Source organism: Diuraphis noxia, unplaced genomic scaffold, assembly GCF_037042655.1.
Source record: "Diuraphis noxia isolate RWA-SAM2 unplaced genomic scaffold, SU_Dnox_SAM2 contig0001, whole genome shotgun sequence".
Classification (NCBI taxonomy): domain Eukaryota; kingdom Metazoa; phylum Arthropoda; class Insecta; order Hemiptera; family Aphididae; genus Diuraphis; species Diuraphis noxia.
In genome coordinates, this window is record NW_028301711.1 from 43592092 (window position 1) to 43664180 (window position 72089).

The 72089-nt window shown below is 28.1% G+C and overlaps 3 protein-coding genes across 4 annotated transcripts in view; 2 read left to right on the top strand and 1 right to left on the bottom strand.

The window, feature by feature from the left end:
• Window positions 1-17640: 17640 nt before the first annotated feature.
• LOC149060729 (axonemal dynein light intermediate polypeptide 1-like) lies at window positions 17641-26322 on the top strand. Its single transcript, XM_089230446.1, has 5 exons — window positions 17641-17739; window positions 21050-21281; window positions 24636-24781; window positions 25530-25727; window positions 26287-26322. The coding sequence occupies exons 1-5, from the start codon at window positions 17641-17643 to the stop codon at window positions 26320-26322; spliced, it is 711 nt and encodes a 236-aa protein (XP_089086572.1).
• A 30175-nt stretch (window positions 26323-56497) lies between these two features.
• Window positions 56498-62826, bottom strand: LOC107172388 (eukaryotic initiation factor 4A-III). 2 transcript variants are annotated; one of them, XM_089215864.1, is made up of 10 exons: window positions 62481-62825; window positions 62182-62384; window positions 60287-60419; window positions 60095-60228; window positions 58113-58201; window positions 57910-58048; window positions 57725-57840; window positions 57503-57610; window positions 56815-56942; window positions 56498-56612 (listed from the first exon to the last, which is right to left on the bottom strand). In XM_089215864.1, exons 1-10 carry the CDS (start codon window positions 62617-62619, stop codon window positions 56596-56598), a joined length of 1206 nt encoding a protein of 401 aa, XP_089071990.1. In that variant the 5' UTR covers window positions 62620-62825; the 3' UTR covers window positions 56498-56595. The 2 variants fall into 2 exon arrangements, with proteins under 2 accessions (XP_089071990.1, XP_089071991.1); XM_089215865.1 differs by lacking the exons at window positions 56498-56612; window positions 56815-56942 and having other exon boundaries at window positions 57499-57610; window positions 62481-62826.
• A 7662-nt stretch (window positions 62827-70488) lies between these two features.
• The window catches only part of LOC107169434 (uncharacterized), a 3643-nt gene continuing 2042 nt past the window's right edge, over window positions 70489-72089 (top strand). The window contains exon 1 of the mRNA XM_015519165.2: window positions 70489-71272. Coding sequence (XP_015374651.1) covers window positions 70796-71272 — 477 coding nt within the window. The 5' untranslated portion in view covers window positions 70489-70795. The remainder of the gene's footprint in view (window positions 71273-72089) is intronic.

The following is a 72089-nucleotide window of genomic DNA, read 5'->3' on the forward strand; positions in this document are numbered from 1 at the left end:
AAGCAGCAAGTATTTTGGCATTTTAGATTCTGAGCGGTAGCGATGAATCTATTTATTATTTAACAAGGATGTGTGGTTATTATTTTTTTTATGCATCTATGTACACAATAAGTTTTCGAAATAATGCTACGAACTTCAGTAGCTTTTTCGGTGGGAAAGTAAATCTAGTTGGTGTGTTTGGTATATCAGAATTTAAAATTCCCAGAAGTTGTCAAAAGTCCCGAGAAAAACAAAAAAAATATGAAAAAACGAGAATTTTAAGCAAATAGGTTTTTTGAGAAAATCGATTTTAGATATTGGTATGATTCTAAAATAAACTATTGTAGATACATAAAATGTTCACTGAATGTTTATGTTGACATTTCCTATAGTTGTCAAAATTTTCAAAATATTTCATATCTTCTTAAGTTATTTGTAGACATTTGAAAGTTTCAATTATTTTAGTTTTTATAGATGTCAATAAAACTTTATTTGTTTAGTAAAAAGCCCACCAATAGTAGTTCATAAATATTAAAAATACTTAGTCACACATTTTTTGTGACTTTATATTAAATGTGCTGCAAGTGCGCAGTATCGGCAAAGCAATTTTCGTATGGAAATACAAATATAAAAAATTGCATTGATCATAATAAATCAATAAATTGTATAATATACAATTATTGCATTTAACAACTATTTTCGTTTTTTTTCAAGGCTAAAATTTTCATTGCTATCGCAGTTAAATCTACATTTTTCTATAATCATCCCAAGTTAATTACTGTTCACTGTTCTTAAGTATGTTTTGAGTTTGAACGACTGAATCCGAATAGAATATTTTACCATAATTATGGGTAATAATAATAATATTTTACCATTATTATTTTCCGGCATTCGTTCTAATATACTTACCTAAAAGTCCATAATCATGTTTTTGGACAAAAACTCCGAACATTTTGTTGTTATTTTCTCAATATTTATTTTTGATTGCCTAATTTATTACCACCAGAAAATTTTTTGGACTAAAACTAGTTTTAACTGTTTAATCAAGTCGGAGCAATATTATACATCACAACAAATCAGTAAAGTCGTTAAATCTTTATACCCTACCAGAGCCTACTTAGGAAGTTAGGAATTTTAAGGCCTAGGTCTAATTTTTTGGTGTAGCTCCTTAACTTAAATTATAAATGATTGTCATTATGTTCAGATCATTTTTAAAAATTATAAATAAATTATATCATAATGATCTATAAGTGATTATTAAATGTTTATTTATATAAATACACCATAGTATATATGACTGTATTACACATATTACATGAGAGACCTGATTATGTCGGTGCCCGGAGCTGCAGCCATATAACCTCCTGCTCCTTAAGTAGGGTTTTGACACTCACCGTGTAGTCATTTAAATATGTTATACTATATTTTGTATTTTACTCTGTAACTGAGAACGATACACTTGTCAATGTGGTTTACGTATATATATGTGCATATTATACATTTATAAAATACAGGTTATTTTTTAACACTGCAGTGGAAATCGTTTAGCATTGCATGCTATTATAATGGACGTTGAAAAATATTATGTTATTTTACGTTGGCATAATAATATAATAAAAATAATTATATTGTTCGGACTTGCTCGCAATGACCACAACGGCCGCAACCGCTGCAGTATCTGCATATATCCTGACACATTGTCTGGGTTTAATAATTTTCAGCCATAATTCGAAATTATAAAGCTGGGATTCTGCTGTATACAATATTATATAGCATGAATTTGAATGCATTTGAATGGCATGCGTTTATGCATTAAATCGCGAGTACCTGCACCGACCGGGGCACCGTATAACAACCGCTCTGCTGACTTTGGTTCTGGCTCGCCCGCAGTTACGGTACAATCATAATATCGCTTTATACGATGACACCATAATGTAATAAATATATATATAAGTTGTTTTAATAAAGCTATATGTGTTGTGTATAAATTAATGAGGATGGTATTTAAAAAAAAAATTGCACGGGTAGACAAAAAGATCCAAGTTTAAATGTAAGCCCTGCACAGTGTTAAAACCATGAAATATTGTTTTTATTTAAGAGAACGCTTCACACATATTTGCATGTTGTCTCTGTCTTACGATTGTGTAACATAATAAATTTACGTTTAGCAGATCATGTTTAATTCCGTTAGTTTAAAAATTAGAGTAAATATTGACCTATATGAAACTTGATATTGATATTGATATTTATTGAATTGACGGTAAGGACATCATATGTGTTTGTATGTGGGTTTTTATGATAACTTTGTTTTTAAGTTAGTTATGAGCATTTTTCATTTACGCATAACTTGCTATAAAATAGAATTATCGTAAAAACCCCTAATACACACACCTAACACAGATAATGTTCTTATAACATCAAGTTGCATATAATAGGTCGATTCACTCTATAATTTTTAAACTAACAGAGTTAAACGTGATCTGCTAAGTGTAAATTTCCTATGTTATGCACTTGTAAGACGGATACAACAAAATATGGTTGTGTATAGCGTATCCTCTTAATAAGCGAAATGTTAAATCTGATATTAGCATATCCGGTGTCTTGCAATGCAATCGTTTAATCGTTTAATGTAGCTCGCATATTCGCTGGGAAAGAAAATATTGTGTGTTACGCCGTTACGCGTATATTACAATATTAAAATTAGACCAGCAAAAATAGCACTTTCGTAATAAATCATTAATATAATCATCTTCTGAAGTCAGTTTTTATGGTAATCGAGATGGTACACTCCAACAAATGATAACATTGATAACAATAATATTGTAGTCCATAATAGCAATAAGGTAACAATGCTAAAAACTTCAGATCACATCATTGTTAAGTATTGCACTCTAAAATCATTTCAAAATATACAATGTTCTAAGATAGCACTATAGCAATATTATATTTTCTATATTTTTTATATTTCATTTTACGTATTTTGGTAATATTATTAATTGTGAAAGGATCTACACGGGATACTGTATCGCCATCTATCAACAAAAATATTGTAGTACGAACTCTCGCAAATCGCAAACCATAATCAAACGACAAAAACCAAACTATTTTGTCTTACGTTTAAGTTTTTTTTAAATATTATTATTCATTTCAAATTGTTTTGCGCTCATAAATAGTTTGTTAGATAGTTTTTTTTGTTCTCTATCAAAAATAATCTTTTTAATGGATGATGGATACCAAAATAATAAACAATAAAATATAGTTATCGCACTGAATAATGTAGATTCTTTATTTGTTATAACAACTAAAACATCGTTTTGCTTTCAACATACATAGGTACCTAATATTCTTTTCGTGATTTCTTTCGACGTGATAAATCCACATATTTTGATTAATTTTAAACGACTTACACAAAAGTAACGTGGAGATCGGATGTGTTGTTCTATATATTCAAAAAAAAAAAAATAAATACATTTTCGAACTCTATGACTTCTAGATGAGAAAAAATGTACATTAGATAGCATTCGATATTATTAATTTAAAAACAGGTAGGTACCTACTTTTTGTTTTTAAATGTATAATCTTGTATTTTTGAATTTTTCTCTTTCATTGAGATTTTAACAAACATAATATCTCGACAATTAATAGGTTATAAAATGTTGTATTTAATATATTATTATAGTGCAGTTCATATATAAATTTTTATGCTGATTTTAATCATACCATTATTATGGATACGTTTTGGTTGTTCTCACCTTTGACAGTAATAAACTAATAAATAATTACACTTACGTTTGATAGAATAAAAAAAAATTGTCTCCATATTATAAAACTGTATTAAAATTGTTTTTCCAACGCCCTCTATATAATCAATTTGTATTACGATAATTATAAATTAATTATTCATATTGATTTTTAAAAAGCTAACTTAAAAGTCAACAATAAAAAATAAGGAATACAATTTTTCTTTTTATATTTTCTTTTAGCATCTGCCATGACACCCGGACAAACTTCTTTCAAATGATTCACCGACATAACCTTAACCTATATTAGCTATATTAGTATGTATATAATAATATAATATGTATGTGTATATTGAATATATTTACCCAAATTTGTTCAAAATATACGTTTAAAGATCAAGCGCGTACATATTATATGAGTATAATACTATAATGGAATTATACTGAAGGCTTAAAACTTATTTTCCATCCCTGAGAACAATAAAAAAAAGTCAGAAGCTTTTTTTTAAATATACGTATAATATAGGTAGTTAAAAGGTATTTTGAAAAAGAATCGGGTAAAAGAAATATGAAAATTTGCTTATTATTAAAATAATTTTCTGCTAACTTTAATAATGATTTTTTTTTTTATTAATTTATAATTATTAATGGTCTTGATCGGTATCTTCGTTTAGAATTGTTTTTGTTGTATTTAATAATTTATCATTGAATTCAAATTTAAAATTGAACATATTATCTATTACAGTATTTATTTCATCATCTACTCGATGATGAGATGTACCTTCTCTACTCTTATACTGTACAGCAAAGCAAAGTGGTTACTCACTTTCTCACATTTTAATGTATATATTTATATGCCTATAGTCTATACCTATATAACATTAGATACTCCCATCTTTTTTTATAAATTATTTATTATATTGTATTACTGTTTTGATATTTTAAAGTAATATTATGTTTCATTATATTGTTTGATTTTGCAACTGCATTTTAATGCCTATCTATATGACTATTATGTTAATATCTATTTCAACATATCAGGCTACATAATTGATATTATAGTGCATTTTTTGATTTATTTTAGTAGTATTTTTTTTACTTTGAATTCAGGAATTATCGTTGCACCATTTAGTTATCATCAACTTATAGCCTTATTGTCTTGCAGGGTCGCTATCCGACTGGATGGCACGTAACCATTAGAAGACGTGACTTAAATGCCAAAAGTCATGCGTCATCACTGCAGTTTCGTCACTATCTGTGAGACGGTGGCAGAGGATCACAAATGTTACGTAATGACAGTGACACGTTATAGATGTCTTCGAAGACCAAATATGAGGCTTCCGCCCCAAAAATACCACAATTATAACGAGTTTGAAACACAACTCCAGTTTGTTAGTTAATAAAATAATTAGAATTTAATTTAGATTAGAGTTGAAAATTGTAGACATTTTCATACTTTTACTATAAAAAGATAGTGTTTATGCACAAAAAACACATTTTAAATGGCCACTTCGCTCAGAATAAAAAAAAAATGGCACATCTATATTAATTATTATTCATGAATTATTAAATTGTTACCCACGCAAATTAAAAAATAGTTATTATGCAAAAGTTGGTTGGTATCAAGTATTTAAATAACAAACTGTCGGGTTTCTGATTCTGCATAGGATCAATTAAACATAAATGTATTGTATCATTCAATAATATGTGACAGCAGTTTGGCACAAGAGTGGTTAATTTAAAACTCATATCAATGTGATTATATTATATGATATTTAATACTAGCCGTCATGTTATAATCATTGTGATTAAATATTTTAAAACAACACAACAGTCAAATTATTTTATACTGTCATATGAAAAATAAATAGATGTACATATATATATATACATATATATATATTTATCTTCTGCTTTGAGTTGTTGCTGTGTACCTACGTCAACATTTGTATTACACAAGATATTATATTATATACAATATACATTATAATTGTTTGTTTAACCTTATTTTTAAGTTAACAAATTACTTCTTTGTTAAAATATAATAATTAATAACATGACTTTACCCATGAAATTCACCTTGAAACGTTTCAATGTACTGCGATGATTCCCATGTCGAAAGTAAATTATCTATGTCATGTATACGGAATAAATGTCGTCGAATTATTGTTAGGTATAAAATAAAAAGTCCTTAGTAGAATAACAATTTAAATTAACTCACGTGGTGTTAGCCAATGTAAATCAACGATTTATCATGAATAAAATAAAATAAAATAAATTTCAAGAGTACTCGTATAGTTATTAGGTGATTAAAATATCTGACCGTTTAATCCTGTTATTTATTTGTTGATAAATTATTTTGATAGAGCTGTATCTACTAACATTAAAATCATATTATATCATATGAATACAGAATAGGTATTAAAGTAAAAAAATAAATAGAATTCATTATTTACGCCTCAACTGCTAAGATTATTGGCGTTTCTGTAATACATTACAATTTAAAGGTTTTTACAAAATATTTTAAGCATGGTACATGGAAGGCTTAAGTTATTTTGATTATATGTAATATAATAATCTATATTGTGTATATACTATATGTCATATTTTCCGAATCAAGTTCATCTCTTTAAGGAGTTAAAGAATCGATGGTATCCCAGGGTTGGATTAAATCTATTCCTGGAGTCCTTCGCCAGAAGACATTTTATTATTAATAGTGTTATTTTTCACCTATTCAGACATGAAATGCACGTTTTTATATTATTATAATGTTTAAAAAATCATTTTTACCTATAATTGTAAAATTTACAGAAATATTGTTTTTAGTGTTTAAATTATTATTCCTGAGCAAAAATAGCAGAGTTAAAAAATATATACATTCAAGTACTTCTATTTATTTTGTATTATATTATACTTAATATTAATTATTTACTATTTTATGCTTACTTTTACGGGTAAATTACTATATAGATCCCTTAATGTTTTGACAATTTGTTTCCATTCTTAACCAAACTCATAATTAAAAACTAAAGTGATTCAAGATTAAAATAGCCCAAACCACTATTTAATTTAATCAGACCAAAATATTTTAAAATTAAACTGAGACGGTATCGACATTTTAAAATTGGAGCTGGAGCCAAATCAGACCAATTTAAACTGAATTTGGACCAAACTGAATTAGAGTTGATTATTTATCAGAAAGACCAAATCAGCCTGAACAAGACTAGAATACACTAAAAATACACTTACTTTGTAAAAATTACTCTATACTATAGTTAATTTTTATAACTTTAATAATTTATTGAATATAATAATAATTATTTTTTTATTTTATTTTTATTGAAGATAAACACCTAATTAATTATATTTCATCCTCGTGTGTGAGTACCTACCTTAATTACCAGAAACAGTATAATAGTATTATATCTTACATTTTATATTTATATTATAAATCTTTATCTACATATCGATAATGATTAATGGATATGTGACTTGCAGTAGTTATTATCGATAAAACAAATAATTTCGATACAAATTGTTCATTTGGGCTTAGATTGTAATTTAGTACCTATATTTGTAAAGTATAGAATAAAATCTACTTAACGGTAATTATAATATGAGTTTCCCGCAAAGTTGCAGTGCCAACTTCACGGTTATGCCAAAAAGACATAGTGGTGTAGTTAAATTGCCTATTTAAGATGCCGTGTAATGGAAACTTGAGAATATAATATAATATATTTTTTTGAATTATAGGATTATAATGTACTTCCCTAAAAAACATCAATTAACAATCGGTAACTAACGCAGGAACGAAAATAGATAAAATATGTACATTAATTAGTATAATATATAGGAACCACCATACAGGGTGATTCGTTTATCAAACAACACTCATTATTTATAAAAGTATTGACTTTTTTCAAAATATTGTTTTACATAGTTTCAAGTTGTTAAAAAACCAACGCTTTTATTAAAAATATATATTTTTAAATATTTTTTATCCTTATCATTTTTTAAGTTTTTTACTTTTTTGAATGGCAACATAGTTTTTTAATTTCATATTCCAAAGCAGAATATTTTTCTAAAAATTTTGATACATAAAAATCGAATTTAGGACTAGTAGCTTATGAGTTATAAGTATTTAAAGTTTAGACAAGCGGAGTAGTGGACAAACATTTTGCGGGGTAACCCCGTACCACTCCACTCTGCCAATCTAAACTTTAAATACCTATAACTCATAAACTACTAGCGCTAAATTCAAAATTTTAACGTAATAATTAATTAAAAAAATAGCTTTATTAAATTATGAAATTTGAAGTATAGGTTACCGTTTGAAAATCAAAAGTTGATGGTGGTGTATATAATAAATATAAGGGTGAAAAATATAAAAATAATAAACAATTCAAGAAGAGTGTAAATCTACAATTTTGAAAAAAAAAAAAATTGAAAAAAGTCAATACTTTTTTAAATAATGAGTGTTGTTTGATAAAAGAATCACCCTGTATAAGTGGTGGTACCAAACACCAATTATTCGTAGTTTCTCCTCACCCAAAGGACCCTGGGATGAAAAACTTTGAATACCTCTGAATTAAAGCAAATCAACTTATCCAATAAAAACTTCTACAGTTTTCCGTTAGGGTTTGCAATTATTTTATCATCAAACTACAAGTAATTTATGTAAAATACTCGATAAAATATAATACATTGCAGAATAATATGTTTTAATTTGATGAAAATAAGGAACAAATAGATCAAAGTAAAGATAAAAATGAGTAAATACAAATAATTACAAAACAATATTATATACCAAACGTTAACTATATTAGGTTAGGTCAGCTTGTATATAAATAAGTGGGTAGACTATAAAACAAAAAACAGTTGATATTTCAACCCAAACAATTACTAACTAATAAATTATTAAACGTATATGAAAATATAATAAACTTTTAACAAAGTAACGAAAATTACTCAAACTTTATTAATACATACTACAATTAATACCGACAGCGACCTATCGGCTATCATCTTTTATATTTTTTAATAATTTATTAGAGAGTAAAATGTAATTTTGTATGCGGTGCCACTACATTTAGCATTGTTTATCTATATATAAAAAGAAAAACAATAGTATACACAATTTAGGTAAACTCTAATATGGCCGAAGTCTACTTCCATAAGCGTGCGCTGGTGTGTAGGAAACTAGAAGGAGTGGATAACGAGGATCATGAAAGCTAGCAGTAATTTACATTTAAAGTGGCAACACTATGATGAACAGTGCATGCCCCACTTTATCCCCTAACAAAGATTTAAATATATACAATGTGTATTTTCTTCAGATTTACACGAAGACCTTCGCAGACCAACCTAAGTTAGCCGCCTTGAACATCGCATTAAGTAGGTCACCTCAGACCAGCCTAAGTCATCCACCCTCGAAGTCCGTCCTTGGCTATTATTTATTACTTAATTAGTCCCCAACAGCCTCTGCTTTTGCTGCCTTATAAAGATATCTTTGATCTGAGACTTGAGTAACGGCTGATTATAAAGATTACTATACTATGATGATCTGAACAGTATTTTTTCAATGATTTTGACTAATGGGTGAAATAGATCTAGAAAATATAATATTGTAAACAATGTAAACGTACATAGGTACATATACAAATAGCTTCATCAAAACCACATAATACCAATAATTTAACATTAAAAAAAGCGAGTAAGTGGATATCGCTCTGCTACATAGTAGATTTCAAGTAAGTTACTGCTGTATTAGATAGTATTAAATTTGAATTCTCTGATATGATATCATTGTATACGAAAAACGGTTCTGAGTGTTGATGATTTGTCAGTCTAGAATATTTTGACCAAATAATTTGTATAGGTATTTTTAATTTAATACATTTTATCAACATTTAAATTTTAATCCGTTATACGAAAAAAAATATATTGTATGTTTATACTTTATATCACTTTATCAGAACAATATGTACAAAAAAAGCTGTACTATTATCTTTAAATTGTTTAATATCACCTAGTATGCATTATGTATATTTAAGCGATATGTTAACAGAATATACTATATTGGAAAAAAATTTATCCTATAATCTTCAAAATTAAAATAATGCTCATTTTTTTTTTTTAATCAGAAATAAAAATATGTGTGTAGGACGTATAGACAGATATATTTGTAATCCAGTAAGTAATATAATCTAGTATTCCGGTATCTGATAAATGGACATTTTATTTCCTCGTAGTATTCTATGTTATCCGTTGTGAACGACTATGTTTGAATTGTTTTTTATTAAAATAAAAACAAATACATTTACTACTCTGGTAAACTGCGTATGCCCATACTGACCATACTGTAGATTAAAAAAAAATTTGTATAATATGATTCATGGGTTGTAATTTTCTCGGAATCGAATTAAAGATCAACACCGTCCGCAGTTATATTTCTGTCAATAACATGGAATTATAATATAGGTTTATAGTAATATAGATATTATAACCTATATATTTTATAAGCAATATTTGTATAATATAGAGTATATTATGCTATATGCTATAAGTACATATTACTATTATATTATATATAAACCAACGGTTTCGTCTTGTATATTTCAATATTCATAAGGCATATATAATACCAGATATATGACCTTCCCCCGATGTGCCAACTAAATTAAATTTCCTACTAGAAATGACGCTGAAGAAAAAAATCGAAGCATTTTTATTGTTTAAAAGGCATCAGAAACAAAAAATTGAAAACACACATCGGGAATGAAAATTCGATCAAAAATAAATATTTTATAAAATATAAATATTATAAATAAAAAAATGTAAATAATTTTGAAAAATTCGGAATCAAAAATAATGTCCACCGTTGTTACTTGTTTTTTGCGCCCTATATACCAACAAGCGTCACCGTTACCGTAAACGTTTCGCCGGTCGTGATCCAATACAAATAAACTTGATTAATTATTATTACATTATTACATTAATACCGTATACTGTACATAATATATTATGAATAATATTATTTTAAGTCTTCCCGTGAAAAAATATAGATGATTTAAATATGTTTTACTATATCAATTATAAAATTAAATACTATCATTTTTCCTTTTTACTAAAAGTATTTATAATTATATTGATAGCAATAACAACTAAGAAGTAACATTTTAAACTAAAAAATGAAAAAACATTTCCTCTAACGTACTAGTTTTAATTAATTTAGCCCAGTGGTCTCAAACATACGCAATAAAAATATTTTTGGTAATAGTAATTATAATAACAGTAATTTAATAATATATTAAGTTAAATTTAGATAAATGGATTTTGTATGTATATTTGCCTTCATTTTGTCTTTAGTTTTTAGTGTATAAGTATAAAAATGACATTTAAAATTTGGCCCGCGAATTTTTTTGAAAGAATATATGGCCCGTAGGTAATTTGAGTTTGAGATCACTGATTTTACCATTTGGCATTATACATTATTACTTATTAGTATACGTTTATGATATCATGTACGAGCTGATTTTCCAAAAAATATTTCACAATAATGCAGTTGTATATAATTCACAATGATATTCACCATTTTTGTAATAAATATATAAAATAATAAAAGTTGTTGAGCATAGATTTTTTTACTGTGTACAAAATAATTTTTACCAAGAAATTTCAAAACTATTTTATATTAATAATTTATTTATATTTTAATTTAATGAACATTTAAAAAATTGTACGTTTTGACGAAATCACGTTTTAAATATTTTGTTGTAATTCAATTTATTTATTTTTAATTTTTAATCTAGTGTATACAATCATTACATAAAAAAAGTGCGACAAGCACAAAAGATATTTTAATTATAATTTAAGTAGCAGCTTGAATATCTTGAGGGAAGAACTAACCAACGAAGGCACTTAGGCATGAATTTACAAATTATTTATTATTATTATTTTTTGCCTCTTGAGTCTTCTAGAAGGATTTCCAGAGATGGAGATGAATAGTAATTTTTTAACATAAGAATTATTGTGATTTTGATGGTGATTTCGGAATTTAGAATAAAATAGCTTTGTTGTCTCGGTGACTTTAGAAATATGGAGATCTGTATGAAGGGTATGTGGTTTGAGACATAAGGAGGAACGTTGGTTATGAGTCTGAGAATTTTTGATTGAAATACTTGTATTTTTTGTATATTCGATTTCTTAGCAGTGGTATTATTGACCTATATACTGTACAACCATATGGGCTTAATTGAAAATGTGATTCAAATTTGACCTAATACATCACTATAATGGTCACTGCATATTTTCAAACCCAGGTTTAGATCAATAAAATTTACATAATATCTAACTATTTTTATGTACTCCTTGTTGACTTAACATAAGTAAATTTATAAATGTAATTATTTAGATCACATATCTAAACAATGACATAATATTAATATGTGCGTGGAAATATTTGCATAGTTGTGTGAGCTACCTATGCAATTAGAACATGAAATATTAGTTTAGCTACTATTGCATAATATTGCATTGTGTGATAATGAATGCATTATTATTTTTACGCATACAATTTTTTTTTAATTTTAATCTATCTACATACCTACGTACTTACATATACATCCATGCATGTGTTGATAAGGCACCTTGTCATTATGTCATTACATTTTTTCCACTGAAATTTTGGTGTATATTACTCACCGCACGATATAATATATAATATAAAATAATTAATATTGTTCTAATAATAAATAAATATAATATATATATGTTGCAGCAGTTAAATCGTATACACGCGATATCGTGAAACCACATGAAGCGCATATATATATACAGTTATGTATATGTAACGTGCACACCTGCATCTCGTCTCACCACAAGTCGACCCCATGACGGCATTTGGCGCTGAGCGAAAGAAAAGTAATTTAACGCGCGGCAGCGGCAGAACTCCTAAGAAACGATGAGGCCGCCGTGTCAGCACCGTCGTTTGCGCGCATATTATATTGACTTTTGAGATGCATTCCCTCACAGACACACAGTCACAAAAACAGACACAGACACACAAACACACACACACACACACACACACGGTTAGGTTAGCCTACGAATTAGATGGATCCCAAAGGTACAAAAGGGCTTTTCGAATATGGTCTGTCTCCACCATGCCTCCTCCACACCGTTCTCTCGACGGCATCTCCGGCAAAAGGGAGGAGTACCGTCTGCGTTTATGTAAATATCCTTTTAGCGGCGGCACTCTATCGTGCACTTTATAACTTTATAGGGACGCGTCCTGCTGCAGTTCGAGTTCTGTCGACCGACACAAATAGGCATATATATAAATAAGGTTAACATTTATTAAAACGGGTGTAAAATAGCGTGACATCACAACAAAATTACATTACACCTATGTGCAAACAATAACTATTATATAGCTCCATTAAAACCTAGCTCTCCGGTAAACCTTATACGTTTCAAAATGTCATTTTATACGTAGATAATAATGTTATCATCGTATCGGACTCCACAAATAAAAATGTGTATACCTAGTATATATGATATATTATATTAATACAGTCGAGTCTCGATAACTCGAATGTCAAAGGAGATAAAAATTAATTCAACTTATGTATTTTTCGAGTTACATAACTCGAATTTTTTCGTATTTAAAAAAAAATTCGAGTTAGGCATTATTATTCTTTATTTAATTTTCTTTTATTAGAAATATTATTATATGTATATTTATAAACTATATATACAATTACAATTAAAAAATTAAATTTGTAAACTCATTTCCTATGCATGTATTTATTAATAAAAATTGTATTAAAAGATTACATTTAAAAACACAAAATATATGTAATTCTAAACAATTACTCTAACAATTTAGAAAAATAACTTAAAATAAGAGTTTGACGTTTGGGTTGTTTTAAAATAAAGTCTTCAATGTCTTCCAAGTACTTGAAAAGTATTTCATCTGCACCTTCAGTTTTTTCAATGAACACTCTCACTTTATCAAGTGACGCCTTCGCTTCTATTGTACAGACAACTATAATGGATCCTCTTTATCTTCGTATGAGTCAGATTTAGGAGTCGGCTGCACTGCGTCTACAAAGTCTTGATCACTTAATACTCCAGTTGAATGTATCTTGGTATCTATTTCAGTAAATGTATGAAATGTAATTTCTGGTTCTAATTTGTAGTGATCTACTATAACTTTCCAATCCGAACCTTCATCGTCACTTTCTACATGAGTATATTTGATTTCTTTTTCCTTAGTTGAAATTCCAGATTTAGTAAAACAATTAACAATCGTATTTTCCTCGACATTTTGCCATGCTTTATACATTCGCATAGTTACAAGTTTATCGAAAAAGATGTACCTTCATCGATATCATTAACCATTTTGCGAATAACTTCTTTACGATATAAGATATTAAAGTTTTGTATTATACTTTGGTCCATTGGCTGAAGTTGTGAAGTCGTATTTGGTGGAAGAAACTCTACTCTAATAGAATTGAATTTCTTTTTTGTATTATGAGCAGTACAATTGTCAATTAAGAGGAGTACTTTTTTCTCTTTAAACTCATTTCTTTTATCAAAATTAGACAGCCATTTTTCAAACAATGCACTCGTCATCCACGCTTTTTTATTTGATTCATAATCTAATGAATATGTTTTAATACCTTTGAAACACCTAGGTTTTGCCGATTTTCCAATTAATAGTGGTTTAATTATATCTGTGCCAGTCATATTTGATCCTAAAAGAATTGTAACTCTTTCTTTACTGTTTTTCCCCCTGCACGATTCTCTCCTTTTAAAACAAATGTTTTAACTCGTTAAAAATTTTTAAAATAAACCTGTTTCGTCAACATTATAAACGTCATCAGGGGAATATTGATTTATAATTGGTATAGGCATTTTACTAACCAGTCAGAACATATTGATTGGTCAACTGAAGCGTTTTCACCACATATTTTACGAAAACCGACGTTATTCCTAATTTTCCAGTTGCTTAACCAACCTTGACTAGCTTTAAATTGTTTGTGGCCGAGTTTAGTCGCAAACAATTCGGCCTTCTCCTTTAAAATTGGTCCATTTATTGGAATGTTTAAATCACTGCATTAAATAAACCAATTGAGTAAACTAACCTCTATATCGGGATACTCAGAAATCTTAATTCTTTTCATAACTTTTTGTCACATTACTTATTAGTTATTATGTTCTCTTTTTCAGCAATTGTTAATGTAACCAGTTTACGTTTTAGAGACATAACTACAAATTGTACACGTTACACAACGATATACGGCAACTGTCGATCATTATACAGCATAGTAGTACATATAGATAGTTTCATTTGTACATTTATGATTGTAAACTAGTTATTCTAATGAAAAAATGACTTCGAGTTATCTATGCTCAACTATTTTTATATTTGACTTATCGCGACAAATATTGCATTAAGTGTATAGGAATTTCCTAGGGACAAAAAAAAATTTGAGTTATCCAGGTTTTCGAGTTATTGAGGTTCGAGTTATCAAGACTCGACTGTATCTGTAATTCCGTAAATAGCCAATTGTGAGTGGGAATAGTAATCTCACTACTATCAAATATAAATTACACAATTATAGTTTGGAATAAAAATAGAAACATTAACTTAAACTATTGTGCAGAAGAAAAATTCGTTTCACATAAGTAAAAGAGGTCATAGTAGGTACCAGAGCCATCCTTTGGCTTATAAAATTTATACTTTTGTAGGTAGGTAAGCATATGTAATTATAAAATATACAATGAACATCATATTTTAATTTACCAATAATGATTTTCAAAATGTCACTATCTAAATTCATATTAATTAAAATTTTGTAAAAATAATACAAATTAATTTTTGTGTATAATATAATATCATGTAGTAGTGTAGTACCTGCATATTTACTCATTAATTAATTAAATTAGATAAAATAATTTTTATGGCGAGTTCTTTAAGTCACTACTCATTGATATTGGACAAGTTTCTAGTTTTTTTTTTTATTGTTTGTTAATTTTTTTCAAATTTAATCACTGTAAATGATGTATTTTATTGCCAGCGGTCCCAACTACCCAAAAACAATATTACTATCTCCAGGAGCCCCATGAATATTCAACCTGTGAGTTGTATCGACGTGAATATGTTAATAATACGTAGCTATAAGTGGTGCAGCATGTGTCTGGAATATTCGCACTATACATATTATAGTATTTATATATAAATTATAAACATTGGTAATATTAATTTAACACACGATTTAATAATCTAACTCGCTTGCACGAGAAAACTATTGATAATCCAAAATCGATACGAGTAACGAGATGACTGTATATTATGGAAGTTACAAATTAATTGGTTAATACTTTACAAGAGAGCACATTCAACATAAATAATCAAGTTTCTGCTTATCAATTTTTACAATAATATAGGTACCTATTATACATATCTAATGATACTATATTATTATATTATAATAGTGTAAAATAATTAAATATAACTCTATGGTATAAACGACATTTTTGAATACCGTTGATGGCATAACAAAAATATATAAAAATATATATGCAACCGATTGGTGGTCTCATACTGCCACAGCTATATATTATTATTTATTATATATTTTGGTATGTCACATGCACGCCGAAAACGTGGCGAATTATTGGATAGCTGCAGGGCGTTTTGATCGCGAACCCGCTATCACCACACGCACTGTCTGGTATGGCAGGAGATATCGATTTGCGCACAATTTTTCCATCTAGTTGGTTTTCGAAGCTTTAATAATGACGCACACGATTTTGTTTTAGAATATAATTTATCTGTCTAGAAAGTACCGAAAACAAAATTTATCTAGATCGCACTGCAGCTTGCCAAACTTATTTCGGTGAACAACGACGACTGAGAAAATTATTTTTCGGTAGAAAACTTTTCTATTCGATGATGGGTTGATGAATGTGAAAAGTGTGTGGAAAACGGTGGGTATATATGTGTGTAACGATGATAGTGTCCAACTCAGGAAAAATTTAACGTTTATGGTAAATGTGTGTAGAACGTTTGATCAATGGTGCAACTATTGGAGTAATTTGTTCTTTCTTTTTTGTAGCGATGGAGCAAAACATAAAAAATATTTTTTAACTTTTGTGTCTTTTTGTGTCTAAAAAACGTAGTGGAAGAGTAGGTGAAGTGTCACTTTCCCCTCAAATACGTTACCGATGATAAATCTATACATATGTGAACACATAGTTCATATAGTTCAGTCCTTATATATACCGAGTTAGTTCTATCCATTATCCAAGCTGATATATTATATTACAAGGCATCTTTGTTCCTATTATAAAATGTCAGGGGAAAATTACTCTCTTGCAAATCACCACAGGTCACACCTATACCCGTGATAGTCGGTTAAACAATGCAGTTATCTCAATTATATAATAAGAATTTTTACATCATGTTATATATTTATGACATTAATATGTGCAAAAATATCAATCACTATATTATTATTATAATGTCACATCGTTATCACACTTCTATATAATGATAAAAGCGAAACGACCACATAAGGTGACGATTATCATTTTTAACTATATAATCAAATAATTTGATGATATCGATTGACCCTTAAGATAACCATAACCATTTAATATACTCTTCTATATATAATATGTGAACATAGTATATGTAAATATTTTTACCTATTGGCTAAAAAAATATAACTAACCGCATTGCTGTGGAAATAATTTATAATATTAATATACTGATATTATTAAGTATTTTAATTTATGGTGAAAAATAAAAATTGAATAATATCGTTTAAGCTAATTTATTTAAATGTTCGATTACAGTGATTGAATAATATATTTTTTTCATTATAAATTGTAGTTTTTATCGTGACAAATGGATACGATAAATGAAGATTCGCAGGAAGAAATTATATTAGATGTGAAGTTTATCAAAGGTAGTGAACCAATTCGGATAGACGACGAAGAGAACAGGGTACGATAATTATTGTTATTCGCACATAATATTATGTATCATAGTATCACGTAATGATTTATTCTAATAAATCAATAAGTGTAATTATAATAAAAAGTTTTGAAAGTATATTGTTATAAGTCTTATAAGTTATAACAATAGTTGACCACTCATCACAGAATTTGTGACCTGAATAAACTAAAACAATAATACTAATGTTTTTTATGTTTAATGTTCACTGTTTAGTATAATATTTAAAAATTATTTGAATAATAAATAAAAAAAATGAAAAGGTGAGTCTTGTGCTAATTAGATAATCGTGTATTTTTATATATTTTGTATGTATAATATCCACAGGATGAGCTAATTTTTTGGGAAAAAGATAATTAATCACATATTACGTAAGATCACTGCTGTGATTGGTTAAAAATCACAAAATACGTTACAGTAGAATATTTATTAACAAATAGGTACTTACGATGATCAATTACAATTCAAAAATGTCTAAATATAAAAATTCTAGTTAAGAACCATTAGTCAATACTTTAAATTAGACTCCATACTTGTTATTATCTTGAAGAAAAAATAAGCTTATAAAATAGTTCATCGGGATAGTTTAACGTATAGGTAAGCTCTGCGCAGCAATAGTTATTTGGGATACTCGAGACTGTATATTATAGCAATATAAGTACGGTTGATTATTAAGTATTATTTGGAATAACATTAATAACCTCTTTAGCTCAACTAATTTATATATTGATATTCTTGATAGTTTAATTTTAATTACATTACACTTTTAGGAATTTGTTTAATCGTTCCTAAAAAGTAACATAATTTGTGGTAATGTATGAAAAAACTTGGATACTACGTTCCAATTAATAAAATATCATGTATCTAGGGCAGTATTTTACTAAAGGTATATGTTATAGATAATTTATTCAAAAAACAAACAATTTATTCCGCTTTTAGTTTGTTTACTTTATTTAATATTCACGTCTGACCATTCTAAGTATTCTGTTGTATATGAATAAACAAAATGATAATAACAATAATATAATAATACATTTAGGGATCGGAAGTTGATGACCTTAAAAAAAATAAAAAATGCCCTAAAAAAATATGTAAATATGACATAAAAATGGCAAAAATGTCCTAAAAAAATGACCTAAAAAATTACAAATATAAGTTATATATTAACAAGAATACATATTTTACTCTATTTTACTATAAAATTCAAAATATGACATAAAAATGACAAAAATTTCCTTAAAATAGGAAGATAAAAAAATAAAAAATATTTGTTTTATAAATTTATCAAAGCTTATAAATTATTTAAAAATTAAAATCATTGCATTGTACAATTAGAGCGTATTTTATGTTATCGAAAGTAAATGAACGACGATTATCTGTTAATAAATATTTATGACTGGAAAAAACTTCTCTCTACGTCCACTTAAGTGATTAGGGTAAATCTGAAATGTACCAAATCATCAGCACTGAAATCATCCGGAAAACACTCACTTGAAGCTTCTTCACCATTTAATATTTTTGAAATTGTTGACAACGACAAATGTATAATCGTCGAGATGAAATTGAATAGGTACTAATCTTAGCCTGTGGTAATTTCCAAGTTTTAAGTTATCAGCATAATGTTCGACAAGAAACGATAAGATATAAACTAGTGTGAAATCAATAAAAAATGACTAAAAAATGAACTAAAAATATCAAAAAATGACTTAAAAAGTAATAAACACCAAAAAATGCAAAATAAAAATTAGTTATTGAGATTCACATGTTTATGAAACAGATTTGTAGCCAGGAGAGCATCGTCTAAAAAGTTCCAAAAAAAAATGCAAAATGCATCAACTTCCGAGCCCTAAATTAATAATACAGAACAAATAAAATGAACGCCTACTCAACGTGAGTAAATATATTATTTAAAATATAATACTTATAAAAAAAATAAGATAATAAGTAACTTTATCAAGATAGGGAAATGTTTTTTCTTTTATAGATACTAGTTATTAAAAAATTAATACCTAAAAAATATGTATGAGCTTATAATATTAAATAGCGTTGATTGTGTAATGAGTTTGGGTTTGGTTGGAGATCCGGATCACGGTGCAGGATCTTTTTTGTCAGATGATGGGATTGAGCGTTAAATATTATGTTACTAGAGATCCCACCGAATGGCTGCAAAGACACCATGCATAGGATTACCACAACTATAGGAGTCATGTCATTATAGAAGATTCCTTATAGATTTCCTTACCTTCGTCCTTCAACAAAAATAAGTTCTGCTGGAATGTATTATATAGCCATAAGATATTTTTAATTTTTATTACGTAATGAGAACCGCTTGCTTTAATTGATACGAAAGGCCAAATGATTCCCAAAAATACAAATTGTGTAATTACCTATATGGTTTAAAAAATCAGGGCTCAACTCACCAACTTATCTATTCTGTATTCAATTTAAATTTGCTGAAATTCGGCACCTAATTGTTTACCAGTGCCATAATAGACATTGTCTGATAATCGTGTGAAGAATTTAAATCAGAGATACAATCTTCCAGGTCTACGGAGTGATGCAGAGTTAGATTGTAATATTATTATAGGCGTGCGGCGCGAGGGATATGTATAAAGGGTAGGTCATTGCATACTCAATGACTATGAAATGTTTTATTATGTTCCCTCAATGGCTCTGTTTCTGTTTAAAGAACACAATACTTATTTAAAAATATAGACAAGAAATTATATACAAATTCAGAATGACATTATCTTATAAAATAATCACAGACAAGTTTTATATTTTAATGACGATATTATTAGCATAATCTGGTAATGAAGTCTCTGCATTCCTGTGAACATTATAATATTTAAACCAGAGGTGGTGAACCTTTTTTAGACGTAGTGTCAAATTTTTACAATCAAAGGGTTAACAATTTTTTCACGTGCGCAAAGTTTGAAAATACTAAATTGAACATTATAAATATAGTGATAATTAATGATAATATAGAAACATAATACATTTTACATAGAAATATTATAATTTTTTAAATGTATATAATTATTATTTCTTTGAATTTTTTATGAGCAACATTTTATGATTAGCATAATTTTTCACAATTTTAATTTTTCACATGCCATTGAGATTTGACAAACGTGCCACTTTTGACATGCACGCCGTGCATGGGTTCGCCGCCACTGTTATATACTTTAATCTACATAATATGATATCCGTAGGACTATAATCATAACGAAACTTACAAGTATAACGACGAATAGCGATTAACGATCATAATATAAAATATTATTCATCGAACACGCAGGGCAAGTACGACGGCTATCCGCCTGGATACAACAAAGTGTTCGATTATATCTTCCCGCCGGTGGAATGGATAGAAGATGGTGTGAAGTGGCGGCGGGTCGCATCCACCGAGCGGGCAGACCGGAATCAAGTCTTGGCTCTGGCCCAAGACTTCAAGTCCAAGTTATCGTTCTGGCATGCCAGAATGCACGGAGTATGCCTGATCAGGAGAGAATTGTACGCCCAGTGTTTCAGTATGTCACGATATAGCGTCTTCTTATTATTAAAACATATAACTGTCAATCTGTCATATAAATATATAATAGGAAGTGTTTTGTGATCAATACATTGTGTTCACCGATTTAGGGAACACTGAATTTCTCGGCCGGATTTGTTTGAAATAAATCGAATTTTTGTTTTACAAACTGGTGGTATATAAATACACATTTTTCCATACATTTCAAAAAAATTTGAGAATTTGATCTGCGTATGCGAAGTAAAAACTTTTTTTTTTATAACAACACCTATTACCATGTTCGGATACGCCTATTTTTTTAAAGTAATTTCCATGTATCAACTATGGTTCTAAGTTCAATATTAACTGAATAAGAGCCATGTCAATTTTATTAAATAAAACATTTTTTAAATTATTTTTAAACATTGATATTTTATAATTAATTCTTATTGGTTACTTTTTGAATATTTGTAGGTACGAATTTTTTTTTAGAAATGTTATAAACAAGACTAACATAATATGGATACAAAATTATTTATTAAAAATTGACTAGGTATACAACTAGTACAAGTGAACAATGGTTATTTTATAAATACACAATATATTAAATAAATTGTTCAAAGTTTGCTCCGTGTTGTCGAAGCACAATTGAAAACACTGTAGACATCCTCTATTGGTTGCTGACATTATTTGGTTTTCGGTAAGGTTATTACACATTTACACGCAACCACGATTTAATTTTTTAAATCTGCTAGATTTACTGGTGGATCTGCGTAGACTATTGTTTTAAAATAAAAAAATAAATAAAATGGATGAGTAATATCTGGAGATCTTGCTGGCCATAAGTGCCAAACCATTTTCCCTCATATACCCGATTTAAATGATCTCTAATAATATGAGCATTATGAGCAGGAGCTCCGTCGTGCTGAAAATAGAGAGCAAGTTGAACTTAGAGCCATAGTTAATGCATAAAAGTTGCTTTAAAAAAATAGGCTTATCCGAATGTGGTGTTAAAAATAGGTGTTGCCATTTAAGAAAAAGTTTTTACTGCGCATGCGCAGATCAAATTCTCAAAAGTTTTTGAAATGTATGGAAAAATTTGAATTCATATACCACCAGTTTGTAAAAAAAAATCGATTTATTCCAAACAAATCCGGCCGAGAAATTCAGTGTTCCCTAAATCGGTAAACACATTGTATATATATTTTTGGGTTGAGTAGAAGTTTTTTTTAACCGATTTTACGTAAAGCTATATGTATTGCCATGGAAACGAAAATCAACAATAACAAAAAATTTAATCCTAACAAAATGTTAAATGTATATTGCTAATAGATATTTTTTCGCTACACTATATCCAAAACATTTTGATCATTTTTCAATTCTTATTACAGAACATAAATATCTAGTAACATGCTACTTATAATAATATATAAGAACGAACATTTTATATAGATATACGTAACTTATCTAAACTCAACAACTATCTAAATGAAAATAATGAGGTCATTTTTTTTTACATCTTATTCTAACAACAATTTTTTTATATATTAGGTATATTCTATTTCTTATTACATAGAAAATATGAATAATTATATTGGTTTAAAACATTAATAATTATAAAAAAATATGTTAAAAAATAAATTGTGTGTATAAATAATCAAATAAATTCATCTAAATTGCTATAATATCTATCTTAGGAGACAGTTAGTGGATTAGATATCAATTTTATAATTTATCTAATTAGAAAATCTAAAACAGTGTTTATTAGTACCGTTTTGAGGTACCTATAGATAGATATTAGATATAAACAATGTAAATATCGACGAATCTCGATTCACGGGGAACAAAAAAATTGTTTGAGTTTTGAGAATATTGAGATAACATCATAATATATACATATGTATTTCGATTTTCGTTGAAAACTATTCTGATACCTACTTTAAAAATGTAAAAAACACATTATTATTATTATTATATATAATAGTAATTTTTACATATTATTTATTCTTATACATATAGGTAAGTTCCATGTATTAAGCACTCAGACATATAAATTGCATGTTGAAATTTATATTTTATATATAAAAACGTGCCATTTTTTTTTCTTAATACATCTTAAACGGTGTTTCCTAACTATACAACAATGTGAAAAACTCTCATGTATCTATACACTGATTCAAAAAGACAAAAACTACAGGAAAAAATTATACATTTATTGACGTCATTCAAATAATAACAAAGGATCATCCCCGTTTTTTCCATGACCTAGTTGTTGAACATTTAATATTATCTTTGCCCAACCACAATGTATTGACGATAATGTATTCGATTGAACATTAAATTTTCCATAGCGATATACATGACTTTATTAGTATCTAATATTGACACAACGTCTCCGATTATTTGATTTTGAATTCTACTGAAATAAGTCCTTCAATGGATTCGACTTCGAGATACCGTAAAAACTTCAAATTTTATTCGAATTATCGATAGTAATGTTATTATAATAACTTACTATACTAAAAAACTATATATGTATAATAATATTATACTGTACGGCATAATGTGAAAGTTTCAGCGGATTTAAAATTGTATAACCCTACCCAATTAAAAACCTACAAACAAACATACAAAAATAATCCCTACCGTACCACCCCACACCTAATGGCCTATGTTGCCGCGGGTTCTCCTTACAAAAAAAAAAAAAAAATGTATTATTCGAGATGTCATTCGACATTATCTACCGTATATAATAAACAGGATGCCTACTCCAACTACTTTTTCTATTTATAATGCACTTATTAAAATTCTGTACGAATCATACCTACTAATTATTCAAAATAATTTCTTATTACTGACCAGTTTCCTATTTTTTTAATTTAAAGAACTATGAATTAATATATATACAATTTAGATATGTACAGCCGTTGACAAAATCTGTGAATCTTATAATAGACCTTAAAAATGTATGGTTTAATTTTTATACTGTTCACTAAAATTAAAGAAATATTATATCATTATATAGTCAAGTTTATTAAATATTTTCTGGTTATCGAATTATTTTGTATGTGATTTTTTTAATGATTCTTGACTTTATCCGATTTATAATGTGCAACTAAAGAAATCAAAAATATTTTAATCTTAAGAAAATTTACATGAATTTTATCGCGTTAAATTTATGTTTAAACGATTAATTGATAATGATAAATTTAATACTGAATTACTGAAAGATTTTTACTCTCCACAATTGCATACTCTTCTGCTATACAGCCATATAATATTTGTTCGTTACTGTGTAGCGTTAAAAATTAACATAAAATGTGTCCATTTATAAAATTATAAACATAGCTCATTTCAAGTTTTGTTATATTAGATGAACTGATACGACAAGTGTGCATAAATAGCATTGATCGAGGTGAATTGTTAATCAAAATTCGAAACGAGTACAATTCAAGCATAATGGCTCATAAACATTTATTTGAAAGTGGTTTAATATTTAGAACTAAACATACTACAGTGGTAAGTATGTTGAGTGCATGATCTAGTACGTAATTCTCACTATACTTCAGTTCTCGCCTCTCTTATCTCATGATTGCTACCTATATGTTTTGTTCAATCTTACACACCTTTATATATTATATTATATTATATACATACGTATTTCTTCATTGCTTTTAAATATGAAGACATCTGTTAATGATTAATGAAGGAATTTATCGAGTAGATTTGAAAAATTTATAAATTTACCAATATACTTAAATTTTAATACCTATATGTATAATACTGTAAATTATATTTTAGTATTATTAATTATAAAATATTAATTTTTCGTAATTTTGAAGTACTATATATTCATTACTTTAACTGGTCCATACTTTAATGTAATAATTAAAATTAATCGTACACGATGTTCACAAACAAAATAATTTTTACTAAATTTAAATAAATATTATTTAATTATTTTAATAGCTTATAATATGGTATTGTCTACTGTGTATATATATATATATATATATATATATATATATATATATCTAAATGGCTATAAATAATTTAAATGTTGATCTATAAAATATTAGATAGAAGTTCTATCAAAGAACACATGTATATCACGCATTGTATTAATTATAAATGAACAAGCAATTCCTTTTTTTATTATTAAATAAAAGTTAATTTTTTATGAATTATCATCTCATCTTTAAAAGCTCAACTTTTAAATGCTTTGAATATTTATTATTCTATACTGAGTTTATTATTGTTATTCCAGGATGATAATAAAGATGACATGACAGAAAAGGATATACATGATATAGAAGATCTCCATGTTAAATTAAAAAAAAAATTGTCCGATGCAAACATTAAATACAACAGATTAAAAGTCGATTTGAAAAAAGAATTAAATAATTTGAAAGATGCTCACCAACATGAGTTAAATTTTTTCAATAGAAACCATAAATCATTAAAAGTGTGTATTAATAAATTCCAAACTGAGTACAACATTAATTGCTTAAAATTATTATTTTAAATTAAATAATACTAATGCTTTTATATAGACTCTGCTTTCAACAGTGATAAATCGATATAAAATAAACTGCTTTACTTACTTAACAGTTCTAAATTTGTTTGTAGCAATCAGTAATTATTTCTTCTTAATTTTTATTATACATATATACATTTATAAATATATAATAACTAAAGGTAATTTTTTTATTGTTTATTTAAGCATTACATTGTTTCGCATTTAAAAAAATATATAAATGGCATAAAAAACTTGTAATAATTAAATTTAAAACTTCGTCAACTTCTCCGTTCAAAAATATTACTTAGTGTACATTCACATGTAACTATATTTCAAAGTATAGTACCTATGCTTAATATGGATTTTTAATTTTGTTTTGTTTGAGACTATTATCATTATTTTTAGGGTTATTAAATAATATTCATTTTGATTATATTTAACTTAATTTGAACATGGCATTTATTTTTATTTTATATTAAATATTTCATGTATGTTTTGTTTACAGGAGCAACTCGAATTGATACTTTCATTGAATCAATAATTCAGTTAAAAAATAATCATCACGATTGATTCACTTGCGATTGTATTATTGTAAGTTGTTATACAATAATGATACGTATGTATTACACGTACTTACGTATTATAGATTTTAAAACTATACTATAGTATACTAAAATAATATTTTTAAGTTACGTGAATCAGTAATACAAAAGATTTATTCTAAGTACAAAGCTGTTGTATTTTTAAGGTACTACATATTTCTTTTAATTTGTTTTTAAGTTGTATACCCCAAATCGTGTGGATTAATCAGTTATTACTTAATTATACGATCGATTATACATGTTAACACTGACCAGTTACCACAGACGTATTCTTACGTAAATTTTAAACAATCGTATTTAACAGTGTAGCCATAGGTATATACTTATCAGTTATCATAAATTATCATTAATGGGTCTCGTTGCTGTTTTTACATACCTACTCTGTAAATGTGAGAATAATAATTGAGACTAGACTTACGGATCATGGTTGTCCGAGCCACTTAATTACGTATACATTGCTAGTTAAATAAAAACTAGTCGCAGTTAGTTGAACTTAAAAATTAAATTATATAAGGTCATAACTAATAAATCATAGGTAACTTCCAGGTTAATATAACATTTTAAACACGAATGTCACCAGTTAATAAGTGGTATGGACGTGTAATGTATATTTTTAATAGATTTGTGGCTTAACAATTCAAACAACTTTGAATTTCAATATTTTGATACGTAATTTAAACCCCATATAATCAATTTTAGTCTAAAAGTTTGAGGTGACATAATCATATCTATTATTTGTATTATTATAATTATAATATGAGTGCAAAACTATGTTATGTTTACTGCTTATACAGTTGTTTATACATCGATAGATATTTCATATTATCATATTAGTCTTCAAAATAACATCACTGTTCGTTGTAAACTTGTAAACAATTTTTACATATACGCAACGATTCAATAAAAAATTGTTAATATGATTTATAAATATATTTACATAAGTATTATGATATATAATACTAATACATACATACACCTGATGTATATGAAGTGCGATATAAATTTATAATATAGGTATATTATGTCGTATTATTGTACAAAAATAAAAAATAAAAAATTCGCCGATTCGTCGAATACAAGTGGTTATAAATATCATTACGATTATGTCAACGGCCATAAATTCAATAATAAATGTACGTCTTATTTCTATTATGCAACATTCAGCTATGTACGTAAAACAAATGCATAATTTATAAGCACATAATAGACCTTTTTTTATTATTCGTTTTGCTGAGGAATAGCACGTGAACGATGTGTACTCACTTTATTTGTTAATAAGATGGTACAGTGGTATAGGTATATTATACTACATAGGTGCAACGATATTAACATACTTATATTTATAGGGTATCCGGTTTCCACGCGTACACCGTTCACACATCTCAAAATATTATAACAATCATATTAAATTATCACACCCCCCCCCCCACGGGGCATGTTAGAAATCTAATGGTGCCCATTCGAAATTCTGCCAAAACATCCACGAGTACCAAAACCAACAGTTCCCTCCACCACAGTTCCACAGGATAATGGCCCTTGTTGTCGAAGCCTCTACCTCCAATAATTAATAAAAAATATGATAAAAAATGATAAAATATTATTTAAATACTAACAATATCTTGAAACGCTCATAAACTCATCAATTTAAGTTCCTAATATTTACCACTGCCGACATTTTTTTGTCAAATTGACAAATTTTAGTTTTTATAAAATAATATTTGTAGCTATTTTCACTATAAATTACTAACGACAAAGATTATATCAGATGGAACGGTAATCATTATTCAAAAAACAAAAAACTATATTAATTTATTTGTCATATTATTCTAATAATTAGTTAATAATCATATTACGCATTGACATAAATAAATACTAGTACAAAAAATGCTCAAAATTACTTAGGAATTCCCCAACCCATGGTTTTCCACCATTAAGCTTGGAATATAATTATATCATGTTTCAAAATAGTTTTGATTTTACTAATTCATTATTTTTGAATATATACATATTATAATATAAATTTTAGATATAATCATATATCATTTTCAGAGAACATCAATAATGGCATTCACATTAAAAAATATTTAGCAAAAAAAGTGGATAGAATTTATACTTGAGTGTTGAGTATAACAATAATTATAATTAATAATTGTATTATGTGTATGCTTTGTTAGAGGCCGTTTGTGCTGCACACTGACGCTAAACTCCAAAATGTTTGTTTAGCAATAATAAATTATCATGTTATAAATTGGAAATTAAACAAACATAATTTTTTGTGAGTTGTTAATTTTTTTATATATTTTCGTTTATAAGTTTTATTTTATTAAACGGTGATAAGTAATTAATTTCATCAGTATCTATTCAGAATGTAATTCAGTTATATTATATTAATTTGTAATTTGTATTTTAAACATGTCATTAAAATAATTATTAAAACTGTGACAGTAGGAGATCGTGAAAAAAGAACGGAATGATCATAGAACAAAAAATGCATTTAATAAAACGTAAATAAAATTTAGAATAAATGATGTCAACAGAATTAACTACAACAATATATTACTGCTATTTAAAATTACAACAGTCACTCCAATGAGTTCTATCTTATTTGTTTGTATAATAATAATGTAATTCAAGAATTTGACAGTGTTGTAAATGTGATGTTATCAACTAAAATGTTTATATTACATTTTTTTTTTTAAATTAGACGGATTTAAAAATTATAATTAAAAGAACATAAAAGGTTGGTTAAAAAAAGTATTAAATAAAAACAATATAACGGTTGTGATAAAAAAAAAAAAACCGATTTAACCGAATTAGTTGTTATACTATGAAAGAGTGAAAGTGGAACACAGTTCTACCTAGTCTACCTAGGCGCCACTAAGATACCAGGATCCCATCAATATAAGACGACGGCAGCGACGTACTACACGCACAGCGCGTGTGTGTTGTCTCCGTCTTACAAACGTACAACATGGCAAATTTTACGTTCACAATTTTACCATTTTAATCGTTTTTATTTTTAAAATTAGAGTAATTTACAGTAAAATTATACATTTTAAAAGTAAAATAATTGTCTAGGGCTATTATTGATATTTTGATTACGAAAATTAAACGTTCTTCAAAATTAAAATATTGATAAAAGCATCCGATTTTCCAATTTAAATATTTAATAGGGGCAATCCACTTAAGTATTTTAAAAATAACTGATTAAAATGGATTATTGTGAACGTATACTTCGTGATGTTGTAGGTACGTTTATAAAACGGAGACAACACAAGTGCATTGTGTGGCGTTCTCTTAAAGATTTTATATAACTATGACGTAGACATTGTAGACAATCATAATAGTATTATATTCTGTCTGACTACGGCACAGTGATTTCACACAATTTTCTCCCGGGGGAGGGGTGAGAGGGGCATTTTAAAAAATCGGAGTCGCAATTATTTTACATTAAGATAAAAATGTTTATAAATAACTTTATGTATGCATTAGCAATTGTAAAGCCGTTATAAAAAAAAAAAATACGTTTGTTTGATACCTAACTATATATTTTATTTTATTTACTATTCTTCACATTTTTCCGGAGGGGGGAAGAGGGCATTAGACATTTTCAAAAGTGCCTGATAGAATCACTGCTACGGTATTTAATGTTAATAGTTTATCATTATTAGTAAGTTTGTATAATATATTATTTTTGATGTTTTTGTGGTTATGCTATTTGGTTCGGAAAATATTGTATATTTTGCACCGTAACTTCCGCGTAAACTGTAAACATTACAATTAGGTTTTATTTGTTGAAAGTGATGACGAATCGCTATTAGTATAATAGTTAGTGTAAAAATAATTTAATACTATTAGAATAGGTACAACTCACTCGTATTTGTTTCAAAAACGAATTGAATTTTTGTATGTTTTTGGTTTAATGTTCAAATATTATGGTCGTCTATACTATTTATCATACTAGGTAGGTACATATTATTAAATCAATATAATTATTATTATTGGATTATAAATAATACATATTTTTTTTATCTATTATGGTGTTATGAGTTAGTGTAGTTCCATGAAATTGTGAAATTGGGAAAATTTCATGAAATATTTCTGCATTATAATATTTTTTTTATTTTTTAATAAGTTTTATTTTTCTGTAAATAATTTTCATAACTATCCTTCACAATTGTATTATATTAAGGAAGAAAATCGCTAACTACTAATTAGTGATGGTTTTCTTTGGTTAGGTTATTGATAAATAATCATCATTAATATATTATGTATTAGAAAAAATGTCAATGTTTCACGTTTTTGTGAAATTAGTTTATCACATAGTGAATTATTTCATACTTCAAACACTAATAATTATTATGAGGCTCGTGGGAGAAGACTCCAAACACAAATAAACTAAAAGAAATTAAACCGTCAGTCGACCCATGGAAAACTCCCCCATCCTCATCCAGGCACGAAGAAGTAGTTACCACAAGAACCCGGATTGGACACTCTCGACTAACACACCTACACCTCATAACAAAAGAAGACAGCCCGACCTGCGAACTCTGTGACAAAGCGCTGACAATTAAACACATCTCACTAGAATGCCCAAAGTTCACCAACTCCAGACAAATCCTCGGGAACCCATTAACTATGCAACAAGCACTTGGCGAAGATAACTCCAAAAACATATACAATTTTTTCAAAAACATAGGCTTAACAAAATTAATTTAGAAAAATAATTGAATGTACATCTACTCTACAAAATCCCTCTATTGTTAAACATAATGTGTCCCCATAGCTTTAAGATCAATTCTCTATGACTACTATTTTGAATTTTGTATTTACTGCAGGCTAATAACCTCAGGAGTTGAAGCCTTATTTAAATAAAAAAAAAAAAAATTATTATGACACATATAATATTTACGAGAAATTTGTTTAAAAATGTATCATTAGCTGAAAGATTATTCGTAAACTCTGCAACGTGATTTTAAGTCTGTGGTGTGTACAGACTACAGGTATTTGGTATATTTTTCCGTGCATTATAGCTGTATATAGTATATATACATAGTGGGTTCTCGAAATACATAAACATATAGACATCGAAAAAACTTCGCGAGGGCATCACACCCGACACCCGTCTCTCCTATATATATTATATTATGTACAGTTATCATACAAATGTGCCAATGCATCGTTAGAGTTCGCATTATTATTATTATTATTATTATCGTATAGAATACAAATTCGTAAACACTAAACGGAGACCATTAAACACGCGCCGGTTATTCAAGTGTTTGACACTCGGCGCCGCGGCGTCGCTTTGCTCGGCAATTTCAAATAATAACATCTCCGACTTGTACATATAATAACGTATAGTTGCGTGTAACGGGTTAAATGTGCAAATTGTATTTTATATACATATCATACACGTCGGTAGACATACATATAATAATAACGTTGCGTGCCACTTTTGTAATGCACTCGCGAAATATACAAAGTAACACGCGTTATATTATATGTTATTATCTCGTCTGTGTAGTAATATATATGTATATAATATAATAATAAAGAAGAGACTGGCACATTATTACAACAAATATTTTTTCGCCGAGCTCGAGTTTAATACAATATTTTATTATTTTTATTTTAGCCTCGACTCTGCTGTATAATATTATTGTTCAGCACTGCTGTCGTCCGCTAATCTTTCATTTTTTTTTTTTTTTTCATAACAATAGGTAGAACAATTTCCTCCCTGAAGGCACAACTCTCCTATAATAACACTGTTTCTACTGAAGTCGCCTCCCGACGTTCCTTCTCGTTTATTTTGTCCATCGTTTGTTAAAATAATTATAATATCGTAAAATATTACAAAATATTTATTTATACGTTTAAAACAAACACGATTTAAGTTTATGGCTGCAGATCTCGGTCGTTTTGAAAATTTGTATTTATTTAATAAAAGTATATACGTAGATGCTACCGCGTGTCTATATTATTAGTCAATAGTCGGCACTCGGCACTATTTGAATTCTGGTGTATACCATTATACGGAACACCGCGGATAAATTCGTTCACCTGGGTAGGTCGGTCGATTTACGAGTGCGTCAAATATATTATTATTATTATTATTATTATTATTATATACGATTATCCGTGACAGTGCGTCAGTGCGGTGCGTGCTGTTATACTTGCAGAAGCAGATGACGGGAGTGTACAAAATAATATAATATATTATCGTTATTAGTGTTATTACTGAGGAGTGAGGGCGGTGAGAATAATATTATAATAGTAATATATTGCAACAGCCGTATCGATTATTATTATTTTTTCTAATTATTATTATTATTGTACGTCGGCTGCGCGGCGGTGTATAATATAATACGAGTTTAATTAATATTTTTGAGTTAAATTTACTACGGGTAGTGGCGTGACTGTTTCCGAACGTTTATATATAGAATATAATATCATTATATTATAAATGTAATATACTAATATATACGCCGCAGTGGCGCGATAACCGACGATTAAGAGAAACAGCGGCTGCTGCTGCTGCGGAGACGACCGCGACGACAACGACGACGCAATATGTATGTGTGTGGGCCTAATAACCTCTGCCCCTTGGTATGTTACCAATAAAAACCTCCATAAAGATCTGAACATGCCAACCCTTAACGACCTAGCCAAATCCTTCTACTCAAAATTCCACTCAACGCTCCGCGCTCATTCAAACCCCATCATTAAAAGCCTCTACCATCATTCCTAGAAGGTTAAAAAGGCAATGGCCAAGAGATCTCCTCAACATCTAACTTAAATAAAAAAACATTAAATAAATAAACTCAAACCCTAATTTCTGGTCAGGTGGCACTGCTGGGAGCCTTCCTCCTCTTGTTACTTTTTTCTTTTTTTTTTCACATATTAACTTATTACTCTGTCACCACACTTACTCATTATACACTTACATGTATAGATTTTAAATATACATTATTTTTAATAAAAAAAATAAAAAATAATATGTGTGTGTGTGTGTGTGTGTGTGTGTGTGTGTGTGTGTGTGTGTGTGTGTGTGTGTGTGTGTGTGTGTGTGTGTGTGTGTGTGTGTGTATGTGTATGTGTAATATATATATACACGACGACGGAGACTCGGCGGAATTAATAATAATAATATTATTATTGTATCTCCCGCTGCGAGAGGCGGAAAATAATGAACCAGGTTCCACGCTCGTTTCCGCTTGAGAGTTATTCTCACACGCTATATACAGATTTACACAGGTTGTGCCACCCGCGCGATGACTACTCGTGCCGAGCATAATAATAATAATGCAATACTAATATATTATATTATATTAATGTGTTGTACTGCAGAGCATACGCGTAGAATGGTGCGGGCTCTAGCCCCCCAGAATTCTATTAAACCCCTCACCCAGAAATTTGTTTAGCACCTTGTGTAAAATTTTACTGTTTTATACGTCCATATGTTAAAAATCATGTTTAGTAATGCGGCGAATAAAAACAAAGCTATACGAAATTCGATTACTAACGATAGATTGTTAAATCTATCGTTACTTCTTATTGAAAGGGACTTGGCTAATAATATTAAATCTGACTATTAAATCTTATAATGTATTAGGTAATCATTTCCTATTTTAAATGTTTATATGTATTTGATATAATAACATGATGTATTATAGAACACTATTTATTCATATTTTACTTAATAATGTGCTTCTTTAGTCCTTTTTATATTTTGTTCCTTTATATTTTTCTAGAGTTATATTTGTAGGATATATGTTCTGTACCTCTGTACCTGAATTATTATTATAGCCTTTAGGCAAAGTAATTCACAAGAAGTTGCGGTATCGTCGTTGAGATCACAAAAAAGACTATAGCCCACCCCCCAACAAAAATCATCATGCTACGCCTATGCTGTTGCAGAGGGTAGCCCGGCCGCCGCGCCGTCTGCATAAATCTATGTCTGCCAACATTTAAAAAAACCTAAAATGATGCAGTCGCGACTCTAAGTCATAAATTGCCGAATTGGCTAATCTCTCATTATTCATTTTTTATTTTTTATTTTTTTTTTAAACCATAAATAAAATTAGTAAAAATGTATAATATTCCAAAATGATCCATGTCCACAGGAAGAAAATCGTATCGACTGGGCGACGAACGCGGGGTTACTGCGTACTGCAGAATATTACATCATATTTTGTTGTTTATACGAAAATAATAATGCGGGTGATTTTGAAATTAGCCAATTTTCACAAGCGTTTATTATTTTTATTATGTTTGTTTTAAGCAACGAAATTAAAAATCAAATTCCAATGCGACTTGTAAAAAAATATTTACGAAATAAAAATAAATCAAATCGGACTACTCTGCAATGTGTGAGAGTTTTTCCTATAAAGAGTATACAGTTTTGACCAAATATTCACGCTTTTCATTTTTGGTTGGTGGTCTGTGCGAAGATATGGCCCGCGGTCACCCCAGCATTATATTATGATCACTCGCACACTAATAAATAATAATCTTTGACGATATGGTATTAACTAACACGCGGCGAACCAACTTATAATATACGCCTCACCTTCGTACGTTCTAAGCTATAGTGACTCTCTTCAAAATAAATTCAGATTAGCGCTTGTAACTTATGATGGTGTGAGTTTGTCGATTCAACGTCCGTTTCCTAAAATTGGAAATGACTATTAGGACCCACGACCGTAGCGCTATTCAGTTTAAAATAAACTTCGTTGACTATATAAGTCTGTGTGTCTGAGCACTGTTCCAATATAAAGGTATGAATGAAGAAGACTTGAAATAATAATATTAAACTCGGGTTTTCAGGTTGGAAACACTTTAATTAAATTAAAAATTTAAAACAAATATAAATAAAACACTTAGCAAATCTAGATTGCCTAGCCCGTACTATGGTCGTTGTTTCACTTCACTCGTACAACCGTCGTACCTACGTTCTCGCCAAATCACTCAGCGACAACGAAACTTCACGCGCCAATGTGTCTGGTGACGTTATATATGTATAGGAAATATTTATGCCACCTCAAACCTCAACATATGACATATCTAGCTTCACTGACCTGTGTTAATAATTTACAATTCAAATTACTACATATATATAATAATATTATTTTGACGACTGTCTATAATTTACGATAACGATTAACACAAATGCCTTGTTGACGGCAACGAAATTTAATATTGCCTATTGCCACTCAATTAAGGCACACAAGCAAGCCTATCACTAGGTATGCATTTTATGCACCGTTTCTACAGTAGTATAATATGTAATAATAATAATTAATAGTTCCAACAATAAAATTATTGTACACCTTTACCGTGACAGTACGGTGGTCAAATTGCATCAATTTTCATTAAATCGTTTTCGAACAGTCGACTATCAAAGTTACGAAAACTTATAATGACATTTTACTGCGGCGGTGGAGTCTGCAACCTACGTGTTTGTTTGAGTACGGCTGGGACTTAAGTTATAGTCACACGCAACCATACATGTACATATATACATATACATACATATACATATATATATATTATATAGAGTAAAAACGCCATTATATACAGTTTATAAAACTTTAATCGATTTTTCGAGAACGTTTCTATATGAAAACATATATATTGAAACATCTATATTGAAAACTGTATGGGTACCCGATTTTACCATTAAAATTTTAATTTTTTTCTAACGTACACAACTTTTGTTATTATTACGTCATATTTTCTACGCCAGATGAAAATTTTGTTATAATTACCAATAGTAATCGAAAGACGGTTCTGAGTGGGAGTCAGTTTTTTAATACATGATACAATATAGTATATAATATAAAAAATCATTGTGTTATATTATTTTTTTGAATCAAAAATATTTTGATCACAATCATATAATAAAAATAATATGTTATTCACATATAGATGACATTATATTATATAAAAACTATTAAATTTTGATATTCAAAATTATTATAATTAATACAATGAGTTAGGAGGCATATGATATAATACTGAAAATTTTCTATAAAGTTTTAAATTAAGTGGTCTAGAAAGTAGAAATTTTCAAATAGTTATTAGTTTCTCAAATTTATTCATGTTTACGAAACAACCGTTTGCGCATGAATAAATTATAAATTAATGTGAATTTAACTTTTGTCTACCTACAATCATACTATATATACTTTAATCATAGAAATAATAAAGTTATTATTTTCTTCAATTATATAACAAACAATATAATATAAGTAACATCAAAATGAAGTAATCGTTTCTGTTTATTTTCGATGAAGTTCATTACAAATTTGTAATAATTATTACCAATCCCGCGCAACGTTAAGTTCAGGTGGGGCAGCAGCGAAAAGGGCGATTATCCTATGAACTTAGATACACAAAAATCTCCCTTTTTGTTACCGCACCCTGTATAATAAAATGATGTACGAACACACTACGAATGGTTAATAATTATTAAAAAACACATGAATAGTCATTTATATTATATACAGCAAAACTTATGTACTCAACTTTTATAATATAATATACCTATACATTATAATGTATAAAATTATAGACATTACAGCCTATAACAATAATAGATAACATGTAGTCGAATCGGTAGCGTCTATATTTTAGGTCGACGACGTATGTGCGTGTTTAATGCCTCGGAGATTTTTTCCACAAAACTATTTGTGAGGTTCGATACTTTTTAGAAACGCCCTGTTTTGAGTAGGAACATATGCAATATATTATGTATTACATTATTTCGTGTTTAAATTGATGCATTGCGGTGTCGACGTGTCGTAAATCGTAATAACGAAAAAAAGAATGTATATCCCACACTTTTCTTCCGTTCGATATTATTTTATAATGATGTAAATACACATAATAATAATATAGGTACACGTTTTATGCCGAAGCCTAACCGCATGCGATACCATACAATCGTCAGAGAGATTCCACGGGATCAAAATACGGACATAAGTGCACCGCGAGTAAGAATACTAACTGCCGCCTTACTATTGTAATTATTATTTATTATTATTTTCATGTTGAACTGTTGAAGTGACGAAAATAACACGCCGAAAACGCATATGTTGGTTGCGTTTTTTCTCGAGCTCCACTATATACTATTAAGAACGTCAGAATTAATTTGCCCGACATTTTTTATTTCTGTACTGGCTGACTTGTTTTTTTTTTTCATAATTGTTATCTATAAACTCTCCGGTTCTGTTTGTAACCATGGCACAAAATAATAATATTCTGTGACGCATGGTGCGACCCAGAGATGTGTCAGCAAGTGATAGCAAATTTCGTGATCCGAACAGAAGCTTGGAAACGAAGCTGAAGTGGACATATATTTCACACTTAAATCGGAGAATATATTCTATACAGATTGATATAATTTTTTTGTCCAAAATAATTTTCTTATAAAGTTATAACATGCATAAATCCGCGGCGTTCTTAATGAAACACCCTAATAATTTGATGAACTGAAGTTTTGATATGTTCAACAATAGTTATGCAATATTATTATTAGTCGTATTAAATCGTAATTATAATGAGAATACATTTTTTTTTTATTGGTCTTAAGCTTCTATAATGGCCATTATAGCTTTATACATATTAAAATTTTACCATTTTAACATAAGTTTTATCAAATAAATTGCTTCATTTTGAAGAATGATAATATGATGGTTTCTGGACTACTGGTTTACATTCGGGTCCGATTATCCCGAATAGATTTTTTGACCTGTTGTGCTTTTCTCTCCTTCTTCTTATAGAGAATACATTTATAATTGTTTTTTTCGTATTAGTTTTGAAAAATATTATACCTATTTTGTTTTATCTTAATTTCCACGGATGTTCCAGTTTAAGCAAATTAAATGATATAGGTAAAACAAGTTTCGATTTTAATTATAATCACTTACATAGTAAAGTTATACCATATACTTAAAAAACATTTTAGTGTAAGTACCGCGTACTAATAAAATTCTGAAAAAAAAACATGGATAACAAAACTGAAATTTTTGCACGTTTTTTTTTAAACGATTAAAGAAAAATAAATAAGAAAGACTAAGTAGGACATTAAGTACAAATTTTCAAGTTTATTTTGGCTTAAATACATTTATACAAAATAAAACCCTGCTGCTAGAGTACAGCATATTATCAAATAGTGCTTGAACATGGTTTTTTAATAAAATGGTCGTTTTATTATCGTTTTCGTAGACGTGCGCTGAAAGTTATTTTGAGGCTTTTCTCGAGTAAGGGAACGTGCGCCCAACCTAATACCTAGAGATGACATTAAAAAAATAATACCTATTATGATTTATGACTGATTCGTTATTTAAAAAAAAAAAATAAACAATTTTAATATTTTTACTAATATTATTTTAATATTGTAGTTAAATTACGAGTGAGCATGGATTCTTAAGATATCTGATATCTATTGACGTTATTTAATGATAATACATCATAATAAAATATTAAACAATATATCACTGTTTTATAGCAGCCTATAATTTTTATAATTTTTATCAACATTAAACATGTTAATACAAAACATGCCTAAGATACGCATTCTTAATAAAATTTATGAAATTCTGATTGAAATCAACAAAAGTATAGGTTGGATGGTATACACGTTTAAATATAACACTAATCAAATCAATTTGATTAAAACTTAATAAATTAAAAAAAAAATGTTTTCATCTATATTATTAGTATACTATTAGCCAATATTATTATTTACAACACATGATAAAAAGGCTTAGAAGCTTGTTGGATTTGATTTGACGGTGTTTCTTTACTCGACACCAACATCCAGTTGTGACAGAAGCTCAGCATTAATTGTATACGAGTGAATGAGTGATTGCTATAGTAATCGCCATTGCTATTATTATGACAATTCCATTGACAATTATTGTTTTTAAAGCTAAAACAGATTTTAATGTCGCCGCGCAGCATTATAATATAATATAATTATATTAAAATTAAAAATTGTTTTACTGAAGGCGTATAGAATAGGTAAGTAATAATATATTATAAATTACAATTTATATTTCTTGGGTTTACGAGTTGAATTCTACCAGGTCTAACACTGCATTTCACTGATATTAATTAACATCCACCAACAGTATGAACAAATTTAGGCACAATGGTGTACAGCACATATAAATATACATATAATACTTATAGACTATAGTCTTATTATAGATTATATAAGCTACATTGACTATATGCATTTTCAGCTGCATTCTGCAAAGGGTGTGGGCACGGTTATACTACCCTAAAATAATTGTAATGTAAAATATTAACCGTATATTGTATAAATTATGTATAAACCGTATAAACGTGCCAGGTCAACTAGATTTTTACATACGTTTATTTTATATTCATCGTACATCGTCGAACGCCTGTATGTTGTACAATATAGTCAATACAAATTATTTTACTCCATATATAGCTAGGTAACCAAAAATATTTTCTCGTTAAAATATTATTGATTCAACTAGCTAAGATATCTCGAATAGCTATCCGTATCTATTGCATTAATAATAACTGTCTTAAAAAAAAACTTTAAAAAAAAGACATTGTGCATTAAAATACGTTGTTATATTGCTTAACTTGGCAGCTGCACTTCATTTTTGTAATCTTTCAAATTTTATTTTTGAAACAAAAGCCGTTGTTGTTATGTAAATAATATAGCATATTATGTATTATGTAGTTATATATACATTAATATCGTTTTAGAGAACTTAGAAACATTTGAATAATAATTTGCTATTTTTTTAAATTAAATCAATATATGAGTGATATATGATGTATTTAAAATTTCTCTGATAATTGTTTTTTGCAATATGCTATGATTTAGTATAACATTCAAATACTAACCAAACACACTCACCTAGGCCCTAGATCAGTGGTTCTCAACCGGTGTGCCGTGACATCGACTAAGTGTGCCGCGAAAAATGTCTGATATTTGTAATTATTATGGTAAAAAATATTGAAAACAGCACTTTATTTCATTACATGTGTGTCGAGTGTGTCGCGAAAACTTATGATGTATATAATAGTGCACCGTGAACAAAAAACAGTTTGGGAACCACTGTCCTAGATGAATATGGATCCCTTATAAACTTTTTTTGTTTAACTGTTCTAAATTCTATTCAATATAGTTAATAAGTAAAAATGTACAATTATTTATATATTTATTTATTTATTTTACGTATATATGCCAACCACTTTAAAAAAAAGTTAGATAAATATAAATATAATACAGTGAAACCTCTCTAAAACGGAATCGCATGGGACCAAACATTTTTCCGTTATACCTAAAGAGTTTTCCGTCATAGAGAGATAGAAATTGCAATATTATTTGCACGGGGACTATTGACATTTTCCATTATAAGGAGGATTCCGTTTAATAGAGGGTCCGTTATAGAGAGGTTTTACTGTATAGGTAATATGATAACAATAATATTTTATGACTATTAATTTAAGTGTTAAGTATACAACTAGGTAAAATAATATCAAAATGAGGTGAAGATTAAACTGAATTGGTAGACCGGAGTATTCTGTAGTTGTGGCTGAAGAAGTAGAATGAGTCGGAAATATAAAAAGAAATGTGATCACGAATATTGTGAGAGGGAACTTTAAATAAAACTTGAGGTAAAAAGTCAGGTGCATCTATATAGTTGTTGAGAAGTGCATAAATAAACTGAGAATCAATATAATTACGGCGTGAAGACAAAGAAGGTATACTTAGAGCTCGGCTAATATAAGTTATGATTCGGTGAAGGTAATTTAAGAATAAAAGCAGCATACGTTAAAAATTTATGTTGAACATTTGTACTGTAATACTAATGTATAAAACATAAATTGTTTCCTGGCAAATATTATTAGGAAATTAAAAATGCATTACTCAGCAAACATTATATATTATATTTCGCACCACATATTATGTACAATTATAGCAATGATCGACCTCTCCTCAGTTTTTCAATTTCCTTAGTGATTTATCATTCATCATAAGTTACAATAGTTACAATTTACAACATTAAAAATATTATACTTCGGGATTGATTTGTGGCACAGTAAACGTAGAGATTGATATTATACATAATATTATTAATTGTTGTTGAAGGTTGAAATTTGTGAGGACAAATAGTTAATATAATTAAATATAATTTTAAACCTGTATTTAATATGACTGTTAAAAATCTTTAGTGGAGATTGAGATGTGGGATAAATCCACGGGAATTTGTCACTGAAAGTTTTGAACATCACTACGCCGTGTATTAAATGACGAGTCGAACACAGATTTTGAATAATATTATGAAGAATTGGTATTTTTAAGGATAAACTAAGTACACAGGATCAGCTAGTATATTAAATAGGTCGATATATAGCACATACTACTAAATTATTTATCGATAGCCGATGATTATGTGTTTGATTCGAGTATACGAACTTATCGAAACGTAAAATTCAAAAAAAAAAAATAAATACGATTTGAGCGCTTACGATTTTATGAACGATCAAATAGAATAATGTATTTATTCATCGAATTACAACCGATGAGATATCTATGGTATGATAAATTAGAATTCAGTCAACCGAACCAAAATGTTTTTAGATTAGTTGCGGCATTTTTGACGATCATCGATCAAAGTCTTTGATTCTAGTTTTTCGTGTAATTCGTAGCATTCATTAAATCCGTGAAAAAAATAATATAATACATTTGTGGACAACATACTTACGTATTATATAGGTACCATAATATACCTACGGGAATTTCAGTTTTAACGATCTTTATGAAAAAAAAACCGCCTATTTTTATTAAAAAAGTGACTTCACGATTCGTGATTAAACATTAAATTTGTTTTCACTTTGTTTCACTAATATTGCGATTTAAATTCATATCAAAGGCTCGACTTCTGTTAATAATATGAACCAACCAAACTATCTATTCTCAAATCGAATAACAGCACCTACATTTGTATTTTCTACAAAAATCTTTGGCGTTCACAAATTTAAAGAGGACGTCTGTAAACACACATGCATTTTAATATTGTTTTACAAACTTGTAGGTATAGCATTGGAAATTTGTGTTCTGTACTTCAAATATTGTGTTATAAATTTATAATATTGCATAGGTAGTGGTATAGTTGTTAGTTTGTTAATTTTGAGTGAATTCGTCTGTTATCAAATATTGAGATAGGAACATTATTGTATTTTTTTTGTATTCTGAGCTAAGCGATCATACCATGCGATCTGCCTTCACCTTTTAACTAACGCGTTCTGCCCGAGAGGTTCTGTGCCGCTCAAAGAAGTTTTTGCTACGACGAACACATTTTGTAAGACCGTTTTAAAAACGTTGGACTTGGGTACCAAAAAGCGCCTCCAAAACATAATAGCTTATGCGGGCATCGTCACGCCAAGAACGAACGACATCTGCGTGCCGCGGCGGTGGCGGTTGGCACCGGTGGTGGCGGCGTACAGATGGCGCCACAAACACTCGCGCCCACATCGATTGATCCGCGCCGCCGCCGACCGCGGACGCTGACCGGCTGACAGGTCGTGCGACCGTGCGGCGTCTGTCCGGGCGCCGGTTACCAGGGCCCCATGCACGGAAGTCGTGCTGCTGACGGGACGGAGTGTTTAATTTACTCGTCCGATTCCCCGGAAGAACGTGACCGGACTAAGTCTGTCTCCGTGTCGGATCGGACTCGCGAGGTTGGCCACACGGCAGCCGCTGGCCAACGGTTGTCGGTTCCGCGAAGCAAGTCCGTTGCCGTCTCGCGATATGTGTACCAGGGCCCCATCAGGCGTCGGGCCGCTTGTTCGACTCGGTCGCCGCCGCCAATCTGCTCTAATTCGGCGGCAATGCAATTATTATACAAGCCATGGCCAGATGTTACTCCGAATTTCCGCGTCGTCGTTGTGTTTAAAATTTGAATTAGTATTATATTTGAGTGCACAAAATTCGATTCATACATCTCAGAGTTCAAATATATTATACAATTTTTGTATTTTCGATACGTTAGTTTATTAGCTATAGACTTATAGTATATTATACTAGTTTATAGTTAATATTATTAATTTTCGTCAATTTTAAACGTTTTTAGAACATTTACGAATGTATATATATCAGTTTATAGTTTTATATATAGTATTATATTATTATAATACTGAACAGTTAGAGCATACCACAAAATTACTGTCAATTAAACGTCATAATATATTATTGAGTATTCATAGTAATTTACATAATAAATTAATAAACCTACCGACAATTTAATAAAACCTTTTTTAATTCATTGTTTTATGTACATCTGTGCATAATTTTTATCGCTTTAGTAACAACTGATGAACTGATTAGTAATAACTTACGACGTTCGCCCTTCCTTTGTTCTTTTGTCAAAACAATTTAAACAAAAGTAATGAAAACGTATTAGGATGACACAAACTATTGTGAATAGAATATGAAAATTAATATGTGGTGTAATACGTGAGCAATATGAATCGGAGATTACACCGATAGCCCAATTGGTCGTGTACGAGCTCTTTTTCTTCCAATAACGTTATATTACACTATATACGTTTTATACATGACTATTTTTTTTTTCTGTGCCCGGTGCATTATGCCGCTATTGTACCCCCGATGTACCAGGACCTTATGAAGACAAACGGTCCGTGATAACGACGACGGCAGCGTCGGCAATTGCCTCCACCGTCAGGCGTTGCCACTCGCCGACACACTTATCATTCCAAACCGACAATAATATAATATCGCCTGTAGTGAAATGGTACCCAATAACGTTTTTATTCCTTTTAAGAATAACACCATACATTATTATTAAATAATAATATTATTCTTTATGCTGTGATTCAACAACAGTCAGATACGTCGTATACCATCAAACGACATAGTCCACATGATGAATGTACACTGAAGATACGACTTGATATTATTTCGACGAAAAACTTAAATTCGTGTCCAAGATGCAATCGTTTATAAATCAACAGTTACTAACGGCTGCACGGATTGCAGGGAAGTAATTTACGTGATGCAAGAATGCGAATTGCAACCTATATAGATGCTCTTAATAGTTTACCTTTATGCTATTGAAAATCAATAACGATAGACACTTTTCTAATACAAATAATAAATGATGCATAGTTGACTTTAATATTTTTAAACCATAAAAATTACTTTTTATTAATACCATTTTGTTCTTATCTAAATATACCTACATCATTATAATATATTTATTGAACTATTTGAATATTTTGAGTAGGTACTTAAAAAATAACTGTCTAAAATTATCTTCTGAATTTCTATTTTCCTAATCATTTTCTATTATTTATAAGAAAATATTATTAAAGAAAAAGTAATCAATTATTAAAATATCATAACATTAAATATTCATTTTCTAATGTGTAGGTACAACTGGTACAAGGTACTTATTTTTAGTATCAATTTTAATAAAATGTTGTCTCTTTTAAAATTAAATACCACACAATTTCAGTTTTAATAATAACTTTACTTTTTACCTGATTATAAGTATATTATGATAAATTTGTTTTGTAGCAATTACGTGTTAAAGTGTATAATATGGCGTGTATTGTTTTGATAACTACGTTGTAACATGATATTTTTATTTATTCAATCCAATTAACTATATATTATTTTGTACTACAACTAATAATCTTTTCTATTAATTTTTAAATCAATACTGCCTTACCGTCACAGAATGGTTTACACATTTGTGCGGGAATATATATAAGTCCGTGGTAGGCACGAAATCGGAAATGGCAATAACTTAAAATTAATCTGAATGTTTTGAAAATCAAAAAATTTCATAGTATTTATAAATATAAAATATTATAAAATTTATAAAAATTTTAAGGCTAAATGAATTTTTTGAATTACCTAGCTATGACAAAATAATTAAAATTGTTATATATTATTTGTTTAAATTACTATAAGTATTTAACTACGATCAAATTTTAACCTAAAATGTATGTAAATAATATAATATTGTGGTAAATGGTAATCTATTTTTAAGATTTTTGGTTTCAGAATAAACAACTTATGAAAATCTTTTTATCAAATGTTCAATCTTTAAAGTTTAAAGCTATAAAAAAATAATATAGAACATTTTAAAAATTATCAACTACCTATTATTATACATAATGCAGAATATTTTTAAAATTGTTGTGCTTTTGACAAATGTTTATATTTTAAATTATTATAAATTTGTCGATTTAGGTATTTTTAATATAAGTTTGAATAAGCTTATATTAAATATTTAAATTTTTTCACATTTACATATTTCGAATGTCCATAAAACGTTACTCAAAAATAATTTAAATATTTTAAAATTATACCATATAATTTTCAAGTATCAACTGTTATTTTTTTATTAGTTTTTTGAAATAAAACAAAATAAAGAAAATCAGTTTTGTCGATAACGTTAAAATTGCTCTAATCGCTTAAATAACTGCAGCTCGTGAATAGTGCGGAGCTCTAATTTTATGTAAAGTATCAATTACAACGATATAGTAAAAAATCTATTTTTTAAGAAGTGGGGGGCCAGGGTACTTACACGTAATACATGTTTTTCTCGTAATATGATAAAAATAAAGGTTTTAGGATCTCTCGATTTTCATATCAAAATTTAATAAAACACATTTATATTATATTAGGTTTATATTATAGACATATCGCATATATTATAGGCAAACGCGTAGGCAACGTATATGGGCGAATGTAAGTTCCCACACGAGATATAGCAGGTAAAAATTACCCCTGGATATTCGTACGTAAGTTCCCACACGAAAAAAAATACACTTGCACGTAAGTTCCTACACGAAAAAAAATTATACCAAACACCAAGGCTGGACAAAGAAAAGTAACTTAACTTAATTTAAAGTTAAAATTTTTGTATTTTCAAAATAAAAATTTTAGACACATAATAATGTTTATAATATAAATTGCTTATAATTTTAACTTTTAATTGGTTAATGCTCAGCCTTGCCAAACACAAACTTCCTTCCCACTTTATTCAGATTTAGGACTGACAAATAACTTATATAACTTTTATAACTTAAAAATAATTGTACACAGTATCATACTATATAGCTATGTGAAGTGTTTGAGCTTTCGCAATAAACCAAATAAAATTTGATTTTTTTTCTATTACCTATTATTATTATTTTATACCTAAAAAAATTTAATTGGATTTTTTTTATCTAATACAAAAACAAAACAAATTTTAAGTTGTCATTCCTAAGTCTTAATAACTTAACTTTTTCCGTGTGGGAACTTACATATGTACTCGCTTACCTGCTATGTTTCGTGTGGGAACTTACCAAGCCCCTATATATATAGGTACCTAAATTACGTATAGGTAAGCACACATTTGATTTTCTTATCATATCAATGATTATTGCGACAAGCGATCCTTGCTAGTTATAGCTATACATATTATGTGATATTATGAAGAAGCTCTTGTGATAGGTACATTCGCCCTATATATATAGGTATGTTGTTATTTTCCATCTGCTACGCCCCCTCTCATTACTGCAGTGGCGTATAGTAATGTATATACTGTACAGTATATTATATATTATATAAATATATACGATACACTCACAGTATTGTGTATGTATACTATATACGCTCACTTCCGATCCGAGGGTTCAAAAGCCATAGGGTAAATTATCGTATCATGTCGGGCGCGTCTAATCAACTTCGTTTCAGTGGTGTTATTACTAATCAATCCATCAACACATTAATTAATGTATACGCGACTCCCACTCTATATTGTATAATATATAAGTATACATGTATACATATATATATATATATATATATATATAATATATATATAGGTAATAATAAAGTATAACTATAACGTCGAGTCGAAATACCGTCTACTATATATCATATTATCCTTAAAATATCTGCCAACACTATACGTCTATTGTCTATAGTTCTATACGTCGCTCAGTGGTGGCTATAATATGTGTAATATTATTTACGATTATTGATAATACTATATTATCATCGTACCCATCTATATTATATGTCCAAAAATAAACACATGCATGGTTGTTAAAGTTGTAGTTGAACATTTTAAAAATTCATAAGTTATGATTTTAAATACACATTGAAATTATAAAAATATTTAGATTAATTTTTAGCTGTATATAAAATAATGAATTTATTTGTAAATGCCATGTAGATATATCATATATCATATCTCTATTAGAACCTCTTTGAAATGGAGATACGGAGGTTAGTACACATAAGGTAAAGTTTGAAAATTTCAAGTCTCCAGCTATCATATAGTTGGAGCTCGGCATGATCTGTCAGTCATGAAATAAGAAGTCTGTCAAAATAACCCCTTTACTAACTTTAATAATACTTGAATAAGCTTAATACAACATTTGGGAAATGTTTGGGGAGCTTAGTCCCTAGAGCCCCCCTCTACTTGCGGGCGTCTTGCGCCTATGATTCGGTGTCATATGAAATAGTGTAGTCTAGTGTAGTGTACACGCGATGTGATTGTACAAAATATCGGTAATTCCAGTGTAGTGTCGGTGCACATCACGTCCAGTCGGTTGTCTTTAGGTCTAAAGCAACCAGGGTATCATACCGTAGCGACGCGTTTCATCGTATTCCTACAGTACCTCCTAATGTTATTCCGTCCGACGATTCGGTTATCGGATATCTCTGCACATATGTAGGTTCCAAGAATGTAAGTGTGCTCTAGAATTGAACGTGTGTGTGTACAACGATCCATAAAACAAAAATTTAATAATATGTCAGCTACTAGGAATATGAGTATTTCCTAAATGTATTTGTTTTATTTAATTGCATTGTTAAATTATTATATATTTATATACATATTATATGTGATACATTACTTTTTCTAAAATATGTATGACCAACAAATAATAACAATTAAATGTTTAGTATTAATTAATAGCGTTATGGTATTATTATGTGCGTTGTATACCTGTATTGTATAAATTAAAGTTGAAAAACAATTTTAATTGGTACCTACCCAATAAAAAAATCTACTTTGTGAGTATGCTTTTATGAAAAATGTTTAATCTTATTATTTATTGAACATAATAGCTTTTATAGTTTCTGAGACGAGTAGTAAACTAATTGTAAACTTAAAAGCTATGTATTTTTTTTTCTTGTCATGTATTTTTCGCCACCTTTTAGGGCAGTTAAAATAATGTAACCTTCAACTTATATGTTTGACTCGCTCATATTATAGATAAACAACAAATTAAAACATTACAAATTAAATTAGGTTTATTGTAAATTTTAAAATTTTAAATAGGTACTTAAAATAAAAGGTTCTGGGTTCATCTTATATTATAATATAAGATTTTAAATATTTTTAAGTTTAAATTAAACATTAAAACATTTAAAACAAAACTGTTTTATGTAGGTACCGGTTTAGATAATGACTTTTAGTAATTTAGTACAATAAACTTCGTACTAAATCGAAAAAAATGTAAAAAATAACTTTTTTATTTGTATAGAATAAATATTACTAAAAACAAAAATATCATGGATCATGTTTCATGCAAAATTATCAAACAGTCTTACGGCTTATTCCGGTCCAAACACGTTAACATTGAAATGATTTTTTTTTTAGAATTTATTTGTTCAAGAAGATTATAATATTCATTAAGCCGATCTCAAATAACTATTGTCTATTTATATAGGACATAGGTATTATAAATTAATAATTAATTAATTAATAATACGAATAAATAAATAAACAATGCAAACGTTTATTTTAAATTATTGATTTTCCCATGAATTTTTTTTTTCAAAACAGTTGTAATTATTGTAATTATATAAATAAATTATACATCTTAGTTTTAAATTAGTCAAATTAATTTTATCGCAAGATCAAAGAATAAAGATCGTCAACTTAAGCGCCACCAACGGACCAGGATCCCATGAAGACATTACTACAGCCGTCGGTATAGCAGCTGTCGGTTTTCACGCGGACACTCGTTCATGAAGTTGGACCTCCGGGACCCGACGATGTCCAATCGAATTCGAACTAATTTCAAAATGTAGTATCTAATTATAACCGACATCAAACAATTTGTACCCAAACCGTTTCAAGATCACTCAATTTCCATTTTAGGGTGTCAAAATTGTGTTGAAATGTTATTAACATAATATAATAATTTTTAAGATTGATTATATTATAGATGGTATAGAAATATATAGACTATATGGACTCACTCAGATTCTCAAACAATAATTATTCTCGTATTGTGTCTATTGAATTCTCGTATTTTTATTGGAATTCCGGTATCACTCAAAAAAAAAAAAAAGTCGCATATCTAGGCAGTAAAAAAATTGTTATTGTTATCGCTTAGATGTTTGATTTTATACATTTTAACTTTCGAGTTACAAAAGTTCAATTTAATTCATTCGCGTTACTTATTAATAGGTAAACGGTAAAAAAAGGCACTGAAAAAAGCGTCAGGTGTAAAACACCACGAATAAAAAACGACGAAGTTTGCATCCCTTGTAATTGATAATTTATTTTACTTACTTCTTTGATTAATTTGAAGGTATACATAGGTATACACGCGTATATAAGCTGCGTATCTCTAGTAATTTTACAGGGTATATATGGTATACCTACGCTAAATCAGTAAACTGGTGGTAGGGTATACCCATTTATCGAACCCATACCGAATGACCGTCGTAGATAGGATGTACAAACAAAAGTATACGTACAAATCTTATTAACTAGGTATTGAGTATTCAGTACAGGCCCGGATTGAACCGGCGAGCTACCGAGAAAATCTCGGTGGGCCGCGTACAAATTCAATATCAGTATTATATCAAACACTGATATAAACTAGAATAATTTAAAATAATAATATAATGTATTTTATCTATATACAATATACGTTGTATAATTATATAAATATATTATATATATATAAAATCAAATCAAATTTTAAACTTATAGTTATAAAAAGTTGATTAAAAATCGTCATACTACTCATACAGTCATACTTAGGCCATGATTCATGACTGATGAGTATAAAATGAAATGTTTACAAATTGCATAAATCCAGGCGATCTATATTATCTATTATATTTTGCATTTTTTTAAATAATATAACTGAAGTATACTAAGTAACTTAATGTAATGTACCTATTGAATGGGTAATTTGTAAATGTGCTTTAGAGAAACAATTATTATTTAAAGCACACATACTAAAAGAGTGATCATAAAAAATGTTTTTCGAATGGGTCGATACTTTTTTGAGGGCCGGTAGAAATTTAAAATCTCGGTGGGCCGAAAAGTCTCTATCCGGCGCTGATTCAGTATAATAATAATGGCTTAAAATGTATGACATTGGATAACAGGTGGTTTTTGGTTTAAACCACAACTTAATTTTGTGTTAATCCTAAACGTCAGTAAGTTACATCTCAAAATCGATTTCGATATAGTATCATAATTTTTTGAAAAATATATGGAAGTTATCGAGTCGAACAAAGGTGGGAACAAAATTCGTTGAGTGGATATACGTATATTATAAATTCCAATGAAACCACCAAGAACGTAAACGATTAACGTGGAGATGTATGAAAGAAAGCTCAATGAAATTTCGTGGAACAATGTACACGGATTTGGAAATTGAGCGTCTTCATTTTTTTCAAGTTGGAAAAGTCCATAGTCATAAAGCTGATAAACACGAGGTAAATAACTTTTTTATAATTCAACTCATAGGTAAAAAATGTGATTAGAAATATATATATATTTTTTTAAATAAAATTCTTAGTCTATATCTAATATTACATCGAGGGCATCGGGAACTCGACAAACTCGCTCTGCGGTATAGTAATCTATAGTAGGTGTCGAGTTGACCTCGTAATGAAGTAGGTCACTTTGATGGTCATAGATGTGTTGAAATTGAATTCAATAGAATTTTATTTTAATTTGACAATGTTAAAAAAATATAGTATAATTAATATTTGGTAGTACAATTTCAATTGGATATTTGGGTATTTATGACATAAATGTACGTCTAAAATGAAAGAAACTGCAAAGCAAACTAAAACGGATCCAAGTGATCCAACGGAAATGATATGCCGAAAATGTGAAGACCTTAACCTACATCACAAGCCAGAGTTTCACCTGAACCGGCAGAACCTATAATGAAACGAACATTACGAAATCAATAAGAAAAACGATCTATCTATTGTAACTAATATAGAGAGAGAGTGATGTTGTGTATATAACCTAAAATCCGGATAAATAAAGATTACTCTTGGTTGACGAAAATAGAATTGTAATTTTGTAACCGATGAAAGTCTTCAAAATTTATCTAGTCCAGTGGTTCCCAACCTTTTTACCACCACGGACCACTTCGACTATATTTTATTATAGGTCACGGACCACCTCAGTTTTACGAAAACTAGGAAGACATTTTTTTTAACAAGAATACACAAAATTTATCGAACAATGTTTATTTTTATTATTTTACTTAACTTTTTATTACTATACTGTTATATATGATTATATACTACTAAATACTTTAATTAGGTAAAAATTTTACATTTATTAACAATTTAACACAATACAAATTTTTAAATTTTATAGGTATGGCTATTGCTCGCGGACCACCTCACGAGGTCTCGCGGACCATAAGTTGGGAACCACTGAATTCTAGTCGAATGAATGGTATTTATTACATGGACAGCAATTTTGCTTTGTCACTTAAACAGGGTTTATTTCATGCCGCTTTATGTAATAAGAATACAAATTAATGGTATTCTTGTTACGGCATTATTGCTTGCTCATTAAAAAAAAAATGTCTATACATATGAGCGAATGTACCTAACTGATTAATGAAAAAATGTGCAGAGAATAATATTTTTGGGTAGAACACGCGTATGTTTGTAGATGGGTTAAAACTTAAAAGTACCTTTAAGAAAAAAAAATAGATACGATTGCATATGAAATTTTATGCAACGTTGTCAAATTTACTAATTTCATCGTATATAAAATAAATAATAATATACTATATAATAATAATAAGCTGTAGTAGCCAATGGCCTAGATGCCGAGGCTTTTATTAATAAAAAAATAATAATAATAATAATAAATAAAATGAGGTTAACTAAATACCTAGTAAAAAAGTAATTAGTAAATAAATAAAATCATCAATTATTATTTTAATAAAATTATCGTAAATACATTTTTTTTTAAATGTTTGAATTTAAATTTCTTGACATCTATACTATTTTTAAATATTGAATTATATTTGTATGGATTTTATACTCATCATAATCCTTTATTGTATTTTGAATTCTGTTTAAGTCTTTATTTTGCCATTTTCATTACTCTCCTAGCTATTATTAACCGATTGTATAATTGATCTGGTCTTTCAACACGTGTTAGAGGATGAACACTGTGAAATTATCCATTATTATTACTATTATTAAGTCCTATGAAATCTTTCAGGTCTATTTGTGATACTAAAAATACTTGATAATCCGAATGACAAAAAAAATATAATTTCATAAAATAAGATCAATCTTGATTTAAAAACAGGTAAAAATGCAGTCTCAAAAAATCCCTAAAAAAGCAAAATAAAATCTTTAATTCGAGTTCTCTGTATCATGAAAAAAATTTTTCTCCTTTTTTTAAGCATCTCATAAGAAATATGTAAATGCTATAAAATCTCAACCCTGCTCATATATGGACATATGGTACCTATATTTACCGGTATGACAATTGGCAACAACTAAAACTTTTTACGCAATTGTGAAGTTAAAAATCAGGTAAAATCATATAGCTTACAAAAGTATCACCGATAACGAACGTACACGCATATTACCATTCTGCACACGAAATAAAACCCATATGAAAATACAGCTTTCTCATTGGTTCTACATTTGGCGGGATAAAATATGTAAAATATTTATTATTATTATAATTATTTTTTTTATTCTAATTTAATCTAATTTATTACTATGTATGTATATTGTATCTAATTAGTATGTATGCTATTTTTTTTTTGTCGAATAAATTATTATTGTTATCATTAGATAATTGAGAAAAATAAGAATATATAATCTCAGGAATCTCTTAGTTTTTTTTTATACTTTAATTTAAAACAAATTTTGAGATCATTGAAATTGTAATGCTTATAATTCGCATTAAAATAAAAATTTAAAAATATGACATCCATTACATTATAATCTTACTTTTAAATAGAATAACATTATGTATAACAGAGTTTAGTGAATTATTAAGAACATACAATTTGCAAGTATTTTATGTATTTGTAAGATGGAGATGACAAATAATAATGACTAATGACATGTTTTTCAGCATTTGTATAAAAAGTAACACTATATCAAGTAATGAATTGGATAGTTATTATTTAAATTAATATATTAAAAAATGATCAATGATCAATTATATTAATGTAATCTAGACAAAAGATATTTAAATATTTTAAATATTTAATTCATAATCATGCAATAGAAATATTTATTATTTATTAATATTATTTTTGTTGGAGACTGGCTTTATAATATAATATATTAGTATATTAGAATTAATCTATTGTTAATCTTAATTTGTATTGTTTTGTAACTGTCAAGTTACCTATCATAGTTGTATACTAGTGGCTTTAAAATAAAATAAAAATGATTAATTGAAATACAAATGTTGAAAAACATGTCATTAGTCATTATTATTTGTCATCTCCATCTTACAAATACATAAAATACGTGCAAATTGTATGTTCTTAATAATTCACTAAACTCTGTTATACATGATGTTATTCTATTTAAAAGTAAGATTATAATGTAATGGATGTCATATTTTTAAATTTTTATTTTAATGCGAATTATAAGCATTACAATTTCAATGATCTCAGAATTTGTTTTAAATTAAAGTATTAAAAAAAACTAAGAGATTCCTGAGATTATATATTCTTATTTTTCTCAATTATCTAATGATAACAATAATAATTTATTCGACAAAAAAAAAAATAGCATACATACTAATTAGATACAATATACATACATAGTAATAAATTAGATTAAATTAGAATAAAAAAAATAATGATAATAATAATAAATATTTTAAATATTTTATCCCGCCAAATGTAGAACCAATGAGAAAGCTGTATTTTCATATGGGTTTTATTTCGTGTGCAGAATGGTAATATGCAATGTACACAATCGTGTTTTATCCATATTGATATTTTTATACCTTTTTATCTTGTCCTTTTACTACTCTTATCGTATTTTACTGTGTCGTTTTTTCCCAAGATTCTTAATAATAAGAAATTATTATTATTATCTTAAATATAGGTATAGTACATTATAGTTCATAATAATAATTTAACTAAACATAATATATTATTTATTTTTAACAATGCAAACAGTATTTTTTTGACAAACAGCTAATTAAATAGGTTCAGTCGGTTCTGAGTTTCTGACTGTTAGTGGCGCCGCAACCATCAGTAAGTTATTTTAATTGGTCGGCGGCGGTGGTGGTTCCATGATGGGTGTCCCAACTTCTGAAGAATAAAGTTGATTATAAAACATAAATTATAACATAATTACATAAATTATAAATCCTTAATCTTTTAGCCTATTATGTATAATGGTAAAAATTGTCTATGGTGTATTTGATATACACTATTATACTTAATACTTATACAGTGCTAGGACCGCAATGTAAGATATTAATTTATCATTTATTTCAGGAATTTGATTAAGTTTAAGTATAATACATATATCATCAGTTAAATGTTATTTAAACAGTTAGGTTATATTTTACAATTAATTCAAATTCAACAATGTTTAAATATGTAACAGCAAAAGTACTTTATAACATATTATGAGACATATAAATTAAGAATCGAGAAATGAGATTATCAATCAGATATTCATTTTGGGTAAACCAATTATTGTTGCTTTGGAAGGTAAAAAAATTTACTCAAAATATTCAAGCTAGTATGATATTAGTATATTACTCCTTATTTCGTCCTATTTAATGTGATTGCTTTTATACTAAATACTCATAATTAACAACATTATTGTTTTTAATAGTCAATGAAAAGATTTTTATTCCGTAAAATTTTTAACAATGAAAAATAAGGTGTGTTACATTGCAAATCTTAATTATAAAAAATTTACATTAGGAATATACTTGGTAAATATCATACAACGTCACAGACTTTTGAAGGCTATTTTAACTAAAATAATACCCATCATCATTATTGTCTCACTTGCCAAATCCACTATATAATTAATATTTTGTCAATAATCTCTATTATTTATTACGTAAGATGCATGCGCTAATTAAATATTGTAATGAAAACGACATTTTTATGTAATACTTGTCCCCTAGCCACCTCATAACAAAGTGTTCGGTGTTGGTGCGTCGCAGCCAACAGCACCCGGCACCGTCAGAGCTTTTGTAGCGTCTGCAGGTGTGTATGGGCAGGGCAGCCTGTTTATCCATATTAAATTAATGTACAAAAGTTCACCACAAGATGACACCTAGTCATTATTTCCTAATACTACGATTTTCTTGAGCTATGCCCGGGTAACCATAATGCGGAGCTGTGGGTCAGTTTGGTATACAATATATAAGTGACATATTAATGTATGATGATGGGTTAACTTGCTCGATAACAGCCTGTCGTAGCCGTAGTTTTGTTAATCGTAGAAAACAATTTTTATATTATTTTATTATTACTATGCAATCTTATTGCCTGTGTAAATATAGCCCCATGATTATCTTAAAATTATCTTATTATTATTTGTATTGTTTAAAATATCTCTTTTCCCTTTACATATAAATTTATGATTTTCATAAACCACTGTGTGTATTAAAACCTATAAGTTCTACCGAATTGACTATAGGGCCAACATGTGGTGCAGCTTATAGGTCATGTGAAAAATGTTTCATTTAACACATGGGTAGAAAGTAAGTCTCTAAAAAGACAGAAATCTAATTATATGTTTTATTATATCTCATTGTTAGTTCTAAAAATTAAAACACAAAATCTCATTCTTAAGTGAATATTTAATTAATAATTATAATGTAATAAAAAGTTTAAATGTTATTGAAAAAGTTTTAACGCTACATTTTTTTTCGATGTCTTCATATCAAATCAGCAACTGCAAAATAAAAACAATATTTTAGTATAAACTTCATACTATATATTCAAGACAATTTTGTTATATACTTTAATAATTAATATAGTTTTTATACAGAATAAAAACTAAGTTATGCACATAAAATTTTAAGCTATTACTGTTAATTTTACAACATAATATAATATTTATCATAATTAAATCAATAACTATTTGTTAGCTTTACCATTCATGGGCATTTCATCAATTTGTGTGGAGTAATATTGTTCAATATCACGTAAGATTCTTATGTCATCGCTTTTAACAAAATTTATTGCAACACCTTTGCGCCCAAATCTTCCAGAACGGCCAATTCTAAAAATGAAATAATTGTTATTTCAAATCTTAACAAATTTGAATAATTAAACTCAGTAAATTATGTTATACAACAATTAAAATGGCGGAGGGGGAGATACGCTGGTATAGATTTTTATTATATTTTGTACTAGTTGAACCCGTGCACTTCGTAGTCCATTAAAATTCCTATCTTTTATATGTCTTAAACTGTATGTTAAATTAGTTTCCTATGATTTTGCTAGTAGTATACTTTTATACTTATAGATAGATAACGATTGAAATATACTAAGTAATAAACTTACAACAATATTCAATTTAGTTTATCGTTATGTAATTTTATTAGTTTTATCAAGAACAGTCTGACAATTCAAATATTTGATTGAATGATATTTGGGCCTATCACTTTTAATTTAGCCTATCTTCTTCCCATAGGTCTAATAACTCTAATATAACTCTGTACCAAAGTTTGTCACAATCGGTCCAGCAGTTTAGGAATGCATAAAGAACAAACAGACAGACAGATATACATATATATATATAGATAAATAGATTTAAAGTTCACAAAAAAATTATATTACCTGTGTATATACAATTCACGGTTGTTTGGCAAATCATAATTTATAACCAAAGAAACCTGTTGAACATCAATTCCACGAGCCCAAATATCTGTTGTAATCAAAACTCTCCTGTATATACATATTAATGAGATATGAGAACAATTTGTGATATCTTTGTTGTAATAAATTATTAAGTAAATTTAAATATTCTCAAAAATATAAAGATATACTTGAAACACTTACGTTTGACCAGCGCGAAATTCTTTCATAATAGCATCCCTTTCTTTCTGTGGCATGTCTCCATGCATTGAACTTACTGTGAAATTTGACTCCCTCATTTTTTCTGTCAACCAGTCCACCTAAGCAATATAATATTTTGGTTTCTTATGATTCACATTTTTATCTTATTTTAATGATCAATGACTAACCTTCCTCTTAGTACTGCAGAAAATAACTGCTTGAGTTATAGTTAGTGTATCATATAAGTCACACAAAGTGTCGAATTTCCATTCTTCGCGTTCAACAGCTACAAAGAACTGTTTAATTCCCTCAAGTGTCAATTCATCACTGTAAAAGGTATTAATAAGTTAAAAATTTAAAACAACACATTACTAGTCAAATATTGACAAACCGTTTTACTAAGATTCTTATTGGATCGGTCATAAATTTGTTTGTCATTTCCAAAATTTCATGCGGTAACGTGGCTGATATAAGAATAACCTATAAAATTATAAAAAATATTTAGTTGGTTAATTAGCTACCAGTGATAGCTCCTACTATGGTGCACACGAGCCTCAGGAGCATGTGAACCACACAAAAAAATGTAATAAAAATTTTTAGATTCCTCTAGTAAAATAAATTATAATCGGTAATTGTGTAAAATGGTTTGTAGTTTTGTGAAAAGATGTGTCAATTAAACAATTCACTTATGGGGTGGTGGCCATACAAAAATAAGTTACATACATCAACATGTCGCCAGTTAGTAATATATTATGGTCATTGGAAGCAAATTTAATTTGTGCATTGAACCTATTTTTATCACGCCACAACGTCACATTGATTGTTAAAACTATAACACACCATCAACATTAGCTAAAAATTGCCAGAATTAAATTTAGATAATTACACTATTTAGGATATGTATCATGAATCCAAGGACCAAGATATGCAAGATAAATAACAATGTGTCTCATCAATAATATTTTTTAGGCTCTGAAACATTTCATATTGTGGCAAGATACCTTAGTTCAGACATGAAAAATGAGCGCTGGCCCTCCATGGCCCAAATCATAATCTCCATTATAACAATTTGGTTCTTAACATTGTATTGCCATTAAGTGTATAAAATGGTATGTGCAGTGATTTGACAACCATTATCAAAAAACTGCCAATTGGTGCATAAAGGTCAACACTCATTTTTCAAGTCCGTGACTATCAGACCTGTAAAAAATACTTTTAAAAAGTATTTGAGTAAATACTCAAATACATTTTTTTTTAAGTATTTAAAATACTACTCAAATACTTCAGTTGTATAGTATTTCAAATACTACTCAAATACTTTTTTAAAGTATTTGCAATACTTTTCAAATACTTGTTGTTTTTACTTGAAATGAAATGATCAACGAACAGTGGTCTACGAACAGTACGAACTACTACACATTAGTGCATACTGCATACACTAGTCTTTAAATTTATAAATAAAAGTATAAAACGTTGGAGGCTTGCAGCTATATAGTGGAAAAATGTATATTATTCCCGTTATCCTGCATAACCATTAAGGCAGGCATTGTATGAGATATTATCATTTATCAACAGTTACTTATCTAGTTAGTAGTTATCTAATAATGCAAAAGGAAATATTATTATTAAATATCTATTTTTAGAAACCTTTGGGTTTCGAGTTTTTTGACAAACACTGAAACACAGAGACAGAATATTAAATAAAACTATTATTCAATTATTGTAGTTGGCAATAATATTTTTTCAGCCAAATATTTCGAATAAAAATAAATTGTTCGGAAAAAAACCAAAGTATTCAGTACAAATAAGTACTCAATACAAAAAAAAGTATTTAAAATACCATTCAAAATACTTTATGCTGAAAGTATTTAAAAAGTTATTCAATACTTAAAAAAGTATTTGAATACTTTTACTCAAATACTTTACAGGACTGGTGACTATAGCACTTAAATAGCATTGTACTGGGATCCCAGGAGAAAAAAGAACTGATCTCATATAAAACACAAATATTTAATTAGTAAAAGTTATCTTAGGAAAGGTGCTGCTATCACTTATCATATATTCGTTTTATATCTGGTATAGCTTAATTTGTAGTATGTACCTATACCAAAATTTATATTTTTTTACCAGCCTACATACTACATAGGTAGGTTTGTGCAGCTTCTTAAGTGAACCACACGAGCTGATATTGTTAATTACAATAAATTATAAAAATTAGGACTTAAATCGATTCGAAAATTATAGTTAAGGTAATAATCATTTAAAAGTTTTAAATTAAAAATTTTAGTTTTAGTTTAAGATTATTTGAACAGCATAAAATCAAAAAATATACAACTACATTATTAAAAATAGATAATAATAATTTAATCATACTTGAGTAGCAGGTGGCAAGAAACGATAAACATCATATATTTGTTCTTTGAATCCTTTATTTAACATTTCATCAGCTTCGTCCAACACCAATGTTTTAATATTGCGAGTACGTAATGCTTTGCGTCTAATCATATCTGTTAAAACATTTTAATAAATTAACGAGAATTCAAGAATAAAATCATTATTACATACCAAACACACGTCCAGGAGTACCAGAAACAATATGTTGCCCAAAGTCCAATTTTCTTAAGTCTTCTCCAAGGTTAGTGCCACCAATGCATGCATGACATTGAACATTAAGATAATCACCCAATGCTAGAACCACCTAAAATATATTAAGTTTTATGTTAAATTAAAAATTAGCAATTCAAACTTATCCAGAATTATTATTTTTATATTTAAATAAAGAAAACAATTAATTAGGTATAATGAATAAATAGTACAATTAACATATTTTGTAAGATAATAATTAAAAATAAGTTGTTCAATAACAATTATGATGAATGATGATTTTAAACAAAAATACCCAAGTCAACTTTGTTATTATGATTAAAGTCTACATTTGTATGCAATAAAAATTATTAAAATAAATATGTATTAAATATTAATGCATAAAAAAATAAAAAATGTGGATAAAAAATATAAATGTGTTATGATGATGCGCCTCAATTTTTTAAGAAATATATGAAAATATAATCTTATTTAAAGTTACATACTCTAGTATATACTGTTTCATTTACATAAAAAAATAAATATATCGAAATATACAAAATTCTGAAAAAAAAAATGCACTACAAACACTCATTATTTTCTAAACCAATTATCGGCATTTCTTATACCTACTGAACTGCATACAAATCAGGATTTTAAAATTTGAATATATTTCAATTGTATTAAATGAGGTATAAAAAGATGATTTTTTTAAATAAAAAAATTTAATTAATTAAGACAGTGTCCTTATTTTAAACAGAAAATTTAATTAGTTATGTCTGTAAATTGCATTATATTATTTATATTGATATGATACTAATAATTATTTATTTATTTATTATTCTCAGGACAATTTAACATTTTTTTTAGTTTAACTAAGGAAAATACTCATTAAAGAAATATAAAGCAATATATTAATTTACTAATTGTACTAGAATTATATAAACAAACTTAACAGTAGAGAAAAAAGAGAAAACAATAAAACAAATTAACTGAACACGAAAATACCTATAGTAGGAGATATATATTATGATTACATAAATTATTAAAATATTCATCATATATTACCTAACCTATAATAATCTCATAAAAAGAGTTTATAGTTGGTTTGTTTTTGATTTTAGTAGCCCACATAGTTAAGAAATTATTTTTAAAGTTACTATAAGAAGGGAAATCCTATAATGTACTAAGTACATAGTGTATAAGGCCTACTTAAACCTATCTAAACAAAATGATTACTACATTTGCCGTTTCTTCTGCTGGTATTATAATATTTTGACTTCTAATTTTATATTTATATTATTAGATATTGATTAAATTATGTTTATTTGATTCACAAATATAAAGAAGTTATTAAAATTTTAAATAATTAATTGTAATCAATAAAAACTTTGTATGCATTTTTGATATTGAAAAAACAAAAACAATGTCGTACAGTAAATTTGGTCGCTTAGCTTGGATTACAGCAGGAGTTTTACACTGAACAAAACAGTTATTGTTATGTTGTTTGTTTGTAAGACAGGAACAACACATGCAAGCGAGACATCCTCTTATATTGTATGATAAATTGTTACATTGAAGTAATTAAAAAATCGGCATTTGCCATCCAGGGTCTAGTTGATACTTTTGAGAGGATAGGTTAGCCAAATAACAAAAAATAATTTCTATAACATGGAGGTGAAATTCTAGGTTTCCAAATAGGATCTATTTTCTTAAGTCATTTTCTATAATTAATATTTAAAAAAGTCATATACCAGTTTTACCTATGACTATCAACGCTATATTTTCTGTGTATGATATGGTTTGTAAAGCCATATTTAATAGAATACCATAAGCACAAATTTTATGTTTAAAAATGAAAAATATATAATTGATACCTTTTGGATTTGTACAGCAAGTTCTCGAGTTGGCGACAAACATAACACTTGTGTATCTCTTAACTGAGTGTCTATAGATTGTAACATTGCGATAGAAAATGTAGCCGTTTTACCAGTTCCTGATTGAGCCTGGGCAATGACATCGCGTCCTTTGATCATTGGCTTGATGGCTCTTTGTTGGATAGCTGATGGGCGTTCAAAACCTGAAAGAACACAATTCAACAATATAGAACCTTTACAATAGAAATTACATTACAATGGCAATGCGCAATGACCATGATTGGAAAAAATTCACTTACCGTACGAGTATATCCCACGAACCAAGTCTTCCCGAAGTTTCATATTATCGAACGTCGTCAGTACTTCGACATCTTCACTGGTTTCAAACTCGACGTGCGATAAATCTTCGGTAAGTAGTCCTGTACGTCTGACGGCCATTTTGTAAGTTATAGTATTTAATAACTATATTCACGAATAAAAATTGTTAACAACCAGTCATCTACTAAGAAAACAATGTAAAAATGATCGAATCGTCAACAAAAGTCAAAAATCGTTAGAGAGTAGAGACAGTTCTAAACTCATACAATGACAATTATTACAATCAATTGCTAAGCGTCCAGCGAGCGGTGACGCCGTGACGGGAAAATGAGGTATTGTTAACAACAACATTTTAGCGTGTGTTCAAGGTGATAACAGCTAACAAAGACTATACCAGGTTACCGGTTAGAAAGTCCGATGGCTTTTATACCAAACTATTTGCCGCCAAAAGTTTGAAATTCAAATATAATATGTATGATATTAAGAAAATGTGAAAATAGTGTGTAACTACTGGAAGTCTAGAAGCTAACTACAGTTTCTTAGAAATACAAAATATTATTACTATTTATTGAAACGAATCATTATGATACTGTAGATATAAAGTTTATTCTAAAAATCCAGTATTACCATAATGAGTATCTTGACTTCCTAGGCAAATCAATAAAATTAAAGATGTTTTACAACAGAAACCGTTTCAATAATTTCAAGCTAATTACATTTAAAAAAATATTTTCATAGAATATATTTTTTTAAATTTTAAAATCATGATTTTTATTTTTACTTTTATTTAAATATTATATTTTAAATTTTTGCTAACAACTATATTGTTATTTTTTTTTTTTTGAAATTATATAAACATTTTGATATTGAATTACATAAGTAGGTAAGTTTTTATTGTTTGAAATTATATTGTAAATCATTTCATAAAATTTAATTTTTCTTATCTATTTAAATAAATTACTGTTGAGTAATAAGCATTAAATAAATTGTTGAGTCACAATTGTAGGTATTCGGTAGTAACAATAGTAATGGATTTTTGAGGTGGATTGTATTACTCATCCTATATATCAAATTAGAATAATTTTGTCTATTTTAAAATAATTATTGCATAGGTACCTAGTATATATTTAGTAATTAGTATATTGATGTACGATTTTACGTATACATTTTATTATTATTATATTATTATTTTATAAGATATTTATCTATTATAGATTCTATAATAATAATATCTCCATTTTATAAGTATGTATAAGTACTTTTTTTGTTTGAAAAAATAAATAAATATTACAGTTCAGGTGTTTTTCTTGATAACAGATTTCAGAATTGATTAATTTACCTCATATAAGTTTATGCAGCTTATGTTTGCGATAGGAAATTATGATTATTCATGTATAATTATCATTAATAATAAATATAAACATCATCAATTAAATGGTGATATATCAATTACTACAATATAAAATATATCAAAATTGTTTACACTACCATTACATTATTATCATTATTAAAGTTAGGAAGTTAATGAAATGATGACTTTTGAATTTTTTTTCATTTGATTCTATACAATGCTATCCTAGCTAAAAATTAGTTTCATGCTCCCTTGATGCAGAATATTTTAATTTTATTTTGCATTTTTAAGTATTTTAGCTATAAATAAATTTTTATTTTATAACGTCATATTTCAACATTTTCAAGTCAAAATTTTTTAATCTTTTAGGTCATTTTTGTGTAGTTTTTATACAATTTGGGACATTTTTCTCAAATTTTAAATTAGAGCAAGTGTTAAACCCAAGTTTGGAAACAATTTAAGTTATTTAAAATTTAACTTTAGATTTGGATTTACTGTTAGAGATTTTGGATGTTATATATTGTCAATATAATATTGATAAATAAGTGCTCTTTCAAACATACGCCAATCATACACGCCTTTCAAACGTTACACTTATCGAGTATTACATTTATAAATTCTATGGAAAAATGCGATAAACAAGTTTTTAAGGAATTTTTATGTGTTTTTTAGGTCATCACTCATCAATATCCTGACTCAAATCATTATTTATTATTTATTTGCATAATAGGTATAAATTCCAAGATCTAACTCACTCAATAGATGTGGCATTAATTAAATTTTGTTTTTAGTACCATATAGACATATAGTTTTAACATTCAATTATATTATATTATTTATATTTCATATAATATTTTTTACAATACTAGCTGTGAATTATTTAAATTTGACAGGCGTATAATATTATTTATTAAACTAGGTTATACAAATTTATTATGATACAAATAAATTGACTCATAACTTAATTATAAGACCTTTGAGTTTAAACATTGATTTACATAGAATATATAATTACTTATATAAATATATATGCTCATAGTAATGAGCATATAAATATAATTAATCAAAAAAAAAAAAAAAAAAAATGGATATTAAGGGAGGTAGGTAATAGTTTGTTTAGCATAGGTATTTGATCAAACCTGGAATAATATAATTTTGGACCCAGGCCGTAAAAAAAATTAAGGATCAATAAAAATGATCAAAATATTGGTACCTAACCCATAAATAAAATTTCATTAGAGATAGACAAAGAAAATTTACATTTCATTATTTTTTAAGTACTCACAGCATAATATTTTTACACAAAATGTTTACTTGCTTTTGTATTTAGTAGGTTAGGTTAGTTTGCTATAGGGGCTCACTATTGTCTGATTTCCGTGGTGGGCCCATGTCTATGGCCCCCTGCTCCTCAATAATCTAGACCTATTATCAAATGATAATTAATTTCTTTGGATTCCTACATAGCTTGGTATCCAAGAAACAAAACTGGGCAAGTAAGTAATTTTTTCAACTATTTCAAATTAAGTTACTTTAATATAAAAACTAACTAAGTTAGAAGATAAGTTAGTCTCTGAAATTTTCCAAATTTCAAACTTAGAAGTTAGATTGTTGAAAATGGTAACTTATGCTAGAGTATAAGTTAGAAGTTAGTTTATTTTAAAATGTAAACAATAAGTTATCTAACTTCATTGATTGATGATGATTGAAAAATTAAATTAAACACATTCTTGATTTAATAAATAATTTCAGTTGTTACTTTATTAGAACTTAAGTTATAATAAAAAATATAGCCTATAGGTATATTATACAATTATATTAGCAGTAGTAAATAGTAATAATATTTTATTCATAAAAATATTTATTGAATTTTAATATAAGTGCCATTCCAAAATTCTTATGAGATCCACACTTTTCATCAAATAGCCACCTGTACTAAAAAGTCTCTCGACATGAGCACTAGGTATATAGGTACTGTAACTGCTAGGGAATACTTGTTTTATACTTGAGGTATAATTTTTGTATTTCTTTTGAAAACGCTCTTAATTGTATATACAGGCCAAAATCAATGAAATGGGAATTGATTAGAAATAAAAAGTCAAGAATTAATGTATTTTTCAAAAAATTCAAAAAGTACTAAATATGCAATATTAAGGCTGTTGGAGCACACCGTATTTTTTGTAGTTTTAGACCAATAAGCAGAAGATTAGTTTATGTACTTCCCGATGTCCGATTATAATTTTAAAAATATGTATGAGCTCATCATCAAATTTTCTAGGTTATGTAGGAAACACATTTTTGATTTTTGTATTCAATAAGGCTTAAAAAATATGTTTACTTTTAAAAAAAATATGAAAGTATTTTTATTTTAAACACATACATTCAATTTTAAAATATAATTTATTTTTCCTACATAACCTAGTAAAATTGACATACATCTATAGTTTAAAATTGTTTTTTAAATCTAAACATTTTTTTCTGTTGTCTTTTAGATTCTGAAGGAAGTGATGAATGTATTGATTTTACAATGATGTGTGTTTTAGATTCTGAGCGGAGCGATGAATGTATTGATTTTACCATGATATGTGTGTTTTTTTTTTTGTGTGTCTGTCATCAGTCATCACGTTTTGGGGCAGTAAAAATGCTTCGATTTTTGACTTCAGTACCTCGTTCGATCAGAAAGTGAATTTAGTTGGTACTTTGGGGGGTCAAAAGTAAAAAATTCTCAATACTTTTCTAAATAATCGAGAAAAACAAACTAAAAATTAAGGGAAAAACGGGAAATTTTACGCACACTCATTTTTCGACAAAATCGATTTTGGTTTTTGATGTAACTTTAAAACAAATGAATATAGTACATGAAATTTTCACCGAATATTTATATAAGTATATTCTATAAACTACGCAATTTTCAAAAATTTTTGACTTAAGTTTAACTATTCATAGGCATTTGAAATTTTCGATCATTATTAGTTTTTTTAAAAATAATATCGATAAAAAAAATGTATTTGTTAGGCAGAAAAGCTTGAAAATTATAATAATACAAGGCTCTTAACATATTGTTACAATAGCAGTTGAAAAATAAAATAAATTCATAGTCACAATTTTTTTTTATAAGCATTCAAAGTTTGAATTTTGACAAAATACGTAAAAATCACAAAATTCACAAAATATTTTAAGCTAGAAATTCATAAAAAATTTCCTTTTTATATCTAAGATTTGAAAATTTAATGCAAGATTCCTTAAAAGTTTTTCAATCTTTATCACAAATAAAAAGTCCACCGGAAATTCAAATTAAATTTCTATGAGCATTTGAAATTTAAATTTTTACAACATTGGATTTTCACTTTTAGCGATTTCTTTATTTTGGTGTAACTCTAAAACAAATGATTGCAGATACTTGAAATTTTCACTGAATGTTTATATAGGAATATTCTATATTTGATAAAAATTTTCAAAATATTTAAATTTGATTTGAGCTGTTTACTGACATTTTAATTTTTCAACTTTTTTAGTTTTTTTTTCTATAAATATCGATATAAATTTATTTGTTCGGTAGAAAAGCTTGAAAATTTAATACAAGGCTCCTAACATATTTTTACAATAGCAGTTACAAAATAAAATAAATTCATAGCCACAATTTTTTTTTACAAGGATTCAAAGTTTGAATTTTGACAACATACGTAAAAGCATTTAAATTTTAATTTTGACAACATACGTAAAAATCACGAAAATTCGCAAATTATTTCAAACTAGAAATTCATAAAAATTTTTCTTTTTAAATCTAAGATTCGAAAATGTTTAATTATCTATAATATATCCTAGACAGATAAACCGTCTTCGCTCAGAATCGTTTTTCGTATACAATGATATATAATATCATTGGATTCAAATTTAATTCCATCCATTACAGTAACCCTCTTGTAACCTACTGTACAGCAGAGCGACATCCACGACTTACCCGCCTTTTTTTTTGTGTGTGCCTGTGTACAGCATAACTAGTCGAATTAATGCTTCAATTTCAAACTTTGGGGGTGGTTTCCGATGTAAAAGTGAATATCCTTGGTGCATTATAAATTAAAAATTAAAAATTTTCCAACAGTTTTCAAAAAATTCGAGAAAAACAAAATAAAAATGACAGAAAAACATGAATTTTCGGTGTTCGTCAATTGTGCCGGATTTGGGACACTACCTGTATGGCTGTATAGTATACATCTATTGCGCTATAAAAAAGGTATATTACTTTTTATTAGTATACATCAATTGTGCCGGAGCATTTGACAATGACACAGACTGTCTTGGTTAGTTTTAATTTTTATAATAATTATATTTTATTATAATATATTATTTAAATATTAATTTATATTATTATTAATATTATATTTATTTATATTAATTATATTATTTTTATAATAATTTGTACAACAATAAACAAAAATATATACATTAGGTACACACAATTTAAACAATTTAAAATCTAAAATTCGATGACTGTAAAAGTTTTAAAACATTTGATATAAAAGTGACTTATCTGGCTATTCTGGCAACATTAGCTACATCATATTGTGAAGCAATTAAAAATATGTCGAACAAAATTTAATGGTCAAATATCATATTAACTAGTCAAGTTAGAAAATGCCTAGCTTTGCCAAGAAAGCATTCTTAAATCTAAATATCTAACTCTCCAGAAGAGCACTGCGTCACATCGATTTATTATTTGAATAATCTATATAATATACATTTTAAAATTGAACCCCAATTTTTCATTTACGTACACGTCTCGAGAAGTAGGTGCTCGGTGAATTTTAGTACAGTTTTTACTATTGAATTGACCTAGTCTCGGGTAAGGTCAAGCACATAAGCATACTAAAACACGTAATTTGGGTGAAAAAAGGTGTCCGGCAAACAGTAGTTATTGCGAAAATTCAAAATTAACTTTAAAATAAGAGATACTAAAAGAAATAACTATAAATTATCTGAATAAAAATAATGTATACGAAAAACAGTTTATTCCCTCACAATTTATCATTTATTATTTCTTCGGTGTAAAATACATAATACGTCATATACTATTTTACAATGGTTATTTTGTTATTTAAAAAAGCGGGCATAGAACGTTGTATTGAATTTGCAATGCTTAGGCTGCAAGTACAAATATTCTAAATGCTATACATTTTTAACTACAAACAGTGGCGTACGCAGAATTCTTTAATGGGGGGGGGGGGGGGGGGTTACCATATTTTATATACATATATATTAAAAAAAAATCTTTATACAATTGTATTCTTCTTATATTTAAAGACTATGTATATTTTATGGACTAAAAACACTAACCTATTAAATAATAACTTAATATTAATTCGTCTCGATGATTTTGATAATTCATCTAGTACTGCGTCTGTTGAGATTTCAATATCCCGATGAATATTTACCATTGCTAATCCATTTAAGCGAGATATTCCGGTTGCATTTCGTAGATAGGTTTTGATACGACGAAGAGTCGAAAAAGTCCTCTCTGGTGTGGTCGTTGTTACTGGTAGAGTAACAAGAATAATTAAAAGTTTTCGTATAATTGGAAATATTTTTGCATCACATACAAGTAAAGCTGAATGGGTATTATTAAGATTGTCATTCATTTGGTTTACATAATTCCACCATAATCTAAGTTCTCTGATAATTTGTTGTTCAATGCAGTTAACGATTTTTTCAAAACGACGTACTAAATGTACAATGTCAGTCTCAAATTGTTTTTTGAATTCTTAATTATTTATTTTTGATTGCAAGAGACAGTGAAAACTTGACAAAATTTGTATATGATCTAACAAAAGTCTTTGAATTTGGGTAATAAAAAAATCTAAAAATGGAATGAATATTGAAACACGAAAATATACTTCAGGTGAATCTGTTTCAATATTACTACGGTGTACTTGCCTGCCAACTTTTCGTGGAATTTTAACATCAACATCCCATCAGAACATATATTTTGAACATCATTGAAAATATAATTAAATTATTTTTCACTATCATTACGCATTTTAATTAACATTTCTTCAATGTTTGTTGCGAGAATCATTGCAGTTGATAAGTCTAGATTTTCTGTTTGTAATAAACGCCTTAAGGGAGAAGTTATTCCAAAGACCTTGGCAGTAGTACGGAGGGATATCTGGAATTCAACATTCTGAATTGTGGATAATAGCTGTAATGCTGTAGAACAAGTAGTTTTGTCTTGCCACGAAGAAATGGTTTCAAGAAAAATTGTAACAGCATTTTGTAGTTCTAAGAAAATTAAAATTGATTTATGTCGTTGAATCTCTCTTGTGGGACATACATTTTTAAGTTTAGTGGCTTTTGTATTTTATGTTTATGTTTAACAAAGTGAAGTTGTGTGGATGATATGAGTATTGATATTTTCGTTATTCATAGGAAAAGAAATAATTTCGCCTCCATTTTATTTCCTCGACGGTTGGTTTATAATATTTACATTTAACGTTACTTGCATAATCACACAATCGCTACTATGGCGACAATAGTACCTTGTTGGGTATGTTTATCGATTAAATAATTTCCGCTTACATCTTAGTATAGGTAAAAAACGCGTACAATATTTAATATATATTTATAAACGGTTATAAATACTTGTTTGTTGTGTGATGTACAACAATAATAACAAGTAGACATAAGTGAACAGATATTTTAATCCTAGAATATTGTTCTTCACTCCATCGTCAATAATCGCTGGGACAACCATATTATATAATCGTGACCGCAGCACGATACGGCCAGATTTGCAGGATAGGCGTAGTTCAATGACTGGCACTTAATATTGTACAATATATCATGCAGCAGTGGCCTTTGACGCGTTTACAAAGGTCAGCCACATATTTTATATCACATTGAATAGAGGTAAGTTTCAGGCAGACCACACTGTGCACGGCTCCAAACGTCATCATGACCACGGATACCGACGATTGCGATGTGAACCAATCCCCACCGACGGGTCTTGTGCGCGATGTTTTCCGGTCCGTTAATAGCCTGATGCCAATTCCATTCACGGGCTGCCGGATCCACATGCTGACCAAAGCCGAAAAGCTGAGTTGGCCAGTTACGATGATGTTAAAGCTGGACACGAACGGTCCCAAGCCAAGCGGCCTCTGGGTGTCGGGTTTGTACGAAATGGCGCAGAGGGATGGTCTGAAAGCGTCCGCTATGACCGACCTGAACCCCAAGTCGGGAAAGTGGAACTTCGAGGCGATCAGCCGATTGGAAACCGGTGAGAACTGGCTGGACGCGTCCTTGACTGGACAGGTGTGCGCATGGACCCGTCCGGTCAAAGTACAGGTCAACTTAGACTACTGGTTTCCGACCAGGACTCTGTCCTTATGCATCGATCTACTGTTCAAGCAATGCGCCTTTCAAATCTTGCAAGTAAACTTATAATCATACGTATTATGCTATTGTAGGTATCTAAATATATACATAGTATAAAACTCTGTTTATGTATATGAAGACATATAATTTTAAGTCTACGAATAAATAAATCATTTTTAAAGGGTTAAGTATACAGGGTATTGTTTGTTACAAAGTTTGTCTTTGTGTGATGTCACTAAATAATGAAAATATATAAATATTTTTTAATTTTTAAAATCATAGCAAAATACTAGTTGGCTCCTGTCAATATCAGTTATAACAAGGGGTCTTCTTGAGTAACGGTTCTCACTTTAATTTCAATAACCTCATCGTTGTCCGCAATTATACTAAAAATATTGTAATATATTAAATAATTTTAATAAAAATGTGTTAAACCCGTGCGACGTTGTCAAACTGTATTCTGGAATAAAAACAACACTACTTTTTACCTTATATAGTAAAAACTATTGTACATATTATTTTTCCCATTTTAACTATTTTTTTAAATATTTTCGTTACGATATTATGCAATTTTTTTATTATGATGTTATGACGTATTCATTTTTCATCGGGAGTAGTTCTATAATACAACTAGTAGGCAGGGTTGGGTAAGATACTAAAAAAAGTATCAAGATACAAGATACTTTTATACTTACAATCGAATTTAATTAACTATTAAATGTAAAATGTCCATACACAATTCACTCAATACTTTCTATATATAAATATTAATAGTTTTATAGTCATAATTATTATATTAAACTAGCTGAACTAGGCACTTCGTAGCCCTTTAAAAATGCTATCTCTTTTATGGCCCATAGTTCATATTGTTTGT

What these genes read in the sequence shown, in the direction of transcription:
- LOC149060729 (XM_089230446.1), top strand. Translation starts at nt 17,641, where the DNA reads ATGGATACGATAAATGAAGATTCGCAGGAAGAAATTATATTAGATGTG. An exon ending in TAGACGACGAAGAGAACAGG is followed by an intron (nt 17,740 to 21,049) that starts GTACGATAATTA and finishes TCGAACACGCAG; the next exon opens with GGCAAGTACGACGGCTATCC. An exon ending in GAAACCATAAATCATTAAAA is followed by an intron (nt 25,728 to 26,286) that starts GTGTGTATTAAT and finishes TTTTGTTTACAG; the next exon opens with GAGCAACTCGAATTGATACT.
- LOC107172388 (XM_089215864.1), bottom strand. Translation starts at nt 62,619, where the DNA reads ATGGCCGTCAGACGTACAGGACTACTTACCGAAGATTTATCGCACGTC. An exon ending in TTGCTGTACAAATCCAAAAG is followed by an intron (nt 60,420 to 62,181) that starts GTATCAATTATA and finishes AATATATTTTAG; the next exon opens with GTGGTTCTAGCATTGGGTGA. An exon ending in CGTGAATTGTATATACACAG is followed by an intron (nt 56,943 to 57,502) that starts GTAATATAATTT and finishes TTTCATTTTTAG; the next exon opens with AATTGGCCGTTCTGGAAGAT.